Raw genomic sequence first — 72,089 nt, forward strand, 5'->3', positions numbered from 1 at the left:
GTTCTCAGACCCCCAGACCAGAAGCCCTGGCATTCCCTGGGAACTTGCTAGAAATGCAGGCTCCCAGGACCCACCCCAGACTTCCTGAATCTGCAACCTAGAAACTCTGGGTTTAGGGCCCAGCAATCTAGATGTTAACAAGCCCCCAGCTGATGCTGATGCCCTGAAATCTGACCTTCATTGTTTCAACCCACCATGCCTCCAGAGCCTCACAGTAGTCCATTTTGAATATAGCCAAATGTCACTGCAATTCCTGAATTATGCCTCTTTTCATCACTAGGTCCTTTGATTCACGACCTATAGCCTGGTCCTCAGATGACATGGTTTCCCTGTTGGCAGCCACTCACAGCTCTCTACCAGTATATCTGCTCCCTGCTCTGCCCTCTTGGGTCCTTCTACCTGTGTGTTTGTTGGTCATGCCATGCTCTGCAGGGGTGCAGGGTTTAGCCTCAATTGCTCTGCTCATTCACTGTTCAGAGCTTTCTCGACACCTTCTAGAGTAGCCAAAGATCCCTAGGGACAACCTCCATGTTCCTGTCCTAGAACTACCAGTGGGATTATTAAAACACAGTGCCAGATCAGGGAAATGCAGATCAAAACCACAATGAGACACCACTTCAGACCGGTTTCACTCATATGTGGAATCTAAGAAACAAAACAGATGAACAGAGGGAAAGGGAAGGAAAAATAAAATAAGATGAAAACAGAAAGGGAGACAAACCATAAGAGACTCTTAACTATAGGAAACAAACAGGGCTGCTGGAGGGAAAGGGTCCGGGGATGGGGTAACTGAGTGATGGGCATTAAGGAGGGCATGTGATGTAATGAGCACTGGGTGTTCTATGCAACTGATGAATCACTGACCTCTACCCCTGAAACTAATAATACACTACATATTATCTAAATTGAATTTAAATAAAGAATTAAAAAAAAAAAAAACAGTGCTGGGCCCCATCTCAGAGTTTCTGATTCAGTTGGTCTTGCATATAGCCCGAGAATTTGCATTTCTAACAAGCTCCTAGTTGAAGTTGTTGCTGTTGTCTGGGGACCACATTTTGGGAATCACTTGAAAGCCAAAATCACTAACTTATTTGTAGGTGAGTACCTAAAAAGAAAAGAAAAGAAAAGAAAAATCAACCAGACCTGCCCCTTCCCCAAATGACCGCTTTGTGATGTTCCCTAAGTATTCATCAATTAAGTCAGTGTATTTATTTTCACTGGTAATTAAATTCCACTTACTTCAAAAAAAGTTCTGAGGTAACCAAAGTTACCTATCAGCCGAAACAGTCAATTTACCCAGTGAGCTCAGAGAAATGCTGTTCCTCCCGGGGGGAAATAGTGTACTCTGCTGCTCTTCCAATCTGCTGGCCTTGGCCCTGACTCTGATTCTCTCAAGCTAAGGTGGAGTGGGGTGGGGCTGGGGAGCCCGGGCTGAGAAATTTTGCTGTCGTGATGCACGACAAAGGTAGTGGAATAGGGGAAAAGAACTTTCTTTTAGCTTTGAAAAGAAAGCGGGATGTGATATTAATAATCCCGCCAATGACCGAGACAATTAACTCCCACCACACACACCATCTTAAAAGGGAGGCCCTCACTTCCCCATCCTTCCCCACCCCTTCCCCCAAGCCAAGCCAGAAATAGAACACCGCTGGCCTCTCAGGGACATTCCCTCCGCCTCATCTCCAGAGGCCACATCGGCTGCTCCCAGAACAAGCTCTGTTCTCACAGCTGCACAATTCACTGCTGAAACCCTAATCTTGAGAGTGGGGCTGGAGCCAGACAAGAGAAAATGCCAAAAGGGCAAAAGCCTCATTCCAGATCCCAAATGTGACTCTGTAGCCCTCAAAATGGCAACTGCTTCTTGCCAGCCCCAGCCAGGTCCACAGCCCACACCAGAAGCCCACGGAGACACGGGGGGCTACTGAGGAAAACCACAAGGAGGCCTGTGCTTTTTGCTTTCCTGAGTTCGCTACTCCACCTGGGGGTGGAGGGATCGTTCTGTGAAGGCTGTTTGGAGGGGGCCCATGGCATAAGGTCATGCATCACTTGCTGGCTCCTCCCTGTGAAAGCAGAGAGTCAATATCCAGCCTACCCTAGACACAGGCCACCTCACCCTGCTGATTCAAGTGTCAAAGGTCCTGGGGGAACAGTATTCAAATGCCTCTGCTAACTGCCTTTTGCATCTCACAGTGGTTCCTCAGGAGCATAAAATAGAAGAAGTGAAAGTGAACATTCACCCCTGTAGCAGGGGAGAGGAAGAGCACCGAAGGCCCTTAGTTTGGGGCCCACTCTTTTCCTGTCGGTCACACGCAAGGCCTGGCCATGAAGGGTTTCACGGCGGCCCTCCTCATCTGGACTCTCTTATCTCTCAGCCGCAGTAGCAGCAAAGCCTGGCCCACACACATGGTCTGCAGGGATGGGAACCTGGAAGTGCTCTACCAGAGTTGCGGTAAGGTCTTTCAAAAACGTGGTCATTTGTGTTTATGGGGAAATGAAGGCCCGCAGATGGGAGCTGCGGAAGCACTGAGCTGGGGTGGGGAAAAGGTGAGAGGACCAGGACCCAAATACTTTCTCCGCTTGCAGAGGTGGTGGGTGGGGAGTGGGAAAGAGCCTGAAGAGGACCACAAAGAGGACAAGAAAAAGGCATTGAGTCTAAATAGAGCATTTCACTAAAACTGCAGAGCCAGAAAAAAACCGAAATGACTGCGGAGTCTATCAAATCATGAAACCTCCTTAGCTCAAAATTAAGAAGAGATGCTTCCATTAGTCACCACCACCCCAAACTGTATACCTGGACTACCTTTCCAGGTTACTGAATTCGCAAATTGAGTGAAAAGATCACGTATGTCAAAAGAGAAGATTTCTGTCCTTCCTGTGACATTCCTAGGGTAGCATTGCTCATTCATTAATTCAGCACTTACCTTGTGGCTGTCAATGCCAGGGTTTTTTCTAGGGCCAGACATAACCAAAGAGCATGAGCCATGGTTATTACCCCAATGGGGCCAATGTCTTTACCAACAAACCGTACAAGCTAAGGAATAGAATGCAGGAAACTGTTGCAGTAGGTGTCTGAACCAACACTTTGGAATATATATTAGTCTACAAGGGCTGTTAGAGCAGAGTACCACGGACTGGGGTCTTAAACAACAGGTATTTATTTTCTCACAGTTCTGGAGGCTTCAAGTCCAAGATCAAGGTGTTGGCAGGGTTGGTGTCTCCTGAGGTCCCTCTCCTTGACTTGTAGATGGCTGTCTTCTCCCTGTGTCCTCACTTGGTCTGTCCTCTGTGCCTGGCTGTGTCCTAATCTCCTCTTCTTATAAGAACACCAGTCCTATTGGATTAGAACCCATCCATAGAATTTCATTTAATCTTAATCACCTCTTTAAAGACCCCATCTTCAAATAAAATCATATTCTAAGGTACTAAGGGTTAGGACTTCAACATATTAATTTGGTGGGGGTGGTCGAGGCACACTTCAGTCCACAAAGGGGGCCTGAGTGGGGAAAAATGAGCTCAGCTTTAGGATCACATCTTGAATGAAGATTAGAAGGACAGACTCATGGAAAAGCATGTCAGTGTGAAATATGACACTTTGGAGGTAGACAGGAAGCAAAATGCAGTTTGGACTGAAGGAGTTGGAAAAGTGATGCTCTGTCAGTATTTAAATTAGCCTCACGATAAGCTGGGGAGCATTGGAGATGTTGCACTTGAGCAGATAGCTGATCATGCAGCTGCCACCCAGGGAGTTGCCTTGGAAAGGCTGGTCTCCAGGGCCATTTGTCCAACTTGATTTTACTCTTTTAAAAACAAGGAACACTGAACACTGAAATGCACAAAAACTTTTTTTTTTCCTAATGTAAAAGAGAATGAATGGCTAGATGCTGTAGGTATTGATCTCATTACTCTTGCTCTTCCCACGGGGATGGGATGCTTTCTGTTGGCATCTATGCATTGTAGGTGCAGGATGAGAAGCAAGAGTTGAGATGAATGGACTGCTCTGGATTTGTTTCTCCAATTCATCCTCCCATAAAAGGTTGTCATGGCTGGTCGCTCCCCCAGACCAGCCTGCAGCCTGCAGCCAAGCCTGGCACAGCCTTTCAAGTCACTGCCAAGAAAGGCAAGAGAAGCGGATGCATCAGGAGAAGAACAAAAGCATATCACCCGCCTCTGGGGATAACTCCTCCCTCCGGGTAGCTGCTCCGTGGAGTCAACAAATGTCAGCACAAGCCCTGCTCTGGCCCCTCAGAGAAAAGGGATGGAGAAGACACAGTTCTCATCGAAAAGTAGTGGGAGGATCAGACAATTTAACAACAGGGTAAATGCTCTGTGTGAAGAGCCGGAATAGAGGCACATATCATGTACCTCATGGTGGTTGGAAAGGGTAAGCTTGGGGGTCTAAACCTGCCGGGGGAAGCGTCATCAAGCTTGACCTTAATCTCAAAGAATGACAAAAAATGGTAATTATAATACCTTATGTCCGTGGAAGGTTTATATGTGCCAGGCTCAGTGCTTCCTATGCATTATTACTTTATGGATGTCTAAACAAGGGTTAGAGATGTCAGGTAACTCTTCCATCCTGGGGTTCATTTTTTCCTTCTTGTTTTGTTTTATAATTTTAGAGGTGGGGTGGTGGCTCTTAGTAATGGTGGCAGAATTACATCCTGGGGCACAGAGAAGGCATGAAGTAAATATCCGTGGAATTGAAATGACTTGATCCCAGGCCCGGCTGACTCGAGCCTGTGCTTTAATTTCCCGCTGTCTGGAGTTTTGTCAGAAGACCGGTAGATAGAGGTGAGGAGTGGGAAGGATAACTTGGCACAGAGAATGGCATGTTGACAGCAGGGAGATGTGACCAGGCATAGAGTTCAGGGGGCTGCAGAAGGGCTGGAACACAGGGACTGATGAGAGATGAGGTAGGAAATGTGGCGAGAGCCCGGGTGTGATGGTTGGTGAATTTGATGTGTCACCTTGATTGGGCCACGGGATGCCCTCGTTAAACACTTTCTGTGTGTGACTATGAGGGTGTTTCTAGACGTTAGCATTGAAATCAGTGACCTGAGTAAAAACAGATCACCCTCCCTCCCCAGTGTGGGTGGTCACCATCCAACCTGTTGAAGGCCTGAAGAGAACAAAAGGTGGAGGGAGGAAGGATTCCCTCTCTCAGCCTGACTGTAAACTGGGACTTTGACCCCCTGCTTACAGCACTCCTGGCTATCTGGCTCTCTCGGGTCTTCAGACTACACCACCAGCCTTCCTGGGTCTCCAGTTTGCAAATGGCAGATCATGGGGCTTCTCAGCCTCCATAATCATGTGAGCCAATATCTTATGATAAATCTTCTTTTATTATACATATTCTTTCTAATATATATTTCCATTGGTTCTGTTTCTCTGGAGAAGCCTGACTAATACAGTAAGAGACGAGGTTGGGCTGCATCCCTTTGGCAATGAGGAGATTGCATTTGGAAAGATTCCCTCAGGGAATGGGTAGAAGAATGAATACTAGATTGAAAGCTATTCGAGGCTATAGCCAGGGTTTGTAGCCTGTAGAATCAATAATCCAGGGGGTGCCTGGGTGACTCAGTCGGTTAAGCCTCTGCCTTCAGCTCAGGTCAAGATCCCAGGGTTCTGGGATCTAGCCCCATGTCCTGCTCTCTGCTCAGCAGGGAACCTGCTTCTCCCTCTCCCTCTGCCCCTCCCTGCTGCTGATGCTCACGTGCTTGCTCTCTCTCTCTCTCTGTCAAATAAACAAATAAAATTTTTTAAAAATAGTAATAATCCAGGAAAGAAATATGACAGGTCAAACTAGTATCATATCAACAGCCTCAACATCAGAAGGAATCTTTGATATACTCTGGTGTCAGCAGAAAAAAAAGCAGTGTCCTAGAGCTTCTCCAAAGGTGGGTCCTGCCTCATCTCCTGAGAACCATTGAGTCATCAGGGACTGAATGGTCGCATACCCCTCCCCAGATGGAGATAGTCCTCCCTGTAGCTGCTGGATTCACAGCAGGGCAGCCCCCTACCCCTGCTCCCAAGGCTTTCACATCTATAACATAGAACAAAGGCCATGTGTTGAGACCCTCTATCCAACCCTGGTGTTCAGATCTCCTTCATGCATGTCAGGGTCTTCTAGAATCCCAACATGCACACAGATGTGGGGTCATCATCTGACAAAAATAAAATAAAATAAAAATAAAGGATCTACTGTTTTCTGGGTTCATTTTTTCCTTCTTGTTTTGTTTTATAATTTTAGAGGTGGGGTGGTGGCTCTTAGGCCAGACAATGTCCTAAATAACACAAAAATCCTTGGGGAGAAAGAAAGAAACTCACAAGCAGTTGCTGGGCTCTGAATACTGACCAGGAAGTGAGTACAATTTTCTGGAAAAGCAGAAATCCTGTTCTGTCCAACTGTTAGTGCTACAGTAAAGAGGGACAGAAGGGGGGACAAAGCAGCCTGGGGCCTTACTTTTGCTAAATCATAAGACAATTCCCAGAGCTAGCAAAAACCCAGGGATCTCACCCCATTTACATGCTACAAATGCCCACCAATATATTTATTTATATGCTGCCTCTATCACACCAGCTCACAGGGTAGATTGCAAAACTCCACAGGATTGGGGGATGAAGGAGGTAGTGGGAAAGGAGGGGGAAGGGGGGGATAATAAATCCAGGAGAAATCAGGACACATACAACTGATAAGGCAGTGTAAGAAGTAAGATCTGGGAGTCTGAGATCAGCAAACCTCATTCCAGATCTTGGGCAGTATTCTGTCTCCTGTCTTAGATTGCAAAGTGGGCATATGAGTTTTCTATGGATGCAGTAATGGTTACCGCTTGGTGCCTTAAAATGACACACGTGTATTCTTTTAGTGTTCCAGAGGTCAGAAATCCAAAGTCAACTTCATTTAGTGAAGGGCCACACTCCCTTGGAAACTCTAGGGGAGAATCTCTTTCCTGGCCTTTTCCAGCTTCTACAACTGCATTCCTTGGCTCATGGCCCCTTCCTCCATCTTTGAAGCCAACAAGATAGCATATTGCTTCAACATCTTATCATACTGCTTTCTTCTATGCCAAATCTCCCTCTGCCTCCCTCTGATGGGGACACTGAGATTAGGATAATCTCCCCATCTCAAGATCCTTAACTTAATCCCATCTGCAAATTTCCTTTTGCTATACAAGGTGACATTGGCAGGTTCTGGGGATTAGGACATTCAGGAGCCATTATTCAGCCCATTACAATAGGGATAATAATTTTACCTACCTCTCAGGGCTATGTGAGGATTAAGTGAAAAGAACTGTATGAAAAGCGCATAGTACATACTTAGTACATAAATCTTTGCTGCTGATGACTTGCAAAATATTTTCTAGTCAATAGGGGTATATTTGATTATGAGCTCCCTTGAAGCCATATCAAACAAGGAAATTACATTGCTTGCAAAATAAAATTAGTTTTTAAGACGTCTAGCCTTTCCTGATACTGGGATGATCTCTGAGAGGAATTTCTACCTGAAGCGATGTGATTCCCATCCACTGTTTTTCATGGAAACAAGGAGTGAGGATTCAGCACCAAAATGCAACTCAGGATCAATTTTGCAAGGGGCTGCAGTAGAAGCTTCCATGAATGGAGCACTTGCAGGTCTGGATTGCTCAAGGGAAAGTTAGACTGCCTATAGGACTAGCCACATGTGCTCCAGACAGCCATCCATAAATACTTTTGTTGCCATTGTTGTTTACTGTTTTGGGTTTTTTGATAAGGAGCTAGGTTGTATTTTTTGACAAGAGCCTTGAGTGTGAACCTCAGTATTGTCATTTAACATGCTTTGACATCAGCCAGGCAGAGAAGAGGGTCATAAAAAGTCAAATACCTCTGACACATGCCCAAATGACTCCATGTCTCCCTTTTGATATCTCCGATACAGTCAACCTGGTCATTCCCCTGGCTCCTGGGAGTAGTCTAGGACAGGTGTTGGCAAATGATGCCCACAGGCCAAATCCCACATGCTGCCTGGTTTTATATGGCCTGTGAGCTAAGAATGGTTTTTACACATTTAGATGGCTACAAGATTCAAAAGAAGAAGAATATTTGCGACATGTGAAAATTACATGAAATGCCAATTTCTGTGTCCATAAAGTTTTATTGGAACATGGCCACACTCATTTGTTTCTGTATTGTTTATGGCTTCTCCCATAAGTAGGGTGATAGTGACAATATGGCCACTGAAATATTAACTGTTTGGCTCTTTATAGAAAAAGGTTCCTGCTCCCTGGTCAAGGGTAGGAAAGAATTTCTCAAGCTCTTCTCCAGATCAGAGCCTCCAGTTCTGTGTCTTCTGGATGATTCTAACCATAGAGAGGCTGTGTGGCCAAGTAATCTTGACACCAAAACCATCATGAGTGCAGGAATTCGTAAGATACCTTTGAGGGTATCATCATTTCTATAATAATCTCCTGCTGCTGCATAACATTTTATAATTTATAACATCCCTCCATTTATAAGGTCTCATTCAATCTTTACAAACAGTCCTATGAGGTGTGTAGCATGTTCATCTCCATTTTCCAGATATGGAGACTGAAGCACATTCATACTAACTATCTTATCAGGTAACATACCTGAGCCACAGTACAACCCTAAGTGTCTGACTCCATTCCCAGTGACTTAAAGCTACATTATGGAATTCCAATATGGAGCAACCCATGCGTCTGATCCCAGAAGCATAGGGTAGGGATAAGAAGAAGAGACAGCTCAAAAAGTAAGTCTTTGGGTGAGGAAGTGAAAACCCTACACTAGCAGAAGAAGCAGGAAGAGGAGGAAGGGAGGAGGGAGTGAAGGAGGAAGAGGAGGAGGAGGAGAGAGATTTGGTTTCTGATTCAAGGATTGTCCCATCTTCTCCCACCCCAGCCTCCCCTCTCCGCATGCATTCAGAGCTGGGCCAGTTTGGCTCTTCCCAAATATCCATCAGGGACCTGTAACAGCCATAGAAGAGAAGGAGCACCCACATCTACGTTTTTTAGCCCTGTGTACCAAGCTCACTTTTGTTGCAAGGTGTTTGGAAATAACATCTACCAATTTTTTTTCCAGTTTTTATTTATTTTTATTTTTTATATTTTTTAATTAATTTATTTTTAATTATTTTTTATGTAGTGTTCCATGATTCATTGTTTGCATATAACATCCAGTGCTCCATTCAATACGTGCCCTCTTTAATCCCCATCACCAGGCTAACCCATCCACCCATCCCCCTCCCCTCTAGAACCCTCAGTTTGTTTCTCAGAGTCCACAGTCTCTCGTCATCTACCAAATTTTTAAAAAGGAAATGAAAGGTCATTCTCTTACCAGCGAGAACAGTTATTTTTCAGATGGAGCCTTCCTGTGAGGTTAGCTTACTTATTTTATAAGGAAACCCTATTTCCCCCACATCTGACAGCAGTTTTCAGGTGGAGAAATTGGTGAGTGGGGAGGGGAGAGGGAGCCCTATCTCCAGCAGTAAGTTGAGGGCTGTGGGTGGTTCCTAAGGGACCAGGGCCAGCCATCTGGGATGTTCCAGGGTCGGGGGACCATGGCATCTGGTCACCATGCTTCATAATCAACACCTGCTCTTCTCTCCTTGAAGGCAGTCAGCCTTGTCCATATCTGCCTGAATAGGTTTTGCATGTGTGCTGAAGTTTTCAGCAGGGCAGGCACTTTATCTGACCTCCAAAAAAATCTTTAATTACAAAGTCAAAATCAAGTCACGTGCATCTGAGTAATCCATCAAGATAGTCAAACAGGACAATTAATCAGACCTTAAAAATGCAAAGCAATCCTGGCAACAACTCCTCTAAAATAAAGGGTAAACTGCAAATGACCTGGCTGCAGAGCAAAGCATGTTGATAAAGCGTTGGTAGAAAAGTTATTTTAAAACTGCCCTGGAAGGAAAGGGAAGGAGGCGGAAACTGCTTTCCTCAAAGCCTAGTAATTCTGAAATAAATGGAGCATAAAACAACACAAAAGAAGCAACACTATCAAAAAAATAATAATAATGGAAAATATCACCCGCCACATAGTCATTTAACAGTACTTTAAAATATTGCACACAGAAAGCAATTTCTCTCTTCGTTTATTTTCCTGGATTAATAGGGATCTAAATACTGTACAATTAGAGAAAAGTAGACAAATAGGCAGGGAGACCACGATGCCATTTCAAAGGCATAAACAGGCACTCAAGATGAAACAGTTAGCTGCTGGGAGCATAGTGAGGTCTTTTTGCTCAAACTTAAAGGCAGAAAGTTGATTTTAAAAATAATAGTTCAGTGGCTTGGTAGCAAGAGCTCACCTGTAATTATAACTACTATTATTTTTAAAATCAATATATTTATTAAATACATATAAACATGAGTGTCAACATTGAGACGCAGACTTTTAAAGATGGGAAAATTATTTTTAAAATATATATATATTTATATGAGCATCTATATATATATATGAGTGTCAACATTGAGATGCAGACTTGCAAAGATGGGAAGAGGAAAAAGTTGAAAGTGAACAGGAGCTGGAGGAGAACAAATCTTGTAGGTGAGCTCTTGCTACCAAGCCACAGAACTCCTCCTGCCCGCTTCTGTGAGGTCCTTTCAGCCAGACCTCCAAGGCGGTGTGAATCCTCCCAAGCACTTTTTAAAAGAGATGCGGAGTCCCTTAATGACTAGGGACCTAAAGAGAGGGAAAAAAGCCAAGAGTAAGTCTAAAAGACTCTTCGGTGCCAGCAGGAAATGTCTTCCTGGGTGCTGTTCACTGCTCTTTCCATCCTCAAGCAAAACCGTGAGAAGCGGCTTTGCTCCTGTTTTGGAGTAGAATCTTTGAAGAGGTAGAGATGGGGAAAGACTGTCTGTCCAGCTCTGCAGCTATTTCTGTGCAGACTACAACACAGACGATATATTCCCGAAGTCGCCACAGTGTGAGGTCCAGGGCAAGGCTTCAGACTTGCGACTGCAGAAGGGGAAGTGCGGGGGACCAAAGCAGCTTGTTTTGTCCAGGTCAAGGAAGGTGAAGGTGAAAGAGCCCCTTTCCGGCCCCAAACTGTGCAGCTGGAGAACCTGGCAGAGCCCCCTGCAACGCTGGTAAGAGCAAGCTGGAAGGCACAACACAGGAGCAGTGCTGGTCACACATATTGGGGTTTGGCGGGAGACAGATGCTCCCCTCCAAAACCCCAAACAACACGGTTGGCATTTTAATGGAAAGAAAAGGGTGACCAGCGCTGGAACCGTGTGCAGTGTGAACACCGACGTGTTCGGTCTTTTCTGGGATGCCTTGTAAAGTGATATCTCAGGCCCCTGATCCAGTAGCTCTGTTCTGGGACCCTACAGAAGCCAAGTGAGCATTGGAAGAGGTACTCTGGGGTCCACCAGAAACAACTCTTTAACCATCCATGTGGGTGCAGCCGATGGATGATTCATGCACAGTGGGCAATGTGCAAGTCACATCCGCCAGCCTCCTTTTGGGATCCGAGAAGGCATCATTGTGTGTCCCTTCTTGAAATTCTGTACCACTTCCCTCCATGCCTCTCTGCCTTCAGGACAGAAGTGAGTGGAACCAACCCAATGGCTAGCAAGAGAAAGAAAAGATCCTCAGCCCAGAAAATGCTGCTTCCAAGCACAATTTACAGTCGAAGAAGTGTTGCCAATGGGCTCCCTTATTTGAAGCCTGACATAGCCCCTTATGGCCAGGTGGGAACTGAGCCAGCCCCAGTGAGAAATCCAGAACAGAATGATCAGCGTTCCCTCTGGCTGTTAGCCGTTAGAATCTTGTCCCATAGCTGGGATCTTTCCTATTCAAGGCTCCTCCATATATTTTAGTGCTCAGTTTAATCTTCCTGTACTGTATTATAAAACCCCCTTAAACAATTAAATACTACTTGTACAATTAAGTGAAATTTTTGTAAATTAAACAAATTAATTTTATTGCAGACACACATACATTGGTCACATGCTTATTAATAGGATTGTCTTGAGTATTTAACCTAAAACAGCAGATTTCCTTAAATGCTTTAAAATCTTTAAAAGCAGGCAAGCAGACACAAATTATCACAATGTATTCCACTTACTACCGTTTGTTGTTAGACTACAGTATCTTTCAAAATATCGGTAACATGGGTTTACATTTATGTCTTTAACATTATTACAGTGATATTTACTCTTACCTGTATTCTTACATCATCCTGGGGTTATAGTCATACTTAGTTCAGTATTTTCCTAGGTGTTTAGGATGCCCCAGACCAAAGATATCACCTCAGACTAGCCAAGGATACAGGTTCCAAGTTACCAGTCCATTGACTGTGGGATCGATGGCTGGTCAGCAAGCTCTCTTTACTGAAACTTGACCTAGTACAACTTGAAGACTTGAAGCCCCTTCCTTGCACAAAATTCCCTGTATCCTGGTGCTTTTTCCACAAAAGATGTGTGTTTCCCAGGGTCATTGGGATGTTACTCACCGTCCTAGCATTATTATACATTAACCTGGTCTGTCAGCATTCCAGGAAACTTACACCACCCATGGTAATGTCAAATGTATAATTAGAGGGGTTGTTTAGAAGAAATGATAGACTTTGCACAGTTGAGACTCATCTGCACAACATTTAGCTGACTCATCAGCTTTGAAGATAGCACTGAATTGTCCTTTTACTTGTATCTTCTCTGTGACTGCTGGTGCTGATTTGATTGTCATCCAGCTTTCTATCTGAATTTTATATGAGACCCCTCAAGCTCATCAGTCCTTCTGTTCCATTTTTTTTTTCTGGCTCAGTCACAACTCTTGGTCCTTACTCTTACCTACTCCCAAAGGTAGAGAAAAGTGCGTTGTTCTCTCTGATCTATCCATAGGGGTGGAAACACCCTGAATCCCCAAAGAACTAAGAATGAGGCTACGTGCTCATCTAGTGCTTGGGATGTGACCCGACTTCCTTCCTGCCATTGTTAGTGCTGCAGCTCCCAGACATGCTGGCTAAGTAGAGTCGTACGACACAAGGTCTTCAAGAGCTCAAAACAACAAGCACTGTCTTTCTGTCTCTTCCCAGCAACTGTCTGGTATTGCTAATTGCGTTTCACCAGCCAGCCGAGAGCAAGTTCCCAGGGATGTCCTCCCACCCTACCCTTCTCAGTCAGGGATGAGCATGCACTCCACACTAGCATTTCCTTGCCGTCTGTTTACAGGTCCGAGGCCAGGGTAGCTAATCATAGTTCACAGTGGCTGGACAGCTACAGATGGAGGAGAGGGACACACAGAGTGAGGTACTAGAGAAGCTCTACTGATGTGTGAGGCCAAGGATCAGTTTCTGACAGTCTGCCTTATGGCATCTATTGTGGTCATGGGTGTCACATGACCATCTATTTCTCCCCAAGCTTGGCATTTGCAGGCACATAGGGAGAGGTCAGCATTCTGCCTTTCCTTGTCTACAGGCTGAGGGTAGACTGGGGACCTCTTACAGAATTGGGAAGTATCCTGGCCAGATAGACCCTCAGGACTTCCATCCAACTGCCTCCTCGTTCAGAACAACTTGAGCCAGAGAGGCAGTGTGTCCTAAACATAGCCACAAAGCTTCATGGCAGCTGAACACAACGGGATCTCCCAGGTCAGCTCTGCTTCCTCTCACAACATAAAAGCCATGATGGGTGAACTCACACAATTTCAGGTCAAAGACCTCACATACAGCAAGATCAGACCTCTCTTTCATACCTGTATCTCCAAAGTGCAAAAAATCCTCTTCCTATGCAGCCCTTCTCTTAAGGCAATTTGTCCACATCCTTTCTTGCCCAGGATCCTATAAAACAAGAGCCTTTGTATATACAGAAGACCTATGGGGTCTTCTTATAATATTGAGAGGACCAATGGCTCCATAAATGTACTGATTGCAGACCTTTCTTAGAAATGACATGGTTTTTGAGAGACGATGGGCTCTGAAAAACAAAACTGAGGGTTCTAGAGGGGAGGGGGGTGGGAGGATGGGTTAGCCTGGTGATGGGTATTAAAGAGGGCACGTTCTGCATGGAGCACTGGGTGTTATGCACAAACAATGAATCATGGAACACTACGTCAAAAACTAATGATGTAATGTATGGTGATTAACATAACCCAATAATAAAAAAAGAAATGATATGGTTTTATAAAGCAGTGAAAGCAAGAGCATGTTTAGAATAGAGCTGCCTTGTTCTGTGGTCTGAACCTCATAAATTAGGAACCTCAACAGTTAGGAGACAAATAACCGGGACAGGGGACACCTGATTAACATATGATAGGTGACTTGGGCCCCTAAAGTCCTAAAACTTGATGCCAGTGTCCTGTTTCTTCTGGCCTTTTCTCCATATATAGAAAAGCTTGTTAAGTGCAGCCAACTTCAGCCATCAGGCAAATGCCTAAATGCCCAAATCCTTCGGCCCCCACTCCGTTGGAGTCAGCTGGCTTGGGTCTGAATGCAGGATAAAAGCTATTCCAAAAGGGAAGTAGTAGGAGCCTCAGTTCCCCCAGAGACTCTAATTTCTAGCCTGACTTACATTGAGCTGTTTGGGATCCAAGTGGTGTGGAGAGTGGGCAGGAAGATAATTTTTCCAGGGTGAACAATAGCTTTTCTGCCACACACTTGGCTTTGGTTTTAACTAAATTAAAGAGCAGTTCTTATATGAGTGTGTTTGCTTAAAAAAAAAAAAGACCTGAAGAAAAATCGCCAATGGCTCTTGGTTTATTTGAACCAGTGGTTGAACAAAGCACAGGCTTGCTAGCAGGTATCAAGTGTCCTGATTTTTGAAAGCATAGCTGAATCTTGTAAGAAAATATAGGAAGTCTCCAGGAACAAAAGAAAGAGAAAGCCCAAATGTAGAGGAAAACTGGCACTTAAGACTTGTCCACCCTCAGAAAATTTGTCTGTCTCCAGGAACCAGAACTCAGGCTTCAGTGGCTGTGTGGGAGTTTGGTAGCATAGTCCTGTGCTGTGCAAGATGGGAAATTGACCCCTCCACGAAGCTCAGTCCTTCAGAAAGTTATATCCACAATTTTAAAAAGTGAATAAGAAAAAAATAATAATTCAGCAAAAGCAGAAGACAAGGAAACTTATCTAACTGACCTGGTCTCTGGAGAAATAAGTTTTCCCTGAGAATTAGCAGCTGCAGATGAAAGAGCTAATAGGTTTGGGGCCCAAATTTCTATCATCTTCATGATCCAGGAAACCCCAAGCCTAGAAATTAAATTACAGACTTTTTTTGAACAAACAAAATCTGGAGTTTGCCTGCCAAAGATTCTCAGTAAAGGAACTTTCCAAGGGATACTTCAGAAAGAAATAAAATGATCTCTCAGAAGTGAGTTCGGACATACAAGTTGGAATGGCAAGCAAAGATTTAGGAAACTCAAATAAGCAATGGATGTAAGGATGATAATAATGTCCAATTTGAAAAGGGAATGTATTTGCTTTCCACTGTTGCATAACAAATTACTCTAAAACCTAGCAGCTTCAAACCACAGACTCTCTGCAGGAGTTCAGGTGTGGTTTAGTTGGGTGTCCCTGACATGGGGTCTCTTGAAATGCTGATCAAGGGGTTGGTCTGGGCTGCAACCATCTTGAGGCTTGATTGACAGAAGATCTGCTCCCAAACTCCTATGAGTATGTGGCTAGAGTCAGACCCCAGAAGGTCACTCCAAGCTCACTCACATGGCTGTTAGCAGGATTCAGGTCCTCGGTGGCTGTTGGCCAGAAGCTTCGGTTCTTTGCCATGGAAGTCTCTCTACGGGGCCACTCACAACACGGCACCATGCTCCCACAGAGCAAAGGCTCTAAGCAAGAGAGTATGAGAGGGCAAGAAAGGCAGATTTTTTTTTTTTTTGGTAACCTAATTTCAGAAGCAACATCCCAACACATTTGCCATGCTCTGCTGCTTAGAAGCAAGTCACTGGGTCTCAGGGGAAAGCTTTACATAAGGGTGTGAATTAGGAGCAGGGACCGCTGGGAGTGGTATTGGAGGCTCCCTACCACAAAGCAATAATTCAGCACAAACTACAGGATAATAATAGCACGTGAAGGAAGGAGCTGGTGATGGGACATAAAGCACTCTGATGACCTTGTCCTTGTATTTTTCAGGGAAAGGGTTAAAATCATGTTTACTTTTGCAAAATGAAAAAGTTGTATTGTCGTACGGTTACACAACAGTGTGACTATACTTAACATTACTGAACTGTATGCTTAAAAATGATTAAGATGAGGGCACCTGGGTGGCTCAGTTGGTTAAGCGATTGCCTTCGGCTCAGGTTATGATCCCGGAGTCCCGGGATCGAGTCCCGCCTCGGGCTCCCTGCTCGGCAGGGAGTCTGCTTCTCCCTCTGACCCTCCTCCCTCTCATGCTCTCTGTCTCTCATTCTCTCTGTCTCAAATAAATAAATAAAATCTTTAAAAAAAATGATTAAGATGATAAATCTAATGCCATGTGTTTTTTACCACAATAGGAAATAAATAAATAAATAAATGCCAAAAAAACCAAAAAGAAAAAAAGGTAATGTTTCATTTTAAGCTTTATTAAGTAGAATTTTCATGTTCGGAATTCAAGGGTAATTATTTAAAAAGCTAGCAATATAGTATATTACTTTCAAATTAGTAAAAAAAAAAAAAAAATTAAACGCTTGAGTCAATCCAAAAGAATGTTGGAAAGAAGGAGACAAAGGAGCATATAAAGATCAGGACATTAAGGAACGAAAACCCAACTATAAATGAGAAATAATTACAAATGTATAAGAGAGTCTCATATATATAAATCGACTAAGGTAAATTGATTTTTTTAAAAAGAATACTAGATTGAACTTTAAAATTCAGCTCTCTGGGGGCACCTGGGTGGCTCAGTCAGTTAAGCGTCTGACTCGATCTCAGCTCAGGTCTTGATCTCAGGGTTGTGGGTTCAAGTTCCATGTTGGGCTCCATGCTGGGTGTGGAGCCTACTTAAAAAAAAAATAATAAAACTCAGCTCTCTGATTTTTTACATCTAAAATATAGACCTAAAATATAGACCCACAGTGAACATCAGATTTAATAGTGAAACGCTGAAAGCAATTCCTTTAAAACCAAGAAGGAGATAAGCATGCCCATCATCCCCACTTCTATCCATCAGTGCACTGAAGGCCCCAGCCAGCACAGTAAGACAAGAAAAATATAATACTTAAGGACTTAAAAGGAGGGAACAAAAATGTTATTATATGCATACAATAGGACTGGCCATGCAGAAAAACCTAATCTAAAAATTACTGGAATTAATAAGAGAGTTGCCTGAACAATTTCTTTGGGGACCAATGTCTGACATTGTTCCAGGCGATAGCTAGCATGCGTAGCTTTGGTTAATTCATTTTCACAGCTGCAGAGTATATAATTACTTGTATTGACTACAATTGTATCCATTCTCCTTTTGATTAATATTTTGGTTGCTTCCAATTTTTTATAATTACAAGCTGTTGGCAGCACCTATAATTTATATCTCTTTGTATCAGAAAAGGTTTCCCAGCCCAGGACTTTTCTTTCCACTTTTCTCAGGTTTCAGCCCGGGAGAAGGTATTTGGAACCAGTCTTATCTAGTAATGCTTTCACACAATAACAGTTTTTAAATGTTATGTTCTGAAAACACATGAACAGATGGCAAGAAAAGGCTGAACAATATCCAAATGGTTACAGCAATGATGTGAAAGAGAAAGGTGGAGTTGAGTCAGGGGTCTACCTAAAATTTTGCTGTGATCAACATGTGGTGCATTTAACCTGAGTGTGGGAATGGGGGGTGGGCAGGAAGGCTGTGGGCATTCGGCAGGTGCACTATTCTCATTTATTAATCTGAAGTCAGGTTTCCCATCTTATTTTTCCTATCAGTTTGCTATCTTCCAATATAATTCTTTTTTTGTTGTCATTTTTAGCAAAAGTATTTTTAATCCTCTAACCAGGAGGGAAGTAGTAGGATTGTGTTGATTTGGGAAGCCAAGAAATGAGCCCTTTCTTTGCTTAGGAGTTTATTTTGCTGCCAGAGGGGCTGCCAAGCCAAAGGCAGCTGGTTCTTTCCTCCTCTGGCAATGACTTGTAAGTGCTTGTAGTCCTATATTATTCATGCCATGGGGTGGTCTATGTCACACAAGTGACAAAGTGCTAACGAGAAGTTTCCCATAGAAACATCTCCCTCCTCCCCATCAGGGAGAGCTCTACTGCAGAGCTGAGACATCCAGCAGACCTATTCTGTCTCCATCTCACAATGTGGGGGATATAGGAAGAGATGGTGAACTGGTTTGAGGAATGAGGAATTCTACTTCCCTGATTTCAGTACAAGACCCTCCAGTAGAAAGTCTGGTACCTACTTCACCATCTCAGGAAATCTCCACGGTATCTTTAGGAGGCACTGACTTCATGTCCTGGAGATCCTGCGCCTCTTATTCTCTCGTGAAGAAGGAGCCGGTGATCCTCCTTGAACACTTCCTTTTCCTTCAGATGCCTCTCTGTGAGGGCGCCCCGCTCTTCATTCTAAGTCAAGGTGGTCACATGTAGAGAGTGTCAACTGAATGTCCTTTTGCCAACATGCTGCCAGTGAAGAGGAGGGTCTTTACACATGTTAAAGACCGAATGTTTGTATCCCCCCAAAATTCATATGTTGACGCCCTAAACCACAATACCATTGGTTACCTCCAATGGTATTAGGAGGTGATTAGCGTTGGACGAGATCATGTGAGGGGGCTCCATGCTAGGACTAGTGTCCTTATAAGAGGAAGAGACCAGAGCAAGCTCACTCTGTCTCTACCACGTGAACACACATGGAGAAGGTGGCCATCTCTACACAGGAAGAGGACCCTCACCACAAACCGCATCAGCCAGCACCGTGAACATCCAGCCTCCAGAGCTGTGAGAAATAAATGTCTGTTGTTGAAGCCCCCCGCCCCATCTGTGGTATTTTGTCATGGCAGCCCTACAGACTGAGACAACACGTCAGCTCTGTCTATAGGCTTGCTTCCTAGGAAAAGTGTAAATTGATTTTTTTCCTCTTGTGAGTCTGATGGGGGATTGGAGGCAGCATGGACAATTCATTACCACAGGTGGGGAGAGCAGTACTCAAGGGGGATGAAAAATATATCAAGTTGATCTCATACCAGAAAGCATTAGGGAAACAAATCTCAAGAATTAACACTTGTTCTGCAGGCCGCCGTATGATGGAGTGTGACCAAAACTGCCTCCGGGGCCCCGAGTGCAGCATTGGGAAGGAAGGCTGGTGGCTAAGGAAGGAAGCTCCCTACCACAGTCATCCAAGCCATAGGGGCATTAGCAATAATTAACTGTGGCTGCCTGTGCCCTTCATGGCTCCCAGTGTTTGAATCATTCCTGGGAACATTCTCCTCATGTCATGGAGGGAGTCTCGTCACAATCTCCAAGGTTGAGCAGGTATAGAAGTTATTGACCCCGTCCTGCACTAGAAGCTCCTCCTCTGATTTTTCCCCAGGGAACAAGCTTCTCTAGCAAGAATTTTTCTTTAAAAGGACCTGCCTACATCACTGGAGAGAACGTAAAATGTATAGCTCCTCTGGAAGACAGTGGGGCTGTTTCTTAGAAAACTAAATATACATTTACCATATTACACAGCCATCCCAGTACTGGGTATTTATCCCAGAGAAATGAAAACTATGTCTATATAAAACCTGTACGTGAAAGATCACAAGAGCTTTATTTGTAGTAGCCCCAAACTGGCCAAATGTCCTTCAGTAAGTGAATGGTTAAACGAACCATGATACATCCATACTGCAGAATCCAGCTCAACAATAAACATGCATGAGCTATTGATACACATCACCATCCAAATGATCTCAAGGACATTACGCCAAATGAAAAAAAAAAAATCCTATCTCAAAAGGTTACATACTGATGGATCCATTTATATAACATTCTCGAGATGGCAAAATTATATTGATGGGGAACAGATTAGTGGTTACTAGGGGTAGGCAAGGGGATAATTATCAAAGGGAACATGAGGAAGATCCTTTGTGTCTGTTTCTTGATTGTGGTGGTGTTTGCATGCGATACAATTACATAGAACCACACATACACATGTGTGCACATACTCATGTGCATGCATGCAAAAAACTAGTCTGTAGATGGTCCCAGTGCCGATGCCTTGGTCCTGAGATCCAGTTGTGTAAGATGTCACCGTGAAGGGAGGTGGGTCAAGGATATACAGGACTCTGTACTCTTTTTTTGCAACTTCTTGTAAATCTATCATTATTGCAAAATAAAAAGTTAAAAAAAAAAAAGACCTGGCCTTTTTGAGCCCAATGCCCTGCATCTTGCTTTCGGGGGTTCTGTCGACAGTGCAGACGCTGAGCCCCACAGTGCAGGCTCCATGGCCCCCGCCTTTAGGGCATCTGAGAGACCGGCACCAGAAGGAAGTGTGAAGCTTAAAGTGGTGCCAAGTGTCTCCTTCTTCAGGTGAGGAAAGAGAACTCAGTGAGGTGGAGTAATGGCTAGCTGTCACCTTGACTTAAATTCTGGGTAGTAGCTATTCCTAGTACTTCTGGAAAGAATCCCCTCAAATGGTTCGCCTAGAAGGCCAAAGTGAGATAGGGCTGGGGTTTTTGTTTTTGTGGGATGTGTGCATATGTGTGTGGGGGTGGTATTTAAGGGCTGCAAAGGGTAAACTTGTTTTGTGTCAGACTGGACATCAGTGATAAGTCATGCAATTCTACACGATGGGCAGATGATCAGCAAAGCCAGAGACGCTGTGAGAACTTAGAGCTCACCTGCAAGATGCAGGCCAGCGATTGACGGCAGAGGCTCTTCTTAACCCCAACAGCCACAGAACCCTGTGCTTTATCAAGGTTGGCTGCTTCTTGGGAAATAGGAAGACGGCAGAAATCGATCTTTCCAGTACCATTCTAAACAATTGAAGCAAGAAAATTAAGTCTTCTGGACTTTCCAGGATCCTTCCGGAGGTGACCCTAGGATCTTTAAGGTCTGTGTATGTTGAAACAATCACCACCCACTTCTGACCTCAAGTCTTGGAAGAACCTGGACTAGGTGCATTTATTTTTAAAGATTTTATCTATTTATCTATTTATTTATTTATTTGAGAAAGAGAGAAAGAGCGAGGGGAGAAGCAGAAGCAGAGGGAGAAGGATAAGCAGACTCCCCACCAAGCGAGGACCCCGATGTGGGGCTCCATCCCACAACCCTGGGATCATGACCTGACCTGAAACAAAGAATTGGATGCTTAATCGACTGAGCCATCCAGGCACCCCTGAACTGGCTGCATTTATAATATTCAAGGTGAACGCCACAAACGTAGAATGGCCTAAGGGCTTTGTTGGCAAATGTGAAGTTCCCAGAAACTACATGCTCTTTGGGACTTCAGAGTTTCTGCATATGTTGTTCTCTCTGCCCCGAGTTTCTTGGAGAAAGAGTACCTGTAGACAATCTACCTGGGTTCATACTCCAGCCCCTTCCAGATGTGTGACCCTGGACACTTTCCTTAAGTCCTCCTTGCCTCAGTTCTCCAGATTCTAACATAGAGATAATGAGCCCCTTAAGGCTTTTGCAAGGATTCGAGCTAATACACATATAGTGCTTCAAACAGCACCTGCCTATGGTCAGAGCTACAAGAGTGACCACCGATGACCCTCCCGGCAGACTCTGCACCTGGCAAGTCTAAGCTCTGGCATCATCTACTTTGTGGCCATCTGTGACCACCCATGCTGGATTATGCACACCTTCCTTGTTCTTCACTGTGCCTTGTAGCTACGCTGTGTGGAGATTGTCTGTTTACCTTTCCTTTGTCCTTCCAAAAAGTCAGGGGTTATGCCTAAAAACGAACTGGTCTTTGTATCCCCACACCCTGCAGAGTGCTCAGCCCATGGTAGGAGCTCCAAACCTGTTTGTGATCAGATCAATAAACAAGTGGTATTAGGTTTCTTGTCTCCCCTGTTGAAGTAGCATCTCTACTCCATTTTCTGGGCATCCACCAAAAATAGGAAAAGTCCAATTGCTAGCAGGCTCTATGGGCTGCTCTGACTTCAAATATGTGTCCCAAACACAGTCTCACTGGAGGAACTGAGAACTATGGGGGAAACATGATCTCTATGTCCCCTTGTATTAGGAGAGGACGGATTGAGATTGAGACTTATTAAAAGGGAAATGTGTTAGCAAAACATTTGGGGAGGTAAAGGAGCAGGTGGACCTTTTCCAAAATCACTTTAATCCCTTTACTTCCCCCTGTCTGATTGTTTATCAACATTCCTTTATTCACTCAACAAACAATTATCCAGTACCTATTACATAGCATAATCAGACAAAATAAGATGTTACCGGAGTGGAGAATTCAGAAATAAGACTGTATTTTTTTTTTTCATTCTTAAATTCTTATAGAGATACTGTCTGGAGAGTTTATAGCTTAAACCTTACCTCTCTGCTGAAAATAAAGAGGTTGTTCTTTCTGTGTAGCCTGTATTTGGGCCTGTGTCCTGGGACACAGGCAGCCTCCTAAGAAGAAAAAAAATGCTCAGTACAAAGTAGGGGGATGAGTTGACATTCCATCCCCAAAGGTCATGAAGGTTTACGGAGAGACACCGAACATACACAACACGGCTCACTCTGCCAAGAATGACACTCAAAGCTTCTGAGACTGACCGTGGACCTCGGTCACCTTTATGGACACAGAGGGCAGAGGAAAGTAAAGCCAATTAAGGCCACAAAAGACACAGTTGATCTCTTAATCATTTCCTTAAGGCCAGAACGCGTTTCATTTATAATCACAAGCTGGTTTTGGGGTTTTAATTTCAGGGATCCCTTGGATCCCTACCCCAAGAGATTGCTCTCATCTAAGCGCAGAGGTCTGAGCGAGCCCATAGAGGTGGCCCACCTGTCCTGACGGCTGGGCTTCTTCCAGCCCGCACCTCCCACTTCCCCTCACGTGCCCTCCACCTTATGCTCCCTCTTCCCCCAACAGCCCTCAGTGTCTACCTTGTTTAGCTCTATCCTCTTGGTGCCTGAGCCCCCATCTCAAACCTTTCCATGCCTGGGTTAGTGTTGGGCACTGAGTCGATGTTCCTGAAATAAAATAGAAAAAAAAATCTCTTAGGGGCTGTTCCAAGAATTCTAACTAAGCAGAGCCCTGCCTTTCTTGAAAGAATTCCTTTACAAGTCACTGGGGTGGCTGCTGAGGCCCTGAGGTGCCTGGGGTCCTCCCAAGCCCTCAGCACCGAGTCAATGGGAAATATTTTATTGTTTCTCCAGAGAAAGAAGAGAGATGAAGACAGGGAGGGAGGGAGCCAGCAATATAGTGAACCCTTCCCCTCTCCCCGCCAGCAATCTTCATAAAATCTATAAAATTTGTGAAAAGCTTTATGAGGACATTTCTTAGGAAATCCATGAAGGGATTAAACTTTCAGCCTGGAGTGATACACAGTAGATCTAGAAGCCCACCCATGTGATCCTAAGCTGAGGGAATGAGCACACAACCTGGTGTGGCTTATGACAGTGGTTTTCAAACAAGGCTGGACAATAGAAGTATATAAGAATCGTGATGCCCAGGCAGTATCCAGAATGTCTAGGACAGGACCCAGGCATCACTATTTTTACAGCGCTCCCCAGGGGATTCCAGTGTACGGCCACGTTTGAGAGTCAGTACTGAAGAACATCCCCAACCACTAACCGTGTTCAATGAGATCCTATTTATATCTCAAGGGCTGAGAGGCCCTAGCTGACATCCAGGTTTTATTTCAGAAATATCTATTGAACTTTACTAAATTATATTAAACCTAAAGTGCTCTTAACGTGAAAAAAAAAATTTTATTTTTACTTTTATTGTATTGTGTTATGTTAGGAGAAGGAAGGGAAAAATGAAGGGGGGGATAAAGAAAATTTTAAAAAGAAGTAGTTGGTTTCGTTTTCTACGACCACAAGAAATAGAGTCAACATTGCTCTCCTAACAGAATCCACCCTTTTTTTGCCCAATGATTGAATATCTACAATGTGGCTACCACTGGCCTCGATGCTTCATGAATTATTTTTCTTAATTCTTACAAAAACCCTCTAACTCCCTTGCTTTTTCATCTGTGCTTTTACCAGTGTCCTTTAGGTTGAGAAATGGCTGCCCTTTTGCAGAATAAGTGAGCTACGTACACAATCCTAGCAAACAATCCTTGCAAGCAAGCCTAGCCAGCAAGCCTAGCAAAACTGGGGAGCTAGTTCTGCCTCCTTGTCCCTCCTTGTGATCAGCCTGAGACATAAGAGGAACAGGGTCTTGGTGTGTGCGTTTGAACTCATTTTGCCTCTGTCCAAAGCTCTGTTTCCTTCTCTTAGTCAGTTGACCTCCCTTGCTGTTTGTCTCTTACATTTGGCTGTATGAGGGCAGAACCACAGCAGGCTGAGTCTGGAGACTGGAATCAGTCATTTCACTGCCCTAGATCTCAACCTCTTCAATCACAAAATGGGGATATTAATACCCAATGTCCTGGTCACCCACAAGACAGGGGACAGAGTCAATGATTCATATATATCTTAGAACCACCTGGTCCTTTGGCTTCAAATCCAGTTCTATAAATGAGCAAAGACAGGGTTGCTGTCAGATGTTAGATCTCAGCCAGTTTACCAGCCCCTACTCACTCATGCTTCATATTCCATAATCCCAGACGCTGAGGACAAACGCCTTAGCTTTTTCTTTTAAACCATACCTAGTTCATAGCTTCCAGAAGCAGGAAAGAATTCCTATTCAGCGTGCCCAGCATTTAAAGAACAGTCCCAGAGTTCACCTTCATAGCCACACATAATTAGGTAAACCACCTGTACATCATGGCTCGGTTCTTGTCCGCTGTCAGAAAACAGACAGATTTGCAGGAAATGCAGAAATGAAATATGACAGGTGCATCCTTGTTGTGTCTCGGTGTCACCAAACACTGCCACGGTTCCTGACATTCCTAAGCCAAGGAGTGTAAGGCTTCCCCGGGCTCCTTCCCAGGGAAAAAGTTTATCTGCTAGTGAAATGCAAATCCTCTCCCTTGAAGTATAGTAGAGACACGTGCTCTGAGGTCTAATTTTCCATTAAAAACAAAAGAAACAAGAACAATCTAACTTTTCTCCAGTTTTCTATCCCATATGGGTTGACTCCAGATTAGGAACAGAAAGTTAAATAATTATCTGTACCAAACAGAACAGGCAAGTTCCTTGGATGCTTCTAGACTTGAGGAAGCCCTGGTAATTTGGTCACTAGTCAATCAACAGTAGGGCTCTGGGTAGACTGGCCTGGTCAAAAGGTTCCTGCCCCACCCTGGTTCCACAGCCACTAGCAGTGTCCAGCACATATTAAACAGTTAATAAATACTATTGAAAGAATGAATGGCAACACTATCAGTAAGACTGAGTTTTAAATGAAGAGGGATTGGGTCAAGTAGTACGGAGTGTGTGCCTTGCACACAGAAGACCACAGAATGATGACTATACATTGACTGTAAAATAAGAGGTTTAGAGTATACATGCATCTTTTATTGAGTGTATTTGGTCCTGTAGTATTATAATTAGATGCTGGAAGTGTTATCATCCAGATGAGAGCAGAAGCATCTTCTGATTTGCTTTGTGTCCCCAAGGTCAGGTGCTCTTCCAGCCGTATGTCAGGTATGCAGTAAGATGAATGAGAAGCTAAGTAGGAATTCCCATCCTTGAGCCACTAAGATACACTTTCTGCCAGCGAGGAGACAAGTTCAAGTTCCTCTCAGCCTCATGTTAAGATTCTGCACTCTGTGGAACCATGGATAACACAGAATAAATCTGTGCATTTAGAGTTCATTGTCGATCTACTCTTTAAGATGCAAAAGTTCAAGCAGAACAGCCTCAAATGGGTCGTTATTTTTTGTGAGACATTTGTCCAGGTCTTTTGGATCGAAGCTCATCTTCATTACCATTTATCTCTTTACAGTCTCTAACGTTTCTATTTTGAGTCGAAAACCATCGCCTCCTAACCTGATGGAAGCCGATCTCAGGTCATTCCAGGGGAGTGTGATTCAGATGTCAAGGGGGCAGCTCAGGTTCACAGCCCTTTTTTTGGTCAATAATGAATTCCCATGGATTCCGTGTGTTTCCTGGTTAGAAGCACACAAGTAAGGGATCTGAATTGTGAATTTAGCAGCACAAACATATCCTCACACTCAAGAACACATTCATCATGTTACCAGGCAGCTGAAGAGTGTTGTAGTTCTTGGCCTCTTATATTACAAACAGGTGGCATTCCAAGGTGATGGTGTTCCTTCCATTTTTGTTGTGTTTAATATCAAGAACCATATGAAGCAGTTTGAATCCGCCATCTGCATACCCAAGATAAAATGAGAACAAAGTCATAGACCTGACTTTGGCAGGCGGGTCAGTTCCCAAGGAAATACCACCAAAGACAGTGGAACAGGGTGGAGCTGCTGTTATTTGAAATACTGTCCCATCAGGGGGCCTCCCTGTGCTGTCCTATAGCAACAAGATTTGAAAGGAAGAAACCAGGGGAGATCAGGAAATAACAGAACAACATAGCTAGAATACATTTACCACGTTGTAAGTCACTTCCTTATCTTCAAAGGCAGGGAAGGGGTCTGAGGGAAGGGGTACAAGAAATGCACCAGTGGCATCAAGGACAGAAAGGAGGAGAGTTAATTTTTTGTTGCCATGGTAATGAATTTCCAGCAAAGTCATCTCACTTACACATGGAGCCTGACACACCATCCTCTTCTTAGGGATCTGCAGTGACCCTTGAAAGTTGTCCTGTGAATCACACAAGCAAATTAAAACACCCCAATCAAAATATGGCCATGCAAGAAAGGGAACTTCCAGATCCATGTACAAGTGGGCCTGTGTAGTAAACGGAATACAAACTTGCAGAATCGGTAATCATCCAAATTAAGGGAAGAAGTCAAAAGCAAGGTCTGTTTGTTATTTTGGGTTTGGGAGGTGGGATTCAAAGATGACAGAGGAGTATCTGCTACTATTTGGCCTAGGCCTAGATTTTCAACCACACTCCATCCTAAGTGCCACAGCAAAATTCCCATTATTGTGATGACAAAGTTAACGCACTAGCACCTTCCAAGAGAGCCTTCTGGGTATAGGGAGAGAGAGATTGATATCACCGGCCTCACAACTCAGACTTTCCCAGTAATTGCTGGCTCCCACCAAAGTTGGAAGTGAAAGCTCAACTACCCTTCTGGATCATCAAACTATCTGACTTTCTCTCATTTCCATCTACGTATCCAACAGTCTGACATGCTGGGCCTTGCCCACTAGACTAGATGCTGGTTATCTGATGATGCATAAACACAGCATAGTTCCTGACCACTCACAGCTCGTACCCTGGTGCATTCTAAGGATGCAAACTAGTGATCATTACCACATTCACAATGATAGAGCTATACACAGGGTGCCATGAGAGACCAGGGGAAGGACAAATGAGGGAACCCCAGTTGGAATCCCGGGGAGGGGTTGGTTGAGCTGGATTGTGAAGGTGCAGAAGACCAGAAGAAAAGACAATCAAAGTTTTCCTATGTGAGGTCTAAACCTCTCTGAAGACATTTACTGGAAATTGGCCAAATTGATTTTTATGCTGCAGACAGAAGTAAACATGTTTTCAGAAAGTAGAGAATAAAAGCCAGGGCCATTTACCCAGCAAACACTGAGTTAGCATCTGCCATTGGAGGGGGTGTTGGGTATGATGGGAGGAGGAGGAGTAATCAAACTGTAAGAGAATAGAATATGATATAATAACATATAATAACGAGGCCCTGGCCTCGAGGATCTGACACTGGTTGAGGAGGCAAGGCATTATGATATAAAGCATTGAGTAACTACACAATGTAGTCCATGTTACATGCTAAATAATCAGCATAGATCATAAATTCATTGGAATAAAGAGAAAGAAGCTGGTGGAATGAGGTAATATCTCCCAAAGAGGTCAGGGTTTGGACAGAAGGGAGAGAAATTATTGTAGGTAAGGAAAGCACAGATCAGATCATGTCACCCTCTCTCTCTACAATCATCAATGACTCCCAAGCACAGTTACAGGCTCACTCTTTGTGATTCCATGGACCAGGACATCCCTATTCTTATACTCCTGAAAACTCAGATGGCTTCTTCAAATCTCTATATCCCAAGCACTCAGCATCGTGCCTGCCACTGGTAGGGGGCTCAGTATATCCATCCCAGAAACATATGGAACCACTCAGAGACATTTGATTCCCAAGTTAACTATGGACCATATAAGAGCAAGAAGGATTGTGAACACACAGTTGGAAGGGTTATTGAGGGTCCTACCAATACAGCGCAAAATGCACCCTGTGATGATGAATTCTGTGCGTCAACTTGGCTAGGCTCTGGTGCCCATCTGTTTGATCAAGATGTTTCTGTGAAGGCATTACATGGATGTGATTAACATTCACAATCAGTAAACTTTGATTAAAGCTGGTTATCCTCCATAATGTGGATGGGACTCCTCCAGTCAGTTGAAGGCCTTCAGAGAAAATACTGAAGTTTCCAGAAGAAGCAACTCAGTTGCAAGACTGCACCTTAGAAATGCAGCCTGAGTTTCTAGCATGCTGACCTGCCCTGCAGATTTCCAACTTGTCAGCCCACACCCACCCGCAGTCACACAAGGGAGAGAGAGGGAGAGAGACGTTGCCTTCCCGCAGCAGGAAGAACATGGACAAGCCTAAGGATGGACCTGGCAGAGATGTGGGAAGGCTAGTGGAGGTGAGGCTTGAGGAGTGTCAGCTCTGTTTCAGGGTGGCAACAGTTTGTAAAGTTTAAGCAATCAAACTGTCAAAGCATGCACGTGCACCTGCGTGCATACACACATGTGTGCACACACACACACAACATAAATGTATGTAAAACCTGGTACAATCTGAATAAGCCCTGTTCATCGGACCAATGTCAGTGTCTTGGTTTTGATACTGTACTATATTATACGTAAGATGTTACAATGGGGGAAAGCAGAGTGAAGGTTAAGTGAAATCTCTCTGTATCTTTCTAAACTTTCTATGAGAATGTAATTATTCAAAATATAAGGTAAAAAAAAAAAAAACCTTCGAGCAGACTCATGATATATGAAAAATAGTAGCATGAGAGTTGGTCCCTCCTGTAACCCTCAAACCACCCAGCAAACAGGCAGCATGTTCCTGTCAGGTGACACCCATAGACTCCAGGACAGCAACCCACGCCGGAGAACACACCAGCAGGGAACCCAGCAGAGGGTACCACCTCCCCCGACCCATCATGCTTATGTCCCCACCACCTTCCAGTGAGGAATTGCATATCCAGAGCCTGTGTGGTTGGGTTCTGAGTTCTATTCCCCGGTTCCAGTTGAGGCCCAGAACTGGCTAGAAACTACCAAGGCAAGCTTGTCCTTTCCTGGACAACTGCCCAGCTCCAGTCCAGACTAGGAGAGCACAGCCCACCAACAGAGCTTAAGGCACAAAAATTGTTCTGGAGCTGAGATTTGTTAAGACCCTGCCCACACTTAGCCCACCTGTTTATCTAAATCTCTTCTACCTTATGAATGAGGAGGAAAGTAGCCCCAAGATGCATTGGACTGTCACTGCCCTTAATATGCAAGGCAGATACACACCCGGATCCTCTTCCTCACCCCTAACACGATTTGCTCTCAGCTGTTCAGAGGAGCCTGCCTTCCACACACAAGTGTCCCAGAGGCAAGGAACAGTGGGGGCAGTTTGAGAACATGCTGGGCTCACTCACTGCAACCACCATCCTCCCTTGGTCAGAAGCCATGGATGTTGACAGAACTGACAGAAGGGGGGCATCACACAGAGGCTAGGGAAAGAGGACTCAGGATGAAAAGATTGTATATGGCACGATGAAGCTTTAGCCTCTTTTCTCAGCTCATTTGCTGTTCTACAATGAAGTGTCTAGAGGAAACATTTATCTCTGCCCTCCCAGCCCGGGAACACCAGCTCTCATTAACTTTCCAATTTCATTCCTTCAGAAGATCCAAGTTCAGATAATCCAATTCATATGTATTAAAAATTACTTGAGGCAAGTGTCCAAGGGAGTACCCCCTCTCACTCTCCCCCCCGGCAGTTCTCATATTACATAAGAAGGACTACTTAAAAAATGCAACCCACCATCTTTTATTTTGGTACATGAGTCTGAGGCACTTGTCTGGTGATTGAGAAGGCAGTTCTTAAAAGCAGTGGTTCTCCACCAGAGGCAGGTTTTGTCCTCCAGGGGGCATTTGGCAATGTCTGGAGACATCTTTGGTTATCACAACTGGATTGGGGGCATTGGGGAGCCTGCTGGGCCGAAAATGCTGCTAACATCCTACAACCCCCACAAAAAAAGGATTATCTGATCCAAAATGTCAATAGTGCCAAGGTTGAGAAAACCTGCCTTAGAGTTCTCTACAAGTTTACTACGTATATAACCTTTATCATTCATTCAGCAAACAAGCACTTGGAACTTAGCATAATATTCAGACAGTGTGCTAAGCCCTGAGTCTGGGAGCCTGCCTTACAGCATCTAGTAGAGGAATGGCAAAGGTATAAGGAAAATACAAGGCAATATGGAGCCTGAGTGAAAATACATATTAACACAGGGAAGGACATGCATCCTGGGGGACAGGAAGAACTGATGTCACTTCCCCCAAGACAACTGCAAACTGCATATTCAGTCTCAGATATAAAATTAGATCTCAAATATAGAACAAATATAACATATAACTGCTGGGAAAGATCATCAAGCCCCTAAGCACTTTTGAAGCAAACTGCCTTAATGTTTTTATATACATACACATCCTCAGAGAGAAGAAACCTACTGCTTTCTCTGTGACTTTGTTCCCTATTAAGATTATTTTCCTAACAGTGTTTTTCCAGTACCAAGATGTTTTACTTCCTTCTCCTGCCCTTAGTTTATTCTTCTATCTATACTTGTAAAATATCGATAAACATACAGTGCAATTCTGTAACTGCTAATCAGCTAAGGGATATGTATGTAGCTCTAGTATCTTTCCTTTGACAGCAGTTTGAATTGATTCACAGTTCTGTGGATGCACTTTCCTGAATGTCTGTCAGTTGGCCTCTCTTTTTCAATACTGAGTGCCAAATATGTAGCAGGGACAATTGTCTCCATACCTCCTGCTCCCATTTCCCAAGCTGAGAGAAGGCTGGGACAGCACAAAGGTGCTTGTGAAGAAGGAAAATGAGCATAAGAGAAAATGGCCTTTCCCCAGGAAAATGAATGGCCAGATCCAAGAGGGTTTGATCAAACAAAACTGCACCTTAGATTAGATTTGAAAGGCAAAATAGCCTAGTGATCATTTCCATGGCAGATACCACAGACAATTACATATCTTCCAGGTCAGCAATGTGGATGATAAAACTGTCTGGAACACCATCATTGACAAATGTGAGCTCATAGCTAAGCTGAAATTAAAACCAGTTATGAAACAGAATTATCACATGCCATATGCCCATGCACAAAATATTCCAGGCCATCTTACAAATTAAATCATTAACATAGAGCTTTGAGGCTCTACTTGGTGAATACTTGTGCACAATCCTGGGCTGTCATATTTTGTTTGTTGTTTAAGTCTGGGTTCGACTCTTGACTCTACCACCTTATAGTTCTGGGACCCAGATAAGTTAATATAACCTTTCTGAGTCTATATTTTTCCATCTGTGAAAGGAGGAAAATCATACCTATCTCTCAAGATTGTCATTTGTCCTAAGAGTCTAGGTCCCCTGGGGAAAACACAGACCATGTCAATGGTCAGCAGCGACCACCCTGAGGGTTGGGAGAACAGAGGGCAGAGGTTGGAGTTATCACAACCTGGAGGCTTCAAAGAAGGGCCCTGTGGAGCTGAGGCACAGATTGCTGGGGATGGGGAATGTCTGCAGCAGAAACTGTCCTAACAGAAGCTTAGGAGCCCACGCAGCTGAGCCTCCACTGATTCTGAGAAGGTGCAGAAGAGAGCTGGACACTGGAACCAATTGCTACTACCAAGGTGCCAGGCCATCTCCAGGTGACACTCTCAAGGACCAGCAAGTATGGAAGAAGGAGCAGATTCCTTCCCCTGCTCAGCCTCAGTCTCCCTCTCTCACCTCTGCGGGCGGATGGCAAAGGAGAAATGTGATTACGGAGAGCCCCATCTCTACACAGTGGACCTCGGAAGGCTGGATTTGGAGCTGAGGGACACATGGTCCGTTCATCCACTCGTTACCTACGCGTATGGGGTGCTTTCCATGTGTCTGACTGAGGGGCTCTGCGCTATGCACTGGGGAGTCTGGAGGATTAAACAGAAAGCTCTTATAAAGTGCACAGCTCAGTGACGAGGACAACTCAGTTAAAATCAGTTCTCTCTAAGACCCAGTGGGAAACATAAAGGAAAAGGAAATAGAAACCAAACCAAAACAAACAAAACAAAAACCCAGCTCCTGTCTTTCAGGAGTTTCATGTTTTAGGTTAAGTGTTGTAGGATGAGTCGAAGAGCAGAGTACAAAGTAATACATGTTCATACACTTTGAAAAAATATTTCAGACAAAACTACTTTAAGAATTCAGAGAAGCCAAAAAACATTTGGGGGATGATCAGGGAAACCCTCATAAAAAAAGATGAGAATGACCAAGACCTCACTTAGACCACAGCTGAAAGGGTAAGACCATTACACATTAAAGAAAGCGAGTGAGCAAGTAACCGTGGTGTGAATTTGCTGTGTGATTACCTGACCTCAAAAAATGGAGGATGGATTCATGATGTGGAGTATGGAAGGTGGGGCCAGTAGGACATTTCCTGACTTTATTCTGAGGGATAGATGAGCCTCTGGAGCTTTCTGAATGAGCAGAAGGTATGTGTAAAAGACATTATCTTTGCAGTCCCTATCATATCTAGCACAATACCTTGCATATAATGGACTGTTTGGGAAAAAAATTATTACATTGACTGAGGTGGGATGGGACAAAATTATAAAGGCAAGTCCTAACTTTGAAAATCTTCATATATTTCTCTCTTTTTAATTATGTAATAAATGCTTTATGAAATGTTTCAAATAATCAGTGAGCAATTTTAAGGCCAAAAGTTCAGGAACCACAAGAATTCAAGCAATGATAAAAATGTTAAGTAAGGGTATAACCCACCCATCAAGACCCTGTGCTCATTTCAGATTGAGAGCCTGCCACTGGAACATGGCATGGATCAACATTAACTATGGAGAGACTTGGAAGGATTATTGATGGCATCAGGAGTTTATGCAAAAACAAAGTGCTGGACAATATGTTTTTGAATCAATTTTAGTGATTCATGTAGGAAAAGAAATGATATCATTGGTGTGAATTTTTAATGGAACTTTGCAGAGCATACAATGTACTTACACCTAATCTGTTGTGTTCTTCTTGGCAGATCCATTACAAGATTTTGGCTTTTCTGTTGACCAGTGTTCTAAACATTTAAAGTCAAATCTCAACATTAGATTTGGAATCATTCTGAGTAAGTAAAGAATATTGACATGAAATAAAACATTGCACAATCTCTTCCTGGCCCACACACCGCAATTACTTCCATTAACTACAGTAGCTGGCTAAGTGGCTGGCTAAGCTACTGTCCCCACCACTCTGTGGACAACTCTATTTCCTTCTTCATTTTTACTTCTCTCTCTGGGTAACATCTAGATACAGTGCAACTCCCACTGAATGCTGTGCTCTTGTACTGAAAAGACTTGAAGCATTCATTTGGATGATATCAGCACCCAGAATCCGTAAATCCAACAACAAAAAAAAGATAATACATCAAGCCTAAATATTGATGTCTATGTGAGAGAGAGCTTTTGCTTTGTTATCTCAGCAACAAACAAGTCTACCACCAGCAGTATGGCTTATTATTTAATTTATTTCATTTCCCAAATAGCTGGTGCAAGTTCTTAAACCTTTGACAAAGGGAAAAATATGCAATATCTTCTCCCTCCACCCCAATTAATGAGCTAGGATGCTGATTGTTTATTTTTATTTGGACATGACTTTACACTTAGTCATTATATTGCTATAGCTACTAGAGTATCTCCCTTCTAAAGCAGTTTTATCAAAACCAGAACAGAAGGACTTAATAAACTTAGCGTGTGGAATCATTCCAGAGAAATGGAGGGAACGTTCCTGGCGACCAAGAACTCTCGTGCATCTTCGTATTTCCAGAACCTTGCCCAATATCTGGATTCTATAGCAGCAGCTGAGTAATCAAAGAGGAATAAAAAGAGGAGTAGAGGGAACATAAAAGGAGGAATGGAGAAAAAGGCAGAGCACCCTAAAGCTTCCTGTGTAATATGATACAATATCTATCTAGCAACTGCGGGGGGGTGACCCCACCCAACCGCTCTTAGGAGAGGCACATAATACTGCAAATACTGCAGCTGGAAAGTTGTAGAAGCCGGACCTGCAGCCATCTCCTTGAGGGGCCAGAGCATCTGGGCAGAGAAGCACAACAGTATGCCTACCTTGCTCCAAACAGATCAAGTTCATAAAAGGGCATATTCATACCTAGGTCTCCGGCCATTATCCCCTGTAGCATTGCTTACGTGCTGTTTTACAAAAAAAAAAAGGAACGAAGGAACGAAGGAAGGAAGGAAGGGGGGAGGGAAGAGGGAGGGAAGGAAGGAACAAAGGAACGAAGGAACGAAGGACCGAAGGAAGGAATAAAACTGTTCCCACAGGGCAGGCTTCTAGAAATAAAAGGCCTTTTGGCTCATGCTTCTATAAATGTTGAATGCTTTGATACGAAACTAAACCCACTCTAATAGTAAAGCCGATCTTTTCTTTCCCTTTAGGAGAAGACATCAAAGAGCTGTTTCTTGACATAGCTCTCTTCACTAAAGGATCACCCATTTTGAATTTCTCCTATCCCATCTGTGAAGAGGATCTACCCAAGTTTTCTTTCTGCGGAAGAAGGAAAGGGGGTAAGCTGTTTGTCTTGCTGACTCTTTCTAGGGTCCAGAGAGGGATGAGCAATGGCTTCCAGTTGAGGCTGGAGCCCTGGGGGTTCCACCCCTCACCTTAGGACAAGCTTAACCTTGCTTATCAGCGTGTGTCATATAAAAATAACCATGAAGCTCATTTCACAGGACCTACCTTATATACTGAGTATAAATACTAAGTAAAACATGCATGTGAGACATTTTACAAATAGAAAAATGTTACTGTTCCTGGGGGCACCTTGCAAAAAAAAAAAAAGGGCTGGCATCATAAAGAACCAACAGCTTCCCCAAATCCACTGAGATGCAAAGTATCTCCAGGTTTCTCCTCAGCAATCTCTTTAGTGACAGGGTCTCCTCAATATGGCAATGGACTCTGAGAAAAAGAAAAAAAAATGAAGCTTTCTAAATGTCACTGTTTTATTGTGGTCTTGCCCAGTTGAGTCATTGACTAATGGGGGCATTAGGTAGCTAGACTCAAAGTACACAGCATAAAACCATGACATCATCTGTTCCTTTTGTCAATTCACTAACTGCCTACCCCCGTGCTGTACATACCCCAAGGAACATAAGAACCTCATTCCAGCCAGACCTCACCTCCTTCTGTGTCTTCTCCTCCCCCAGCATCTTCACCAAGGCCCTGAGATACCTTTGTTTATTTACCTAAAACATGGGTCTGATCTGTGACTATCCTTCCGGAAGTCACTCTCCTCCCCCTTCCCAGGGCATTCTTCCCTGTCCCAGGGGCCAAGGGGGAGTGCACCCCTTAACCCCACACACCAGAAACATCCGCTTATTTATTTCCTCATTCAAGGAAGCCAGAGTGTAATTACCCAATTGTGCTTTCTAACCAAAGGATCTAGAAGAAATTGGGGTTCCCTTCGCATAACTAATGGGTGCAGACAGAGAAAGTTTGTGCAGGAAAAGAAAACAGGAAATTTAAGAAAGAGCAGGCTCCCTGAAGCTGAGGCCTCAGCTCAGCCCTCCCTCCTCAACCTCTTCTCCGTTCCCCAAAGTGTGGGTGCATAACCATATTGGCACAATCATTTATTCCCGTTTGTCATCCTCAGTAGATGATGAGCTTCTTCAGGTTGGGGTAGGAGCATCTTGGTCTTTATGCCCAGGACTTCAAATGTGCCTGCTACACAGAGAGTACTCAGTACTGAGCACTCCAGCACGCATGCAGATGGAAAGAGCCCACACCAGTAAGCATTCGTGCCAGGCACTGTTCTAAGAGCTTCACATCCAGTCAGTCATTTACTTTCTACCCCAGCCTTGTGAGTTAGTACTATTAACATTCTAATGCCAAGTCACAGAGCTAGTGAGGGAGTCCTGGCTCAAACCCAGGTGAGCTGGCTCTGGTACCCACAATCTTATTGGCTAAGGAATGGATCAACCAAAGAAGAAACAAGAAACTATGCCTTTTGGCCAGGAGTTTATTTTTTTTTAATTAATTTTTTTTTTTTTGATGTAGTGTTCCATGATTCATTATTTGCATATAACACCCAGTGCTCCATGCAGTACGTGCCCTCCTCAATACCCATCACCAGGCTAAACCATCCCCCCACCCCCTCCCCTCTAGAACCCTCAGTTTGTTTCTCAGAGTCCATCGTCTCTCATGGTTTGTCTCCCCCTCCGATTTCCCCCCTTCATTCTTCCCTTCCTGCTATCTTCTTCTTTTTTTTTTAACATATAATGTATTATTTGTTTCAGAGGTACAGATCTGAGATTCAACAGTCTTGCACAATTCACAGCGCTTACCAGAGCACATACCCTCCCCAATGTCTATCACCCAGTGACACCATCCCTCCCACCCCCCACCACTCCAGCAACCCTCAGTTTGTTTCCTGAGATTAAGGATTCCTCATATCAGTGAGGTCATATGATACATGTCTTTCTCTGATTGACTTACCTCGCTCAGCATAACACCCTCCAGTTCCATCCACGTCATTGCAAATGGCAAGATCTCATTCCTTTTGATGGCTGCATAATATTCCATTGTATATATATATACCACCTCTTCTTTATCCATTCATCTGTCGATGGACATCTTGGCTCTTTGCACAGTTTGGCTATTGCGGACATTGCTGCTACAAACATCGGGGTGCACGTACCCCTTCGGATCCCTACTTTTGTATCTTTGGGGTAAATACCCAGTAGTGCAATTGCTGGATCATATGGTAGCTCTATTTTCAACTTTTTGAGGAACCTCCATACTGTTTTCCAGAGTGGCTGCACCAGCTTGCATCCCACCAACAGTGTAGGAGGGTTCCCCTTTCTCTGCATCCCCGCCAACATCTGTCATTTCCTGACTTGTTAATTTTAGCCATTCTGACTGGCCAGGAGTTTATTTAAAGTCATCGTTTAAGAACTCTTTTTGGCCAGTGATCTGACTTTGTTTCAAATAGGGACATTTTTCTTCCTAGCTAACCTACCATAGACTGGTGAGTCAGTTTTTCTCTCTGAACTTACTAGAAATATTTTTGATTGATTGGATACATTTGTATCGTTCCTTGGCATGGTGAACTCTTCATGAGTTGGTCCCTAGTTAACCTCTTCTATAGCCAGTGTCTACAGTTTTATCACCTGTCTTTTGCTTATCTTTCCAATTTTTACCCAAAATAAGTGTTCTTGAACCAAAATGTGGAAACAAGTACACTTGGAAGTGCTATGAACTTGGTAAGAAAGAATGAATACTATGCCAACCTTCATTTGTACTTCCTTCTATTTCCTGAATCAAGTCTCCCTTGCTCCCTCCTGAATGATGGAAATGGGGTCCCACTTGATTTTCCTGCCTCCTTACTGCTGGCAGGGTAGTCTTCTCAAACACAGATCTGATGGGACTGGAGAAGGAGACTAGACTCAGCCAAATGAATCACTCCCTCTGGATGTTCCTGGAGCATCACATTCCTACTTATCTCAGCTAGAATCACATCCGTGAGTGTGTGTGTGTGTGTGTGTGTGTGTGTTTCCCTCCTTAAACTGTGAACTCCTTGAAGGCAGGAATATTCTTGCTCCCCTCTGTCACTGGAGCACAGAATAAAGATGCAATAAATGTTGTTTTATTGAATTTTTATATGACAGATTGAATGCAATATACCAGCTCACCTTAAAAGTGACTATCTAATGATGCTTATACATGCCACAAAGATAAAAGTGCATCAAATCCTAGCAAACAGTGAATTATCTTGGTCCTCCGAGTTTAATAAAACCTGTTTTTTCCCCTATGAATAGTTTTAATAGAATTAATAAAACAGAAGAGATTTTGTTCCCCCAAACCGAGATGGCCAATTCAGTTCAGCAGCTCAGAAGGGCGGTGCTTTCTTTATCTGAATGCCGGGCAGCCCTATAGCTATTTATTTGCTTTATTGCTGCAGGGCTAAAACCTGCATAGGCAGCCTGAGAAGCCAGCACTTGGGGAATTGCCAGGAAATTTCATATAGTATAAAGCAATCACAAAACTGATATACAAATGATGCATGAACAAATAATTATGTACATTACATAAGCCAGAAAAACTAACATCTTAAATTTAGAGGCTTCTTGGGTTATTACATTTTTCTTTAACCCACCCACAAACCTATTGCAGGAATGATTCTATTGAAAGAAGTGATTAATTTCTAAGACCGGAGAGGGAAAAAGTGGAGAGCTGAAGCCAATTCAAACCCAAGCACAAGCTGCTGTTGACGTATTAAGGAGGAAACAGAGTCCCTCTGGGGTTTGCAGGTCCTTAGCAGAGCAGTGAGAAAGCTTGGTGTCTACTGCAGGTGGCACACGAAGGTGTTTGATATCATTTGTTTGCTATCATTTCCAAGGCATTACTATGCATTCCTCTGCACCTTGCACCCTGCTGGTTGTTCTCCAAGCCAGATAAACTACAAAATGGGTCAGGCTTACTGAGACTGCATGGATAAAATGCTGTATCCTTTCCTTCTGCATCTTTCCCAGCTAGCTCTAAGGCAGGAGCTCATTGGATTGAAAGACCAAGCGATGTTCTTTTGGCATTAGCTATTATGGTGTGATTAGCAGTTTGAGGGCAATAGCCTATATGTCCAGTTATAGGGGATTGATTAAGCAGATCATTGTTCAGCCAACCACAGGTTAGATGTGCTGTGCTCTTAAATGATGTTGCAGGAAATTATTAAATTACTTGAAAATATACTCAAAAATTTTGTGAATGACAAAGAAGCTTGCATAAAAGAGTACTCACTATTAGATACTGTTTTTAGTAAAATGTGCTAAGTGCATGCACCATCGAGCTCTGAAATAGTATACACTTAGGTGCTAATCGTGGTTATCTCTAAGTGGTGGAACTACAGATGTTTGTTCTCATCTTTTTGGAAATCTCTTTTGGTTTCATAATAAATTTACAAGGTTATTCTTTTCTTTTTTTAACTTATTTTTTATTATGTTATATCATCACCATACAGTACTTCATTAGTTTTTGATGTAGTGTTCCATGATTCATTGTTTGTGTGTAACACCCAGTGCTCATTGCAATACGTGCCCTTCTTAACATTCATCATCAGGCTAACCTACCCCCCCACCCCCCTCCACTCAAAGAATAGATAGGATGAATTCTCTTATTCCTCGTCCTCTTTTCAAAAAGAATCATCACCTACTTAATATTCAATGATATTTGGAGTTAGAAAGTTCTGAGTCAACCTGTGGCATAGAATGCCAAGAGATCTTTCAATATCCATTCCAGATTTTTTTCTGGGATACTCACATTCCCCTTTACCCAGCTGTGGGTTCATTGAGAAGGAACCAAAGCAGGTCACTGTTTTACTTTGTTCTCTGTTAATGTTCCCTTCCTGCCTTTCTTGCCTTTGGTGGTATTGGGTCATGTAGACTCATTTGCTTTACTTGATCTTGATGCTCTCAAATTGACATCAGTTTTTAAGACTACACTGGGATTTAATTGAATGTCCTAATGACCACACCTGATGACTACCCCTAAGGAGAGAACAGTAATGTCAGTAGAAGCTCCATAGCTTTGGGCAGGTCCACAATGGCCAACCGTGCCCTTACTCCAGTGGATCTCAATCTTGGTTGTACATTAGTTAGACCCACACTGTTCTTTGCGGTGGCCACATGTGGCTACCCAGGCACAGAAATGTAGCCACTCTAAATTGAGATGGGCTATAAATGTAAAGTTCTGGCTTGACTTCGAAGACTCAATAGGAAAACAAAAGATGTGAAAGATCTCAATCATTGTTCTATTGGTTACATGTTGAAATTATAATATTTGAGACTTACTATGTTAAATTAAATATATAAGTACTACACCTTTTATTATTTATCAACAATAAAACATTATTGTTGACATATTATTAAAATTAATTTCACCTTCTTAAACATGGCTGCTAAAAGAATGTAAAATTATACATGTGGCTGTCATATTTTTATTGGGTTGTGCTCCATTGAAATTTCCCTTTACACTTTTGAAGATCCCAACACCCCACACCCCAGACCAGTTAAATCAGCATCTTGAGAGATACGACCCAAACCAGGTGATTCCAATGCTCTGCCAAGTTTGAGGAGTCCTAACTTAGCCCATTAGGTAGGGATGGTTCAATAACAACTAGTATTATTACAGCATTTAATATGTGCCAGGAACCTTCGCAGGTATGTTATGTATATTAATTAATTTATTGCTTGCACCAACCTTCTGAAGGATAGAAACTATTGTTAGTATCCTCGCATCAACAGATGAAGAAACTGAGTTCCAAAGGGGTTAAGAAACTTACCCAAGGTCACAAAGCCAGCAAGTGGTAGAACTGAGTTTCTCTCTAGGAAGCTGAGCTCCAGGAACTTGCTCTAAACCTATCTGTTACATATTCTCTTTGAACATCAAGAAGATCCTGCTGGAGAAGTATGACTCATTTCAGCCCTCCACTAGAATTGGAAACAAGGATTTAAAAGGCACAACAAAATTATAGGAATCAAATAATCATTTTGGGCATAACCAGCCATTATAAAAGGTAGTGGTTCCCAAAGTGTGTTCCCTAGACCAGCAACATCAGCATCATCTAGGGAATTATCAGAAATGCATATTTTTGGTCGCCACCCAGACTTATTAAATTAGAAACTCTAGGGTCGGAGCTTAGCACTCTGTCTTTTAACAAGCCCTTTGGGTCACAGAGCAGCAAACTTTTTCTGTAAAGGGTAAGGTAGTAAATATTTTAAGCTTTGCAGGCCATATATTCATATGGTCTCTGCACACAAAAGTAGCTACAGACAATATAGAAATGAATGGACATGGCTGTGTGCCAATAAAACTTTATTTGCGGACCCTGAAATGTAAATTCCATGTAATTTTTCTGTGTTGTTAAATATTATTCTTCTTTTGATTTTTTTGATCCATTTGAAAATGTAAAAACCATTCTTAGCTCATGGCCTCAGAAAAAGAAACGTTAGGGGTATTTGGACCACAGACCATAGGCTCATGCTAAGGCTTGAGAACGACAGCTATGAGGAAAATGAGAATTCAGGGCTCTTCGCCAGAATTACTGAGCACAGGTACTATCTGGTTTTCACTACGGTGAGCACTCACCTAAGGTTCAAGATAAATTCAGATTAGGTTACTTTGGAAAATGTTAACAACTTTGCTTTAAACTATGTTTTGCCAGTGCCAACAAATCAGATTTGGGACAAAGAAAGGGGACTTAACGTAAAGACTGATGCGAGAGCTGATGGTAGGGGAAAAAAGAGCCCTGTTTGAAAATGCCAGAGACGTATGGTCTCCTCCCCTCCCACAGCTGCCATTTACGGGCTGGGGACAGAAGGCCCTTCTTTCTGGAGGATCATTTGATCTGTCTCATTCTCAGTTGCTTCATCTATAAACGGAGTAGCCATAATTCTTTTTCGGGTAATAGTGAATACTAAAAAAAGAAAACATGTGTCACATGCCTGGAACATTAGAAAGCAATAAACATAGCAATGATATGTCTCTCTGCCTCCTCCCCCACCTGAGGGACCTTGAGGCAGGGGGTGGAGCAGCTTGAGGGACCTGCAGCTGCTGTACATACCCATACATACAAGCCTAGTGAGGATCTTGACTCCAACCAGCTCACCCGAAGCTGGGGGCAGCCGAACTGACACTCTACCACCTGCTCAGGATCCCAGGATTTCATGAGGAGTAAATGAGGAAGTCTCTTCTTGTGTCTTTCTGTTCTATTTTGTTTTCTTATCTTGGTCTTAGGCCAGCCTCTAACATTCTCATTCTATGCTCCTGGCTTGACTTCCTTCCAGAATGAGTGGAAGTGGAAATGTCCACTTCCTTCCTGGAAATGTGACATCTCTCCACAGAGGTGTGGTTTGTCCCCATGGCCCCAACAAGGCTACCCCACCATCATCTGACATAGAAACTTCTTCCAAAATCTGGATTTGTTGACACTAGCTTCCACCACAAACGAGACCCCATAGCTCTGGCTTGGAAATCTGTTGAGTTCACTGAAGTCCCTTTCATTCCCTTCTGATTTATCATGAGGCCAATTTGATATCCATTCTCGACAAATTGGGGTTCACTTTGTTCAGCAACTGTCCTAGAATATCCTGTCTCAGGAAGATGAGGATGAAATCAAAAATACAGCATAAAACTGATTGTAGGACTTACTGTTGAACGTGAAACTGTAGTATCAATCTGGAAAGTAGGAAGAAGCCCCTGCCGGACACACTCCACCCGAATGGAAAGTGGGGTGGGGGTACTCAAAGGAACAGAGTGGCTCATGGCTCATGTTTTGGCCGTCCAGAATATGGAGTGTAGGGCTATGTAGAAACAAAATTCTCAACTGTAATGAACCTGGAGATTTGGGCAAAAACCTAGATTAAGACCCTAAAGTAAATAGAATGAACACAGGAATTTCACTCTTGATGGCAAAGACACATCAGCTGTCACACTTGATTCTGGCCAAACCTCAAGAGTTCAACCCAGGCAAAGAGCCCTGTTTTCACAGCACTAAGTAACAATTGGCTTTCAAAAATGATTTGTTTATTGCTTCATGGATTAACATGTGGATATTAGTTGCACCCAACCTCTTGCCAAAACCAACTGAAATTAAAATAAAGGCTTGAAAGAGTTAAATAAGTACATCTGTGTGTGTGCATGTGTGCATTTGTGTGCGTGTGTGCGTGTGTGCGTGTGTGTGCGTGCAAGCGTGTGTACACTAGGTATATATGATTTTAAAGTAGGACACCCATGGGTCAAGGGCTTCTCCCTGAGACCTTGGCAGCCATGACTGACATGGCTGAAGCACAATGAAAAACTGGGACGACTTGATGTCATATCAAGAATATTAGAATCCCAGGGATGATGTCATGTCAGAATCCCAGGAAGGTGCAGAAATCAACAGTCTTCACAAGAACTGCTAGTGCACGGTGCACCTGTCTCACTCTGGGTAGGCTAACCACCTTGCAGAAGCAGCAAAATCTGTTAGGAGATACATCCAGTGGATACTGATACACTTCATGCAATATGTGAGCTACAGAAACAAATTAGCTGCCGACTTAATTTTAACTGCATCTGGAAAGCTTGTAATTAAAATAAATATTACAGTGACACCTTTTACAAGCTGGAGAACCCTTTAGTCAAGGAAATAATTACTCCCTGGTTTATCTTTTATGTAAATCTGAACGTTCCTACTTTAAGTGTTTGTCCAGAGTGGGGAAGGCATTGTAATTAGATGAATTTCAATATACAGCAGAGTAGGTCCCCTGAGAACTGTATATAAAGTCTGACATGACATTTCCCACAAGGCAGATATTATCTCTGACAGCAGCTAAGGGATTCTGCTATAATATTCATTGATTTTACATATACTAATAAGACAAAGGCAGAAGCATAGGGGATGCTCATGTTGGCTACCTGTCCTCCCTCCCCTTTGTTAGCTCGGGTGTCTGTCATCTGTCCTGGATGATGCTGAACAAGTGCACCTGGCCATCCTCTGAGCATCATTTGTATTAATTGCAGAAATGTCTCAACCTCACTGCCTATAATGATTCTGAATTCAGTCTGAACCGTTCTATCTAGATGAGCAGTTCAGATCTCATCAGCTAGATTTCTATTGCCCTAGCTCTCTCTGTTTCTATATGCTTTTTTTTCATGGGTCTGTGAAATGGAGGAAATTTGGAAATTGCCTAGATTTGGAAGAATTCCCACAGATGCTTTCTGCAAAATGCCTGTGCCTTGCACTGCTGTAGTAGAAGACAGGGCAAAAACACCTTCCAGGCCAGTGCCGCCTTGAAGAGTTTCCACCATTAATCTACACCGACGGTCCTGACAATCTCTATAAAGCACGCCCACAGCAAGGCACCCCCACCGTGAGCCTCACTTTTCAACTGTTTCGCATTCACTGCACACACACTAACGAATGCAAGCCCCAGGAATACGGTCATTGATTTTTGCTCTAAGAGAAGGAGAACCAGTGGCTTTATCTGAGGACTCAATTTTAAAATATGCCTTCTCTGGATTGTGCCTGTCTCTGTGCCACCTGTTTGCTTACCTTTGATTTCTGGGCCATTTTAGGCCACCTCCTTCTGCAAGCTCCTTTGCTTCAGGCTTTCTGCTCTGCTGTCCCTGTAACTTCCTTCTCAATCTCTCCTGATCCCAGCTTCTGGTCCTCTTTCCGCAGATGACAAAGGAGCTTAGATGGGAACTCGTGTGTCTTGGTTCCAACTTCCCTTGGATGAATCAATAGACCCATGGAGGGGGGTGATGGTCCTCAGCCACCTGGGAAATTGCAGTTTCTCCTGCCATTACCAACGCCACTGTCATTCTGTTGCTGTAGGAGCACGCTACCAACCCCAGTATTATTCTCCAGGAATTTTCTGGGGCCTGCCTCATCACACTGCAGGGCTGCCTGGGAGAGCAGGAGGCTTGGCCCAGCCCAGTGGTTCTCAAACTGGCACATACATCATATCATCTGGAGGACTTGTCAACCACAGATTGTTGGACCCACCCCCAATTTTCAATTGAATACATCTAGAGAGGCTTAAAATTTACATTTCTTACAAGTCCCCAGGTGAGGTTGATGATACTGGTCCAGGGACCACACTTTGAGAACCCCTAGCCTAGTTAGGGATAAGCAAAGGGCTGGAAGCTAAACCAGCCCAGAGTTGGACCATCACTGCCACCTGTGTTTATGTGACTTCAAGCAAATTACTCAATCTCTCTGAAAAGCATCACTTTCTTCATGTGTACAATAAGGAAATTACGAGTGACCTCATGGGAGCGTTAGAAGGATAAGATGGGGTAATACATGCAAAGCTCTTAGAACAAAGTCTGGCACAGAGTAAGCACTCAATGCATGATAAATGGAAGCTACTTCATGCAGCTGATTAGGGATTTCTCAAGCAAGGGCTCTGGGCCCCTGAAGTCATCCATCTCAGAGTGGAAGTCTGCATTTTAACAAGGTCTGCAGGGCCAGTAGAGCTTTCAAGGCTTGGAAGTTGAAGACCTTTTTCCTCAGAGGTAGCAGGAACATGACTCCAGTCCAAGCTGTGTACCCTCTGGTGGCCGACACAGCAGAGTCTCCGTGGACTCCTTGTGCCTCTGGGGAGAGAGCGCCATTTGCGTTTCTCCTGGCATCGGACATTTGAAGCATCGTCTCCTCAGCCTTCAGCCCTTCTTCTCTTCATGTTTTATTCTTTGTCTGCATCCTTCAAGCAGCTGTGGATTTGCTGGGTAGCCACCACTGCTGCAAACTGATGGAGAGAGTCAACAAAAACAGTGGTTCGTGATGCACTAGCAGAAAACTCTCACTCTTAAACCGCAAAAAATAGAAGTACGAACACTGATCACCCTGGAGAGGGTACCAGCAACAACCAAGCAAAAGAGGACTTTTTCTTGCTACAAAAAAAAAAAAAAGGAACAATATTGCCTATTAAGGAATCCTACACCCTGAGAAATTTCTCTCTATCTATAAACAAATTCAAGCCCATCTGTAAGAGCCAATAATGTGTTTGAACTGTCCTTTGCCATCAGTCACAGTTTCAGTTTAGTCGAACCCAGCATATTTAAACTAATGATGACCTAGGACCAAAGCATTTTTAATTTTCTAAGACAATACAAGCTCCTTTATGAATTCCCAGCCTGTTGTAGATTTTCAAAAATCTGGCTCAAGAACTCCCACACTTTCATGTAATAATCATTTACGAAGCCAATTAAGAAGGCCAACTCCCAGCTCCCTGGACCACTCTAAAACTCTGATCCCATGGGTTGCTGGTATTTACATTTTAACAAACATCCTGAGAGCTCCAATGTGCATGGACCCTGGAGAACCCCAATTTGAGAAAGGCCACCCTCTGCAATGTCTATTTCATTATTTCCCATCACACTGCTCTTTCCTGCGTCTGCCCCAGGTTTCTGGAGATCAATTCAATTTCTCCTCTTTCTCCCCAGTACTGTCTTCTTCATTTCCATTTCTGGAAATCCAATCAGCCCACCAATTCACGAGTTATATTTTGAGAGTTACATTAAGTATTTATCCACTGAAATTCAGAAATAAGTTGGTAGGGGAAAAAATTTAAATTTTCTTTCCCTTCTCACTGCCAGAAGTTATGTATCTCTTGGAGGGAAACTGAGCAGCAAAGACCAAAAGGTCTTGTAGGAGGAATAAACTAGGAAACAAATCATTTCACCTTCTGGGCCCCAAATCCTCACCAATGACTTAATAATTGGCAATGTCTGGGGAGTACCGTACCTGGGTGGCTCAGTCAGTTAAGCATCCAACTCTTGATTTCGGCTCAGGTCATAATCTCAGCATTGTGGGATTGAGCCCCACATCGGGCTCGGTGCTCAATGAGGAGTTTGCTTGGGATTCTCTCTCTCCCTCTGCCTCTGCCCCTCCCACAATGTGCACTCACTTTCTCTCTCTGTCTAAAATAAATAAATAAATCTTAAAAAATAAATAATTGGCACCATTTGGTACAGTAGCCACTAGCCACATGTGACTATTGGACGCCAGAAATGTGGCCAGTCCAGAGCGAGAGGTGTTTTAAGTGTAGAATACACACTAAATTTTGAAGATTTTGTGCAAAAAAAAAGTATGAAAAAAAGACTTCCAAATAAATCGTTAATATCTTTATATTGGTTACATATTGAAATTATAATATTTTAAGATGGGGGTTAAAATATATTTATATTCTTAAATTAATTTCACTTTCTTCTTTTTTGTAAAATGTGGCTACTAGAAAATTTTAAATTATGTATGTGGCTCATGTTATATTTTTATTAGACAGTGCTGGCCTAAAACTATCCAATAGGATAGCCACTAGTCACATGTGGCTATTTAAATTATTTACATTTGAATTAAATTAAAAATTCAGGTCATCAGTCACACTAGCTGTGTTTAGCTAGAGGCTCTCATATTTTGATGATGCAGATATGGAGCATTTCCATCTTTGCAGAACATCATTAGACATCACTGACCTAGTAGTTTCTATATTGCTCTAATTTTTTTTAACAGTCTATCCTGAATGCAAGTGTGTGAATGTATATTGGAAATTTCACTCTCCAGCCCAAGCTGTAATCCCAAGTACCTTCTCTTTTGCTGAAATCTTGGGTTATGCTGATGTCATGGTTCTGAAGGGCCCTTTGTTGGGGACCCAAATTCAAACAAGCCATCACTCTTGGCCCCTTCTCAGGTCGATCATGTGGAGCCTCCTCTCTTAATCCAAGACTGCTGTGTTAGTTTCCTACTGCTGTTTTAACAAATGACCAAAAATTTAGTAATTTGTAACACAAATTTATTCTCTTGTAGTTTGGGATGTCAGAAGTCTAAAATCAAAGTGTCAGTAGGACTATGTTCCTTCCGGAGGCTTCAGGGGAGAATCCATGTCCTTGCCTTTTTTCAGTTTCTAGAAGAATTCCTTGGCTTGTAACCACCTTGTGATCTCACCGAACTCACCCAGATAATGCAGGTTAATCTCCCCACCTCAAAATCCTTAGCATAATTCTATCCACAAAGTCCCTTTTGCCATAGAAGGTAACATACTCACAGGCTCTGGGGATGAGGACATGGACATCTTGAAGGGTGGGCATTAGTAGCCTGCACAACTCCGGAATGGAAAACCAATCCACCTTGTCTGACCTCTGTGTACCACGTAAAAAGACCAACTAATTGTGCATAATCCAAGGAAAACCCAAACTCTATGTTTTCAATGAAAATGCCCTCACAGAAGTCAAACTGTTTGGAGAACTTCACAGATGATGCAGTCACTCATTTACCTGAAGAGAGATACAAGTTTTTCTGTTAAGGGACCATATCATTGCTCAGAAAAGGTTTGCCCTGTTGGGCTATTATTGTCACCCTGGCTGAGACCCCATAAAGTTCCCACCTGCCATAGACCCTACTCACAAGAGAAGCTATTTAGCTAGAAGTCAATTCTATGACCCATGCGTTGGAATCATTCCAGCAGAGAAAGAGGGTGAGATAGCAATGTGGCCTTCACAAGACTTTATTACTAGGAGAAAGCCAATATGTGATTAGGAAAAAAAAGAATAGGGATGGCAAGTGTGTCTCTGAATCACCAGAGAGGTGTAAGTAGTGGGCCCATGAACAAGGAAGCCCTGGGAAGGTTCTCACTTCATAGTTTTATAAATGATCCATTGCAAGGACACAGTGAATGCTTTCAAGTTGTAAATAACGTTAAGTTTCTCTAGTAGTAAAAGGCCAAAACAAAGATCTCATAAGTCCATTTGAATGAACAGTGAAAGATATCGGAGTAGTACAGACAAAGCTAAGATGTGGTAATCCAAACTCTAATCCAATACTTATGAGCTCCAAAGTACAGTTGTAATTTTGAAAAGGACCACAGCTAGGATGCCCAGAACTGACCAAAGGGGCCAAACAACATACTGGACATCTCAAGATAGGTTTAGAAACAAAATTGAACGTGTTCTAATGACTGAGCTCCCAGTAGCAACAGGAAAAATTCTCCCAATAAAAGGGTCATCTGATATGCCCAGGAATCCCAAAGCTTCAAATCAGTTTATAGACTACACCTCATTTATTACAGGTTACACCACACTGGCCCACAGTGGCCCACTGCTCAGGGACAGTAAGAGTCCACGAACTGAATGAAGAACCTAGAAACCGAGAGGCCAGCCATGCACCTCTCCCCCTCCTTCTCTGCTCCCTCTTTCCCAAGCTTGCCGGCTCCCTCACAGCCACCCACCCACCCAGTGTGGTCTTCACCAACTTGTCCCTCTCTCTCAACTCCTGCTTTTCCAAAATGTGAGGCTCTGAGCCTTCTCAAGGACAATCCGGGACATTCATTCTTCTTCCCGCTCTTTGGTGCAGAAGTCAGAGAGTAGCTTCGACGGTGCTCAGATTTAGCTTCTAGGCTGGGTGGCTCCATCATCACAGTCAGCCCCAAATATATCGGCAGCCAGCTTTCCAAGACCATCCCTAGCTCATATGGGGCCTTGGTACAAATTAGGAAAAAGTTCACCTTCTGCCAGGAAGTGTTGGTAGTTTGGGATTCTCCCGCAAAGCCAGAGACAAGGACTTGGGGGTGGGGAGTTATTAGGAAGCAATGGCAGAAAGCAGGCAGGAGCGAGGAGCTCCAGGGACTTAAGGCAGGAGGAAAAGCCAGGAAGGGATAAATGGGCAACTGATTACCAGGATGGGAACTAGGGCTCTGCCGCGCTGGGATCCTTGGGGAACCGCAGTGTGCATGTCAGAATTGTCCCTCTGAAGGTCGGGAGGTTGTGGAATTTATCCCCAGATTCCAGTCCTCCTGGGTTGAGGGCTTGCAGAGGATAACGTCCCTGCGGTTGTCCTATGCGGGCTGCTGTACAGCGGGAAACTACGGAGAGGTGGCAGGCTCTTGACCTGGACGATATCCGAGGCACCACTGATGATACCAAGGCTTCCCTGATTTCAAAACTGGCTAGGGGATGTGGCCAGGACAGCAGAAGGATCTGCGCGTGGGACCCAGCCCAGCCCCAGGCTGCAGAGCCTGGCCCCCTGGGCAGGAGCTGGATTTGTGCCCCCACCCACCCCCTCGGCCAGCAGCCTGTTCAACTGCACGCAGACACTCAGGTCGCTTCTGAGGTGGCACAAGCATGCTTACCACACTGCAGTCCGGTGGCCAGCCCTCAGGAGAGACATAACGAGGTCCCAGGCTCTGGAGAATAAAAGGCGAAATGGCCCAGGGGTTGGAGAGCTGACAAAGTCAGACACACCAAAAAATAATAATAACAATAAATAATAAAGATTGGGCCTGGACCAAGCCTGGAGCCCCCTGCCCACACTGCCTGGAATCCATCCATTGAAACCCAGAAGAAACCTTAAGGCTTTCAGGCCCACAGGGAGTCTGTCTAGAGCCAAATTCACCCCGGAGGCAGGGGACACTCCTCAGAGTCCCCACACAGGCAAGCTCATTATGAATTTAAACGAGCGCCCTAACCAGCAACTAGCTCAGCGCCCTGTGGGACCAGGAAGCATTTTCTACACCCTGCAGGGTCAGAGACTGAAGAAAAGCAGAGCTAAAATCAGGGAGGAGATGAGGAGCGGTGCCCAGGCCTTAGCCATCTGCCAGACTTGGGTGTCTTAAAGGAAATGCCCGGAGGCAGGGAGAGGAGTGAAGATTATATTTAGAGCTCACTGAGATGAAGTAATGTGCTCGCTCCCTCTCACTCCAGAGGCGAGGCTCTTGGTCTGCTTGGAACACTCTCCCTACTCCATCTTCACTGTGGGACCACTGCCCACAGGAGCCCTTGTAAGGGGGCCTCCCCAGCTCCCGAGGCGCCCCCACTCCCTGGAAGGCAGGCTGAATCCTGTGTCCTCCGAGTTCAGCACAGCTTCCCCAAAGATCCCCCTCAACTGGGCCTGGCAGGTAGGAAAAAGACTCAAAGCTCGAGTAAATAAATAAATGATGATTTTTAAAATCTTTGTTCTGAATATACTAATTGGCCTATTTATGATAAATTATAACTCTTAAGTATTTTTACACTGTCAAGCACCCTCAGGGTCCTTAAATATTGATGACATTTTTGTAATAAATTTGGAAGACTGGAGGCAATTGCAGTAAGATACTAGGAAGGGCTAGGAAATGGGGAAAATTCCTGGGACAGAACCCACGCATTCGGGGAGCGCTTCCAGGCGGGCATCCGTGCTGCTCCCAGAGGATAAAAGGCTGTAGAGCAGAAGGCAGCCCAGAGCCTCACGTCCATCGAATCCAAAACCCTTTGGGACCTTTTATTCCCACAATTTAAAAATCAATTCCCTTTCTGAAAAAGACACTATGTGCCAACCACACGAAGATCTGGGTCAGAAACAAAGCCGCTTCGCAGAAATGACTTCATGTGTTCAGAACCGGGGAGGTGGATTTCTTTAATCCACAGCACACCAAAAACTGATAAAGATTTCAAATGGAGGAAAGGAAGGAGTGGGTACAGATATACTGGGGCTCTTTTTATAGTTCCTGGAGTGTGAGAATGTTAATTAAAGGAATCTCAGAATCGGGGAGGATCTAAGAATGGAAGGGGCGAGAATTTAATTTTAGGTGTTGTTTCATTAGGTTAAAAAAAAAAAAAAAAGACAGTTCCATGAGCTACCTGCAGCCATTCTCAGGAACTTCACAGACCCCCCAAAGAGCTCCAAATGAAACTGTAAAGTGTGAGAGACAGATTTAATGAAAACCTCTCAGCCCAGTAAAGAACCTCTTCATTTGAAAGACAAATTCGTAAATCTTGGAGCATAAAATCAGCATAACAGAATGTTAGATATCATTCTAATGTGATTCTTCAAAGAGCTGTCCGCATCCATTTTTTAAACAAAAGGCACCAACAGGATTTACTAGCTGTTGCCTCTGCCAAAAGGTTCCCAAACCTAGGCTTGATGTGTCCCTTGACATCCAAGTGAGTCTTCAGGGTGTTACCCTTCTTTCCATCCAGTAGATAATAATACAACTAATAACTACTGACCCTGGCCTTACTGAGGACCCCACTTTTCTCAGCAAGTTTACATACAATTCTCTGGTCCCCCCAATGCCCTGCAGGAGAGACATTTCCATTCCCATCTTGCAAGTGCAGAAACTGATTTGTGGGATGGACGCTGAGCTGGCAAATAGGAGAGCTGGGCCCTAAAGTCAGTTCTGTCTACTTCCAAGGTCAAGCGCTTTGCACTATGCCACCTTAGTACAATCAGTAGACGCATAAAGCAGGGGTAAAATGTGTCCAAGGGAACCCCCCCAGACCAGATATACACAGGCACACTCACTCCCCATTCTTGGGCTCTGCTCCTGCGTCCTGCGTCCCATAGTTTGATGGCCTGCGTGAGTGATCTTGACTGGTTCATGCCCATAGCATTCACAGTCCATGAGCTGTGAGTGGCAGAAATCCATTCCTGCCAACAAAAGGAAAGGGGTTTTCTGAAAGGCTATCTAGGAGTCAAAGAAGCAGTGCAAAGGCTACACCCCTAGGCAGAAAGCAAACAACCCTAGATACTGGTGAGTTGAAATAAAACAAACCATCTCTTGCCAGAATAGATTGGCCCTGCGTCTCTTCTTTGTCTTCCTGCTCAGATTGTTCTGGCTTTGGTCAGAGACTATCCACTGGGGAAGAGAGAATTTCCTAAAAAGGAATGGTGTACTGGTAGCTGGTCCACTGCCTTGCACAACTCCAGGGGGCACCACTCCCGTAGATTATAACGTGAGTGGTATGCCCTCGGGTTGTACAGCATGCCGGCCCGACAGCTGAATCCCAGGCAGCCCCCTCTGAACTCTCTGCACTTGTTAGAATCACCGCCCACATACACCGCTCACTTCTGGCACAGTTAACTTTCTGTACAGCTCGTCATTGTATCTTTCCCAGTTGCACAGGAAGATCCTTAAGGATAAGATCCAGAACTTCAATATCTCTATTTCTAAAACCACATCATACAGAGAAGTAGCTTCCGATTAAACTTTTGCTTGTAGCCACAACCAAATATGTATTTCCTTTAAAAAATAAATGGATCAGTTCATTTAGTGCAGTGAAATAGGAATGTTGTCCCTCTGGCACCCACCATGTTTGCACATTAGCCTCGCCAGGTACAAGAAATTGACCGTGGCAAGGAAGGCTAGATAAGCTGGGGGCATGAGCATTTAACAGAAGCCAAAGGCTATGCTAAGAATGGGTGTCCTGGTAGAAGGTCAGGTTCAGATTGCCTGGAGAGGCCTTTTTCAAAAAGGATTACCCTCACTCCCCTAATAGTATTCCGTGTAGGCAGCTGCTCGCGCACCAGCCACTGCCCCTGGCCCCAAAGCCCCTTTTCAAGGAGAGAGTTTGGTCGGTCTCCAAGTATTTCCTGAGCAGTGGTTAGGCACCAGGGGCTATGTGAGGCAGGAAGTCGCTGTGCTATTAAAAGAGCTCAATACCTGATACCATCAATAAACCAATAACCATTCATTCAACTCCACCATCCTCCACCATCCCTCCACGCTCGTTGCCAGATTGGCTGCTCTGATGGCTCATTCCCTAATCCAGGCTCTTCTGTCAGCATAGCCCAGGCCCAGAGCTTTCCAGCAGGGAGAGGGTCACAATAGCAGGAGCAAGAATGAAGTGGGCTGGCAAACCCACGTCATCCTGGCTCTAGGTCTGCTCATTCAACAACCTCTTTAACAACCCTATATTGCGCCCTGCTGTGTGTTCGACTTTGCAATGTACCGGGAGCTATGCAAACAAGAAGGGACAGGCTACTGAAGGAAGCAGCCTGTAAACAGATGCTTACAATTCTGGGTGGCCAATGATTCAAATGGTTCACATAATATTCTCATCTACCGTTGTATCTAGCACCTGGCATAGCTCCTGGCCTGCATTGGGTGGATGCCCCGTAGTGCAGACTGCTGAGTGAATGTATTCATGACAAACATGGACTGCTCGCCATGGGCCAGGTGCTGTGCAAAGAGTTTTACTTGCATTAACTCATGTGATGCTCATGACAGCTCTGTGAGGTGAATATTATTATAACCCCCGCCTCATTTCCTGATGAGGAAACCAAAGCACAGTAAGATTAGGTGACTTGCCCAACTAATAAGAAGAGGAGCCAAAATTCAAGCTCAGCACAGACAATCTGACCCCAGAGTCTGAGCTCTTAGGCACTGTGCTTATGTGTTAAGTGCATGGGGTTGGGGAGTCCCAGAGATGGCAGTCACCATACGAGGAGCTGGGCATGGTTTCAATATTCAATATTGACATGAATGACCCACCCACTACCATAACGTCCCAGCAGCTTGACCTCCACGAACATTTTCCATCATTCCACCTCAACCACTGACTCCCACATCAACTCTGTGTGTTGTCATCCCCAGTAAATGCACCACTTCTGAAATCTCAGTGCCAAGCCTTCTGCTCCCTGGCTTCACCATGCCCTTCCAGCACATGCATTCTAGGACCTTGATGGCAATGATGGAAACCCCATTCAACTGACTCTACCACTGTTTCTACTAGCAACCCACCCTGCCTTCATTTACTTCCTTACCCTTCTTAGAGTCCATGATCTATTATTAGAAGTCTATTCCCAATAGCCTGCACTTTCTCTCCGTATCATTCTTGCCCAGTAAAACTACCCAACCATCTACCCTCTCCCATTCTTATATTAGAGCTACTGAACATTGCCTCATTCCCCTCCCCAGGGCTTAGCTCAAATATCATCTCCTTAGAGATGCCTTCCCTGGCCAGCCACCCAACAAAACATGGTGTCTCCTAGTTTGTTATTTTAGCAAATTACTTATTGAGTGCTTTCCAGACATTGTTATTAGCACTTTACATTGATTAATTATTTGAATCCTCAAAGCTCGAGGAAGTGGAATTCATACAACCATGAATTATTGTCATTATTATACCCATTCTAAAAAGGGAAACTGAGCCCAAAGGGGTAATGACTATCCAAAATCAAACAGATATCATAGGCAGTCTCAGGATTGAACCCCACACAGCCCAACTCCAGCCTGGTCTCTTAACCATCACACCATCTGCCTCTCACACAGCCAGAATGTCTTCTTCTAGCACTTTCTACAATCCAGGTACTACCTCATTTAGTGATTTACATGCTGTCAGTGTCCTCCTTAGAATATGAGCAACTGTGTGGACAGAGACCTTCTTTTCCATCACTGGCTCCCTAGTGCACAGCGAGCACAGATAATATGAGCAAATCATTTTTGTTTAATATGATTGAGTAACATTATGTCTGTTTTGTATATGTTTCAGAGCAGATTTATTATGCCGGCCCCATCAATAATCCTGGATTTGAAATTCTCCAGGTAAGGTCTTGGTTTTCTGTTTTGCTCTGTTACTTAATTATTGTATTGAGCAGTTTCTTAGAAGAGGAGGAGGGAATTAAGTTTAAACAAATTCCATTGGCCATCACTAAGAAAACCCTTCTACAAAAAAGCTGTTACCTCATGGTGGGCACTTACAAATGCTTAAACCCTGATTTTGCCATTTTGGTATTTAACATTTTATGTTCCGATTGACCCTCGGGGATCCTCTGGGCAGACAGCTCCCGCAGAGAGGGATGCCCCTGTCCCATCCTGCAGGATTGCCTGTGTCCTCGGGGACTGCATGGGCTAAAGTTGCTGGGGTGTGGGCTGTCAGTGAGGCTGGCTGTTCAGAGGAAAAAAAACACACATACAACCATGAAGGCTTATAAACTCCCAGGTTCCGGGCTTGCACTATTACTCATGGCTGCCACCAGGTGAATAAAATGCCCCCACCTGAGCATTCACTGGCAATACTCACAGCTAAGAGTCAAGTTTTCCACTAACTCCTTTTTATGCAAAATAATGTGACCTTAATGGCTGAATTCAAGCATCTCTGACATAAGCAATACATTTTCAATATGCTACTCCTGAGAGAATCTTATGTGACATCATAAAAGGAATCACAAAGATGTAATAACTATGTTTTTTGTTTCAACCTCATCCTCTCAGTTTTCAAAAAAACCTGTGTATGACTCTGGGGAGGGGTCTCCTTCTGCATAACGAATTTGTTTAACTTTGTTTCGTTTCTCGTGTGTGTGTGTGTGTGTGGGTGGGTGTGTGTTTGTGTGTTTCCTTTCTGTCCCAGGCTTTGGGTTCCGAAGGTGCAAGCCCTCATGTCTCAAGAACATTCTCTAGTGTTGCCTTTGCAGATGGGAAGTTTCCAGCTTCACCTTCCCCCTCCAGGGTTCTCCAGAGTCTTCTCTGCAGACCTTTCAGTAAAATATTAAAGTCTTGCAAACTCCCTTCACTTCTAGAATGTGGGACCAAAATTCTCCCAGCTAGTTTTTTCTTGAAATCTTTGCTATTTGAGCTCTTTTTCCTTCTCTATGTTCCTTCTGAATCCCTCCGTCCCCCCTCCCACTGGAGATTGACTTAAAATTTGCAAACAATTGATTTTCATCTTGCATTATTGGCTTTTTTTTTTTTTTAAGGCAGTGTTCTTTAGGAATTGCTGTGAAATAGAAAGGAAAAGAACTTCTTAAAGGCACAGAATCCCTTTGAAAGGAAAATCTGGCAGAGATGTAAAAAAAAGCTTTATTGCGTTCCGCTAGGATGCCTGGGTGAGTGCAGGACCCGCGTTCTTCAACCAGTGACAGTGCTCAGCCATGTTGTCCAACATGAGGACCAAGCCAGGCTCCGGGGTCCCTGCCATGGGCATGGTTGTTTAGGCATCCATTGGTCCTCTTCCCCTTCTGAGGTTTGGGCCTAAGAAGCAGAAACCTGGCCAGCCCTGACTGCATCCAGCCTGCTGACACCTGGCCAAAATTGACAGGGGGCATGACCCAAGTGGAACACATGCAACCTGTCACCTACGCAACAGAGACAGCTGCCCGCCTTAATCTCAACATGGGCTCCCACGCTGGTTGAGGGCCAGCTGCGGCCAGCCCGGCTTCCTTGGCTGACAGCCAGCCGGCAAGGCGCAGAGACTTTGCTTCCTAATATGGGACAGAGGCAGTGTGAAGCCTTCTGGTTTTAAAAGACCTGCCCTGGATCCCCTCCTCCCACCAAATCCCCCAGAGATGGGCTCTGTGCTAATTCCATCCCTGCTTGGCTGGAAGCTTTTCCACTCAGCACTCCATCTTCAGTGTCTTGGTGTTACTTTCTTTTTAACGCAGCCAGTCCCTTGGCCCTGACTGAAGTCCTGCCCAGAGCCCTGCAAATCCATGACTTGTTTTCTGAATTCGAATTTAGAGATCCTTTGGGCTTCCAAAATGTGTGGAGCCTAATCTTCGTAAGTGTCAAGGATACGACTGTAAATTCCTGCCCCACAAATTCAGGGCTCTCCTCAACAGCAGAGAGGCTGCCGCTCTCTGACCCTTGTCCCTACTCTGCCCCTCCTGTCCTCTCAGCGTGTCCCTCCACCTCCCTGCTGATGAGCACAGTTGCCCAAATTCTCTTGCCTCCTAAACCAGAGTATGCGTATCTTGTACGTATGTATGCATGTGTGGAATGTAAGTGTGGAATTCATAATCTAGAAACCTTCCTGCAAATACTACATCTTTTCTTAGGCTTATAAGGCAATAACGAAAAATTCATTTGGTTTTCAATAATTTGGGGTGGTGTGTGCCTGAAGGCACATGGACACTAAACGTAAAGAAGGTGATGGTGAGGGGGGCACGAGCAGATGCACATTTGAACTGCTCTCTACTCACAATGAATTCTCTAACTTACACACTGCTTCGCTTAAATTCATATACTGCTTCTGAAATCGCAGCTGCTCATATTTGGGCAGCCAGCCTCATGGGAGTCTATGCTGTCACAGATCCTCAAGCTGAGGGGCACCCCACGGGATACTCTGAGCAACCCTCTCACCTCAGCCACTATTCAAGAGTACAGCCTGGCTCTGCCGAATGCAGTTTTCATTGTTGGGGCACCCGCTCGCTCCTGGACCTCTGCTAATTGCTAGAAAGTTATTCTTCTCTAACAAAAACTGCCTCTCATGCAACCTCCATCCAGTGGTCTGATTTATTCCTTCCCTCCGGCTTATACAGACTAAACCCCTTTTCTTCTCTGGGTGACAGGCACTTGAAAGATGTGCCAGGAATCTCTTGAGATCCTTCCCTCCTGGGCCCTTTGCCCTGCTCACCCCTACCTCCCACGGCCCAGAGCATCTCTCTCCAGGCTGGTGAGCCTACAGACACGTCACCACCACGTGGCCTCTGCGGGCTGGGGCGGGGCTTTGGCACGGAACCGACACATGGGTTTTTCTGCAAGTTCACATTCAGCCCAACCACTAAGCACAGACAAAGAGAGTCCTCTGTGGAGTGTCATTGCCAGAAAAGGAACCCTACAAGGTGGCAATACTTTTTCTCATAGAGCATTCTGGTTTTGTGCAGTTGAATTTTGATCCCCCAGAGGTCTTCTCTGTTTCAGCAAATGACACTTCATCCTTCCAGTTGCTCAGGCCAAGATCTTTGGCATCACCCTCAGCCCCTCTCTTTCTCTGCCACCCACATGAGTTTCCTCGGTAAATCATTATTGGCTCTTCTTTCAAAATCTATCCAGAATCCAGTCTGGATTCCTCTCCTCATCTCTGCCTGTCTGCTCCAGCCAGGGTGGTCTCCCACCTGGTCTTAAGTGCTTCCACTCTCTGCCCATATCGGCTCTGTGGGTGGCCGGAAGGATCCTATTACGATATGCATGTGATCAGGCCACTCCTCTCATGACCTGTGTCCCTGTCAGGGTGGAAGCCAGTGTCCTCACCATGGCCCGCGAGGCCATCCCTGACTCATGTCCTCTCCCTCCTCCTGTGGTTCTCTCTCCCTGCAGCCCCGTGGGTGTCCTCCCTGTTCCTCACACACAGGGTGCCAGCCCTCAGAGCAGCGGGGGTGCTCCCCATCTTCTTCAGGTCTTTGCCCAAAAGTCACCTTTGCAGCGGGACCTGCCTGGACCACCCTGCTTAAAACTGCCTACCAGCACTAGCCCAGCCCCACCCTGCCCTGCCCGGCCCAGCACTGCCCCCCCCACCCCCGCTTCCCTGCCTGCGTTCTGTCTCGGGCACCAGCATGAGCATAGCACCCATAGTGAAGGATCGGGTACATTGTCTGTCTGTCCCAGGGAGCCCCGTAAGCGCCACAAAGTGAGTTTGGTTTGCCTGGTTCTACTTTATCCCCAGGGTCTAAAAGAGTGCCGGCACCTAGGAGGTGCTTGATGACTACCGGTGGAACGACAGATTGCTTTGTGGGTCACACAGCTCATGCTTTCCCTGCGTCCTTTCCAGGGAGAATACCAGGTTTTGCTGGAACTGTATAATGAACACCGTTCCACCGTCGCTTGTGCCAATGCCACTGTCGTTTGCTCCTGAGCAGCTGAAACTTGGGGCACACTGTGTCTGCTGGGAACCACAAGCTGCTCAAGCTGGACCTGCTCTGTAAGCAAAACCAGCCGACGATGGAGAGGCTCAGCAGAGAGGCAGGCGCAGGTTTTAGCCCCAGCACTGGACGTCCTCAGACTCCATGCATGTATGTGCTCCTGAGTCACCTTCTGGTAGTCTCGACACCATCCTGTGGGCCCGTCCTCCTCCGCATGGCCAGACTCACCTGCAGAAACAGCTCCGCAGGAGCACTTCCCCTGTTAGCCAGAATAAAGAAAGCTGGCCCACTGTTGTTCCTCATGGTTTGTTCAAAGGCTCTTAGTGCGAGACTGTAGTTACAGTGTAATTTCCTCCAGACAAAGCGCCAGGTGCTGGCGAAGTGTAAGTAGTTCTAAGAGTTTGAGGAGGTTGACCGACTGGCTGGAATTAGAGAGCTGGCAAAATGTGCCCCTTGTCCTCCCCCTCCTTCTGAGCAAGCTCCAGGCCCTTTGGCCACAAGGACAGAGGAGCCAATAAAACCTTAGAAAGAACGACGTCCAAATCCCGCCTGGCCAAACTTCATTATATCATCGTCCCCCAAGCATGGCCGTCCTTGGCCTCAGCACGTCATGGCTCTCATTAATGCATTCATTAATTCTTGATGTGTACCTGCTGAACACTGAAGTCCTGGGCCCTGTGTTCAGCACTGAGGCTACTCCAGGGAGCAAAACAGACCGTGTGGAGCTTGCGGTCCCCTGAAATATTAAAAAGCCATGTCGATCAGTGGGCATGTTCATTTGCATTCAGAAACACCTCCAAGGGCCTCCGTAAACGAGCAGGTTGATATCCGCTCTCAGAGCCATTCTGGCAACCCCGTCCTTTTCTGTCCCAGGACGTGCAGAATCACACGGTGGGCTCCACAGCTCTGACACCGTCCCGTGCCCCCCTCCCCACCCTGATCCTCCCAGTGTCCCTGGGCCCAACATCTGGCCCTCTTGCTCCTGCCCGAGGGACTGGCATCAGGTGACTGGGTTGACTTTATCATTTGCAGGTCTTTGAGATCCATAAAATACCACTATGTTAGAGATTAAAAGGCGAAAAATCCAAAGTTTAAAAATGTTCATTGCTATTAATTACCATCTGTACATAATTAAACTACCCAGAATAGCAGGCTGTAAATGCCTGGTGAATTAAAACTTTAAAACCAGCATCTAAGGTTTTTTGGGTTATGGAGAAACAAAATTATAGCAGTGTCCTTACTTACACCCATTAATGCTCGAGAAAGAAGACATACTGTGGTTATGCCCGGCCGGGGAGCAGACCTCTGAACACACACGGCTGTGATCCTTTTATGCACACCAACAGCAGACTGAATTTCTGATCCTTTGCCATTCCCTCTAGTGAGACATTCCCCTGCTCCCTCTCCCGTAAGCATCCTTATGTGTGGAGTAAAGGCTGTGCGGAGGTTCTGAGTACTCACGTGTTCCAACAGCTTAGGACAGTGGCCACAGCCTTCCAGAGGCAGGGACAAGCAATCGGAAATGAGCTCACTTTTCATTTTTCTGAAATTCCTCTGTTCCCTTTCCCTTTCCTGTTCTTTGTCATCTTCTTATAATTCATTGATAATATGTGTACATGTGTGTAAGCGTGTGTGTATGTGTGTGGGTTGGGGGCGTGTTCAGACCTACGGGTTTGGATGAAACAGGGGATTTCCATGTACAGGGCTGGCCCCAACACACCGCAGCCGCACTCAAGGATTAACTTGAGAGGAAACGAAGGTGTTTCCCTGCCCCAAGATCTGTTTGTCCTTAGTGTCCTGTCATGGACCTTAAATTTCACTGTGAGTTCTCCTGCAAGTTAGAAAGAGAAAGTTTTTCCCTGGCTCCGTCTTGGTAGGAGAAATGCAGGAATCATTATCCCTACGTGACATTCTGGCTGATCACAGGAATGAAGGATGAAGTTTGGAACTCCATCCGAGGAAGCCAGAGGCATTAAGCGGGAGGTGGGCAACCCCAAGGCAAGCTCTCTGGGGCTGACCACCTCTTCGTGTGCCTGCGTTGCAGGCGAGGTGTGGAGGGCACACTGACAAAGAACTTAAGTTGTGTCTCATTTTCTTACAAGCAGAGCTCCTGCTGTTTCAAAATCACTATAAAACATTCTAAGCATTTCTCCTCAGTAAACTTCCCTGAGGGAAAACAAAAACAGGAACAAAACAAGCAAACAAACAAACAAACCAAAAAACTCAGTTTGATTCAAGATGATGCTCTGTTCCCAAAAAACACTTGTGGATATCAGACAGCTCCCCTGTTCTGGGCATCCACAGGCTCCTCCTTATAATTTAAGGGAAACTCTCTGTATCCACATAAACAGTTAACCCTTCAACAACACAGACATTACAGGCACCAAGCCCTCATGCAACTGAAAATCTATGTATAACTTCTGACTCCAAAAACTTAACTACTAAGAGCCTGCTGTCGACCAGAAGCTTTACCGACCACATAGTCAATTAACACGTATTTTGTAGGTTCTATGTATTAAATATTGAATTCTTACAATAAAGTAAGCTAGAGAAAAGAAAATGTTAAGAAAACATAAGGAAGAGAAAATACATTTAGAATGCTGCACTGTATCGAAAAAAATCAGCATATAAGTGGACCCTCACAGTTCAAACCCATGTCGTTCGACAGTCAATTGTGTGTGTGTGTATGTGTGTGTGTGTGTGTGTGTGTGTATGGTTACAGGGTATATATATACCCTATAACCTTCCCACCAAATATATAAATATATATAAATATAAACAAATATATATATATATATATATATATAGTGTGAAGGAAATGCCAGTACCCAAGACTAGGGCCCAGGCAGAAAGCTGAATATCCATTTGGGCGGTGTGATCACATCACTTAGAATGTTTGGGCATAAGGAACAGACACTCAACTCAGTCTGGTTTTACACATACAAAACCCCGTTGGCCCCTGTGATTGCTGAGCCCCCACGTTTCTAGCGTCAGCCCCGGTTTGCTGCAAAGGTTCACACTTGTCATCAGTGCTTCATCTCTATTTCTCCAAGATTCTTGCACCTCTGGCCTCCCTGAATATTGGTTTCACCCTTGGACAGTCTTTCCTATAAGAGCAAATAGTTTCACACCTGTCCAATGTACAAAGGGAGAGAGACAGCTCTCTCACGGAAGTCCTGCATTCATTCTGAGTGCTAGGTCTCCTGCGACCTGACCCAGCGCTGGATTGGAGTTAGCCCCATTGGAACCGCCCTTGTCCCTAAGTGGAAACTGGGTGAGTTGGAAAGGGGGAAAGGGAGAAAAGGGGGAAAGATGCTGGGCAGTTGGGAGCATGTCTGGAATTAGGCCAGCACTGCGGTTCTAACTCTCTCCTACCTGCTAACAGAGTGAGTGACTTAATTCTCTAACCTTGGCTGGCTCACCCGCAAGTGTCAGCAATAATACCCACCTTATAGAAGTACCTACAGAAGTACTGAGAATTAAAGGAGAGAATACATGGCAAGCACTTACAACAGTGCCTGGCGTGTAACTCAATAAAAGTGAGTTATTATTCTGCTAAGGTGGTGCCTAGTCCCTCTGGGCTGCTATGACAGGAATACCATAGCCTGAGTGCTTTATAAACAACAGATATTTATTTGTCACGGTTTTGGAGGTTGGAAGTCCAAGATCAAGGTTGCTGGCAGATTCAATGTGATGAGACTCTGCTTCCCGGTTTATAGGAGCTGTGTTCTCCTTGCACGGGGAGGCAGTGCAAGGTAGCTCTCCGGGACCTTTGTCATGGGGTTACTAATCTCATCCATGAGGGCTCCACCCTCATGATCTAACCACCTCCCAAAGGCACCACCTCCAAATACCATCATACTGGGAGTTAAGATTTCAACATGTGACTTCGGAAGGACACAAACCATTCTGTCCAGAAGAGGTAGGTATTCACCTTGGAGCCAAAGCCCAGGTCCCTAATTTCCCTCTCCTGTCCCTCGTACTCTATTGAGGCAAATGATCTTTGAGCGCTGCCTTCACCTATAAGCCCACATTCCTTTTTAAGAGCTGAAGTGGTCCCTTGGCACCTTGATTTCTTTCTTCTAAGAAAGAGGGGACCGGGCATGTTCCCTGAGCTACCTGCTAGAACGCTGAACTCTGAAGAGACTATAAGACCAACATTCAGGTACAAGTTTCCCCCCAGATAGAAACATTATAACCAGACCAAACAGGCCGGAGGAAAGAAAATGTGTGTCATCGTTAATTAAAGTTGTTTCTTGTAAAAGAAAAAAAAAAAAAAAGCAAAGAGATACACATGCAATACGGGAAGAACTAAATGTAACATCTGCACATTTAACAATTACATTTGCCTTCAGCAAAGATAACCCAAAATAGCTGGTGAGAGAAGGAAAGGGCCACATCCTGATTTTAACCCGGATTTGTTAGGGAGGGGTTTTATCATCTCAGTGGTTCAATTTCAGATTTGAATCAGGGGCATTTTTCTCAGTCAGCAAAACGAGTTCCTCTGTCTAATTTCCTGCTCGTTTCAAAACCTTTCAAAACCAAATTCTTTCCTCCAGTATCTTGGTCTCCTCACTCTGGCAGAAAAGAATGTATGCACTGATGTTATTTCAGCTGAAAACAATGATTTCTCCCCCCCTCCCCAGCTGATATTTTTGTGCATTCCCTGAAACCCAACCAAGGTCTGGAAAGAGAAAACATCTATGCCATGGAAGGCCATACCATTCAATTGTGGCTTCCCCTCCTTTTCTCTATTCAGAAATGGTGGAAGAAAATTTGGGAAGGGGCCAGAGAATATTACTGAAATATCAAAGGATAGGATCAGGTTTCCACATAAAGATAAACTATAACTGATTAAATGTATGGGCATAGAAAGACATCTGGGAAGTCGAAACAATGACAAAGACAACAATAATAATACAGTTGTTTGGAAGCTAACAATTATCTGAGCACAGGTACTTTCCCTGTCTCAATCACAGCCCGTGGTCAGGTGACAGGGCCACCCAAGCCACAGAAGAGAGATCTGGTGTGACGGAAGGGAACTAGCCCCCAGCTTATGAGCTCAGTGGGCTGGGATTCAAATCGGTCTAACTCCAAAACCCGGTGCTTGCTGGCTGATGCTGCCCCTGGTTGTTTGGTTGGAGGTCGCATAATAGGGAACACTTTATGGGTTTAGCTGTGGGTTTGCAGGATTTGTTAAGTCAAGCAGCAAACAGGCTATAAATAAAGGAGGCCTAATAAGGAGTTTGATTAATTCATTGATGAGAGCATAGGAGAAAAGAAAAGAAAAAATAAAGACCATGAATGTTTAAGGCGTATAGTGAACTACTGAGTTTCATAATTTGGAGGAACTCCACTCTGCTCTTCAGCAACAACCAAAAATAAATGAACAAATAAATAAAAATTCCTCGGTCATTCACTTTCAAACCCATCTAGATGAATTGGATGAATAGGATGAATAGTCCAGGATAGCCTGGCTTTTTCACTTCCTTCCTTCCTTCCTTCCTTCTTTCCTTCCTTCCTTCCTTCGTTCCTTCGTTCCTTCCTTCCTTCCTTCCATCAGTAAATATTTATCCAGCACTAACTACTTGCTGACCACTGTATTAAGCACATTATATAAAATACTGATGTATTTATATATGCATGTAAAAATGAATAATACATAATTCCTGTCTACCATCAGCTTATATTTTAGGAAAAGGAAAGAAGGAAGGTATCATAATCTTTTATGATGGATAGCCCATGGTAGGTAACCGGAGAGAGGAGCAAAACACCGTGACTTCACGGGGAGAATGTACGGGTTGGCTTTGTGGTAGAAGGAGCCATGAACTGGCCCTCGAATGATGGTTGGGATTAGCGATCCGGGTGCCCATGAAAGAAGCAGTCTCAGTTCTAGTTCTCTGGCTATCAACCTGGCGTTTCATTCTTAAGGGCTGGGACATACTGTGTTTCTGCAGTCATTAGGCAATGAGTTCAATTTTAAATGAAATAGGGTATATAGTAAAAGAGACTTTCACCCGAGCACAGGCTTTTCTATTAATGCTTAGTTGTGATCCCTGAAAATCAATGAATTAGCAAGCGTTTATTAAAACTTACTGCGGACCCAGATCCCAGTCTGAGCCCGTCTCCCTGCCAAAGGGTGCTCTTATCACCCTCCTGCGCAACTCCTTTCCATCCATCCCTCTCTGGCAAGAAGTTATTCTCTTTACCAAGTGTGCCTTCACCCCTTTCATGTTTAACTTGTTGTCTGAGTCCCCATCGTGGTGAGAAGTATGGGACTGACCCAGTACATGACGGTTCTGGGCAGGGTTCCCGCGGATGGGTTGGATGAAGGAAGGAGAGTGAGGGGATGCCTCTGAACAAGGAGGCAGTGGGGAAATCTGAATAGTGAGAAGGGGACCGGAGACTGGAGAGGCAGGGGGCGGGGAGTGGGGAGGTGCTAGGAAATTTGGGGCAGACGTAGTGCCTGTAGCAGTCAGGAGGCCCGGACAGTCAGAGCCCAAAGCCACCTGGCTCTGTGCCCCGCAGCTTTCTTCCCACATTTACTTTCCAGAGCCCACATAGTCACACTCATGCTCCACAATGTTCACCGCAGCCAAGATCATGTTCTTTGTAACTTCTCCTCCAGTTTCCATCCCTTCGGGCTGCGGTAACAAAAATATCATAGAATAAGGAGCGTAGAAACAGCAGAAAAGTATTGCTCACAGTTCTGGAGGCTGGGAATTCCAAGATCAAGGTGCTGGCACGTTCAGTGTCTGGTAAGAGCCTTCTTCCTGGGTCACCGACAACTGTCTCCTTGCTGTGTCCTCACAATGTGGAAGGGGCCAGGGTGCTCTCTGAGGTCCTTTCTATAAGGGCCCTAATCCCGTTAATGAGGGATCCACTCTCATGACCTAATTATCTCCCAAATGCCCACCTCCAAATACCATCATCCTGCGGGTAGGTTTCAACATGAATTTGGGCGGGGCGGGGGGGGACACAGACACTCAGACCATAGCACATCTTTTCTTTCCTTTTCTTGCCTCATTTTTGGTAATGAAATGGAAGTAATTGAAAGACAGCTTGACACAGAAACTCCTCCTACTAATGCTTAGTTATCCAAACCACTTAGAAGAAAAGATAATTATATAATGTGATAGAGATGCTAAATATCACTACAATGACAATCATATTACAATATATAAATATATTGAATTAACAAACTGTACACCTTAAATTTATACCATGTTATGTTAATATATTCAAAAGGAAAGAAAGAAAGAAAGAAAGAAAGAAAGAAAGAAAGAAAGAAAGAAAGAAAGAAAGAAAGAAAGAAAGAAAGAAAGAAAGAAAGAAGAAAGAAAAGAAGAAAGAAAGACGCTCTCCTATTGGTCACCTGGTGTCAAGCCCAAACTGGCTTACATCTGCAGTTCTTCAGAATGACACTTTCCACCAAACTAGTGGCAAATGTCATATCTAGAGTCATTGAGAAGAAAAAGGTGCTTATCACTCCTGCCTTGTTCCCTGGCCATTTTTCATAATCATATTGGATTTGCCCACTGTTACCTACAATTCATTTGTATTTATGGGTTATTCTTTTTTCATCACAGTCATATCCTAAGGGCTGTCTATCCGCAATTATTTGTTTTGTTAAATTCTTTAATTGGATTTCATTATCCAATATTTTATGTGTTTTGACTTTTATATTTCACACCCAGGTTCAGGGCACCCAGAATGTTGGAATCAGAAAGAAGCACTAAAGTCATCTGCTAAGAGCCAGGTCACACCTGTTCTTGCTCTCAGGGAGCTTATTCCCAGAGGCCTTTCAAGGCTGGGAAAGGAGCTCTTAAAAGAAAAAAAAAAAAGGAAATTTTAAAAATCAGGACAACTTTGGAAAGAAACCAATCATCACCTTACCAAAGGACACCATGTCATCTCTTCTGGATATTTTCAGGGTGTAAGTGATGATGTTGGCATCGTGTTGCAGCAAAGACAGAGGCAAAAAGAGGTCCTGGTGTCCCATCTCCCTGCCCAGTCCCTTGGATTTGTGGCAAAGCCTCGAGGAGAGAAAAGCCGAGCCAGAAGCTGGCTTTATGAGGGATTCAGGGCACCCATGGCATTTTGTAGGGCCCAATGACCTTATGGTACACAGGCAAGTGGGTAGAACCCAGCGTGGCTTGCTTCACAAACCTGGAAGGACCCAGCACAAGGTGGGGGAAGAGAGAACCAGGCTTAGGCACAGGCGCCATGCTGCCCTGAAACACACAACAGTAGCTTTAAGAGGAGGAGAAGAAACTCCAAAGTCAGAGAAATTTACAAAGGATTAGACAGTTATGTGTATGACAAGAATGAAATTTGTGGAGAACAGTGTCCTAACTGCACAGAACAAATTTATAACTAACATTTATTAGCAACTGCTCAGAGCTTTATTATGTCTCTTCCTCTCTAGACTCCACAAAAGTCAGATATTATCTGAATGTCAGGGGCGTGAGCCAGAAGCCATCTAGTAAATATTCAGACTAGCAAGATAACCGAGAGGTAGTAATTTAGCTAATAAGAATGGAAGACAGAATTGCTGTGGATCCAGTCTCTAACTGTGTTACAAGAACTCCTTGGGCAGCCTTCCAGCATGTAGGATACACTTTGTTTCAAAGGAACAGATGTCTTTCATGGAGCAAGATCAAATGCCATGCTTGGGACCACCATTGGGATTGACGGCATCTGTTGTATGTGATTATAAAAATTACGTGTGATTGTAAAAAGTGCCCACTCTTGTAAAACCAGAATCAGTGTCATATGCCTTGGCAAGAAGATGATACTTCTGTGCAAAGCAAAGGAATGCTTGTCTTTTGGCCAGATCTAGGCCTATGCCTAGATACAGGGTTTGGTTAGTGGGCACACACTGGATTTCAGTCCTCTGTCTCATTTTGTGCAGTCCACAACCTACACAACCTTACCGGTGGCCCAGGCCAAGCTTTGAAATCTTGTCCAACTACATGGCATGTGTTGAAGAAAGAGCACTAAATAAAAGGAATATTCTGCCTCACAGAGACATCGGTCTCTGCCTGTTGATTAATGGTCCCTGATCTCATCATCAGTCCACCCTACCCCAGTACCCACTAGCCACTACCAATACCCAAACTTAACAAGGAGCCACCCAAGCTAAAAATTATTCTGGAGGCAAAACTGCTGAATGAGACCAATACACAGGCTTCCCGCTAATCTTGTTTGTCCCTGCCATTTTTCCAATCAACTTGGAACTGAGCTGTGCCATTATAACAAAAAAGTTGTTAACATCCTTGTTCCATGACAGTGTCGTTATCCAAAATGCTACTACTTCATCATTTTTGGGATATCACTCCCTCCAAGGAACTTCCCATCGCTGATGCCCAGGCTGGGCTAAAGGCGAGGTTCTCTAGCACCCTCTCCTTGCCTTGACCATTCTAACCACATTCTATAATTACTTCTTTACTTTCTGTCTGCCCTATTGAGGTCTAAGCAATTTGAGAGCAGAAACAAGGACTCACTCACCTTTACTTGGCTTAAAATATTTATGGAATGAATGGCCTAAGGAAGAAGAATAATGTTGACTGTGCACTGTATTAGTTTGCTAGACTTGCTGTAACAAAAGTACCACCAACTGGCTTCGAACAACAGAAATGTATTGTCTCACAGTTCTGGAGGCCAGAAGCCCAAAATCAAGGTATTGTTGGGTGCTGGAGAAGAGCCATTCTGTGCTTCTCCTAGCTTCTGGTAGCCCCAGGCATTCTTCGGCTTATAGATGCATTACTTCAATCCTCTGTCTTCACATGGTCCTTTCCTTCCCTGTGCGTCTTTCCACCATCTTCCCTCTGTACGTGTCTGTCTCTATATCTAAATTTCCCCTTTTATAAGGACACCAACCATATTGGATTCGGGCAGCTCTAATGATCTCATTTTAATTTAATTACCTCTGTAAACACCCTACTTCCAAATAAGGTCATATTCTAAGGTACTAGGGATTAGGACTTCAACGCATCCTTGAGGAGGATACAATCCAATCTGTAACATGTGCCTATTATTTAGCCAGCATTTCCATGCAGGTAATTTTACATAATCCTCATAGAAATCCAATGCAGTAGGTAGTATACTTCCCATTACTGATAATATTACAAACTGAGACTCTTGGGAGAGCACAGGGCAGCAACTAGTGAAGCCACGTTTAGTACCCATGTGTATGTAACTTCGATGCCAGACAGTCAGAGTATCATGGTGAAGACGAGCAGGACTTGGGGTGCAGATGGACCTCAGTTGAAATTCTGCCCCTGCTACTTCTGGGCCCTGTGGCCTCCATCCCCTCACCTGTTAAATAGAGATGATGACAGAACCAACGTGTTTGTGTCATTTGGAGATGTGGTACAAGTAAAATGATTACCATCTAGTGTCTAGTACAGAGACTGCCAAAAATTAGCTGATATCATATCATGATATTACCCTAACTACATCTTCCTGAGAGGCAGCCTCAGAGACAGCACCAGATTTCAGTTAGAAATGAGGCACAAGTCTCCGGTTCATCCGTGGAGGGTGAAACTTTTCTAGCAAAGTCCGTCCATCCTTGTATTCATGAAGAAGCCATCTGTTTCCTTTCTAACGCTCCCCTCCTCCAGCTCTGATATGATATTCTGAGCAAAACAGGAATGTCCAGGAGAAGCAGCCCAGCCCAGACATCCTCCCCTCTGACATAGTATTCCACAGCCACCAGCTCGCTAATCTGTCCCTTGCCCATCTTTGTCCCTACCGTTACCATTTCACAATGACACGTAACAATGGGACACGTTAAGCAACCACAAGCCACAGAGATCCTCTAGAGGTCTTCAGTCAAAGGATACCTAAGGCAGGAGAAGAGCTGCATCCTGAATCCTTAAAAACCTCCAACAAAGCAAAGCACACACTTTTCTGGAAGTTCTTTTTTCTTTTTTCTTTTTTTAATTTTGGAGAGAGACAGAGAGGTAGGGAGGGGCAGAGGGAAAGAGAGAATCTTAAACAGACTCCACCCCCAGTGTGGCGCCTGACGTGGGGCTCAATCTCACAACCCTGAGATCATGACCTGAGCCAAAATCAAGAGTCAGCCCTTAACCGACTGAGCCACCCAGGCGCCCCTGGAAGTTCCTTTCAATAACTAGCAACCTAACAGTCCCAAAGTCTGCATCTTACCCAAACCCCATTCCTTCTTTCCTTTGTGCTTAAGGTGGTCTAAACTTGGAAAGCATGATGCCATTGAAAACAGATCAGGGTTGAGAACCAGCAACATCACTTCCCAGTTATGTGACCATGGGCAAGCTACTTAATTTTTCTCTGTCTCGCCTTCTGTAAAATGGAGTAACAGTTTCTGCTTCACAGATCCTTCTGTGGAATATGTCACATGTAGGGCTTAGTAGTCCCTTCTTCCTTTGAGTCATTTGTACCTGCTCATGCGCAAACACATATTTATATAGAACATTAGAACAATTCTACATACAGACTGAGAGGTAATATGGACTCTAAATCCACTGATGCAACTTGTATCTTAAAATACAAAGGTTTGCTTGGTGAAAAAATTCTGGAAATGGACAGAAGTAATAGCTATACAGCAAAGCGAATATACTTAATGCCACTGAAAACTTAAAAATGGCTAAAGGTGCATGTTATGTTGTGTATAATTTTACCAATTTTTTTTTAATTTGAAAAAAAATAAAATGAGTTCATTCGGAGTCTATTTTCCTTAGTGGGCAAGAAAAAGAGAAAGGAAACATAAATGCTTAATATTTGACACGGTCTCCCCATTAATCTAACATTTTTCACAAAGGGTTCACTATTGTATAAATCTTTTCAGATTTCTTTGATCCTGAAATTTTGGCAGACAACAGCACTATAATAAAAACGTGTTCAAAGGCATTCTTTAAATTTTTTCTCAAGATGCTTTGTTCTTTGTTAAGGGTAGCAGTCCCTTTAACTGAAGCTGGGAACAGATTCAAACTCTTATGGTAATGGGACAGGAAAATACCTCTTATCAGAGAAATACAGAGAGGGAAGATCTTGGCCTTCTTGAACTTCATATTCTTAGGATGATTCCCCACCCCCCACCCATTTTCCCTCTCCCTCTATTTCTCTTTCTCCAAAGGAAAGGAAAGAAAGAAGGAAGGTCTCTGATTGATGCAAAGCAAGCAAACAAATGTGTTCAAATATCCCAGAAAGAGTGAAAAAGGAAAAACACTTCACTGAGAAACAGTGGCTTTGAGCACGTTGACTTTGGATTTACCTGAAATGGTTTTTTTGCAGTCCTTATTATGGGCTTGCTTTTAAGAGCACTGTAGTAGATACTTTCTTACAAATTAGGTAATTTAAAAGTCACCACTACCCTGCAAACTAATACTATCCCCCTTTAAAAGACTTTTTAAATGAAGTTCAAAGAGGTTAAAATCAATTATCCAATTATCACGATTGAAACTGGTACCCAGTCAATAATTTAAGTAGAGCTATTCTTAGCAGAACTACATTTTTTTTTAAAGATTTTATTTATTTATTTGACACACAGAGAGAGAGAGAGAGCACAAGCAGGGGGAGCGGCAGAGGGAGAGGGAGAAGCAGGCTCCCTGCTGAACAAGGAACCCAATGCGGGACTCGATCCCAGGACCCTGGGATCATGACCTGAGCCATAGGCAAGCCACTTAACCAGCTGAACCACCCAGGCGCCCCAGCAGAACTATATTTTTGATAAAGTGTGGAGACCAGCCATATTGAGTGTGGCAGAGTGTCAGCCCCCAACCAGGGCCTTTGTCTAAGCTCTTGAAGCTACGTGAAGGTAGAGTCTCACTGCCCTCCTTTGGGAGAAGTGTGGAGCCCTGCCTGGCTTGCCCTTCCTCCCCATTTTGCAGACATA

At 44.2% G+C, this 72,089-nt stretch overlaps 1 protein-coding gene across 1 annotated transcript; it reads left to right on the forward strand.

The window, feature by feature from the left end:
• Positions 1-2,309: 2,309 nt before the first annotated feature.
• LY86 (lymphocyte antigen 86) lies at positions 2,310-59,522 on the forward strand. Its single transcript, XM_021697082.1, has 5 exons — positions 2,310-2,449; positions 33,374-33,460; positions 34,788-34,916; positions 55,129-55,181; positions 59,122-59,522. Exons 1-5 carry the CDS (start codon positions 2,323-2,325, stop codon positions 59,203-59,205), a joined length of 480 nt encoding a protein of 159 aa, XP_021552757.1. The 5' UTR covers positions 2,310-2,322; the 3' UTR covers positions 59,206-59,522.
• The last annotated feature ends 12,567 nt before the right edge of the window (positions 59,523-72,089 follow it).

The sequence above is a fragment of the Neomonachus schauinslandi genome, chromosome 8 (genome assembly GCF_002201575.2).
Source record: "Neomonachus schauinslandi chromosome 8, ASM220157v2, whole genome shotgun sequence".
NCBI classification, from domain to species: Eukaryota; Metazoa; Chordata; class Mammalia; order Carnivora; family Phocidae; genus Neomonachus; species Neomonachus schauinslandi.

Coding starts and splice junctions, on each gene's coding strand:
- LY86 (XM_021697082.1), top strand. CDS start 2,323: ATGAAGGGTTTCACGGCGGCCCTCCTCATCTGGACTCTCTTATCTCTC. Junction 2,450..33,373: donor AGTGCTCTACCAGAGTTGCG/GTAAGGTCTTTC, acceptor TCTTCTTGGCAG/ATCCATTACAAGATTTTGGC. Junction 33,461..34,787: donor TAGATTTGGAATCATTCTGA/GTAAGTAAAGAA, acceptor CTTTCCCTTTAG/GAGAAGACATCAAAGAGCTG.